Raw genomic sequence first — 65,917 nt, 5'->3', positions numbered from 1 at the left:
CATGTTGAAAAAAGTCATAATATAGCATGTTGAAAAAAGTCATAAAAAAGTCATAGTATAGTATTTTGAAAAAAGTCATAATATAGCATGTTGAAAAAAGTCATAGCATAGCATGTCGAAAAAAGTCATAGTATAACATGTCGAAAAAAGTCATGATATAGCATGTTGAAAAAAGTCATAAAAAAGTCATAGTATAGTATTTTGAAAAAAGTCATAATATAGCATGTTGAAAAAAGTCATAGTATAACATGTCGAAAAAAGTCATAATATAGCATGTTGAAAAAAGTCATAAAAAAGTCATAGTATAGTATTTTGAAAAAAGTCATAGTATAGTATGTCGAAAAAAGTCTTAAAAAAGTCATAGTATAGCATGATGAAAAAAGTCATAAAAAAGTCATAGTATAGTATGTCGAAAAAAGTCATAATATAGCATGTCGAAAAAAAGTCATAAAAAAGTCATAGTACAGTATGTTGAAAAAAGTCATAGTATAGCATGTTGAAAAAAGTCATAGTATAGCATGTTGAAAAAAGTCATAGTATAGCATGTTGAAAAAAGTCATAAAAAAGTCATAGTACAGTATGTTGAAAAAAGTCATAGTATAGCATGTCGAAAAAAGTCATAGTATAGCATGTTGAAAAAAGTCATAATATAGCATGTTGAAAAAAGTCATAATATAGCATGTTGAAAAAAGTCATAAAAAAGTCATAGTATAGTATTTTGAAAAAAGTCATAATATAGCATGTTGAAAAAAGTCATAGCATAGCATGTCGAAAAAAGTCATAGTATAACATGTCGAAAAAAGTCATGATATAGCATGTTGAAAAAAGTCATAAAAAAGTCATAGTATAGTATTTTGAAAAAAGTCATAATATAGCATGTTGAAAAAAGTCATAGTATAGCATGTCGAAAAAAGTCATAGTATAACATGTCGAAAAAAGTCATAAAAAAGTCATAATATAGCATGTTGAAAAAAGTCATAAAAAAGTCATAGTATAGTATTTTGAAAAAAGTCATAGTATAGTATGTCGAAAAAAGTCTTAAAAAAGTCATAGTATAGCATGATGAAAAAAGTCATAAAAAAGTCATAGTACAGTATGTTGAAAAAAGTCATAATATAGCATGTCGAAAAAAAGTCATAAAAAAGTCATAGTACAGTATGTTGAAAAAAGTCATAGTATAGCATGTTGAAAAAAGTCATAGTATAGCATGTTGAAAAAAGTCATAGTATAGCATGTTGAAAAAAGTCATAGTATAGCATGTTGAAAAAAGTCATAAAAAAGTCATAGTACAGTATGTTGAAAAAAGTCATAGTATAGCATGTCGAAAAAAGTCATAGTATAGCATGTTGAAAAAAGTCATAATATAGCATGTTGAAAAAAGTCATAAAAAAGTCATAGTACAGTATGTCAAAAAAAGTCATAATATAGCATGTTGAAAAAAGTCATAGTATAGTATGTTGAAAAAAGTCATAAAAAAGTCATAATATAGCATGTTGAAAAAAGTCATAGTATAGCATGTCGAAAAAAGTCATAAAAAAGTCATAATATAGCATGTTGAAAAAAGTCATAGTATAGCATGTCGAAAAAAGTCATAAAAAAGTCATAGTACAGTATGTTGAAAAAAGTCATAGTATAGCATGTCGAAAAAAGTCATAGTATAGCATGTTGAAAAAAGTCATAGTATAGCATGTCGAAAAAAGTCATAGTATAACATGTCGAAAAAAGTCATAATATAGCATGTTGAAAAAAGTCATAAAAAAGTCATAGTATAGTATTTTGAAAAAAGTCATAATATAGCATGTTGAAAAAAGTCATAGTATAACATGTCGAAAAAAGTCATAAAAAAGTCATAGTATAGTATTTTGAAAAAAGTCATAGTATAGTATGTCGAAAAAAGTCTTAAAAAAGTCATAGTACAGTATGTTGAAAAAAGTCATAAAAAAGTCATAGTACAGTATTTTGAAAAAAGTCATAGTATAGCATGTCGAAAAAAGTCATAGTATAGCATGTTGAAAAAAGTCATAGTATAGCATGTCGAAAAAAGTCATAAAAAAGTCATAGTACAGTATGTTGAAAAAAGTCATAGTATAGCATGTCGAAAAAAGTCATAGTATAGCATGTTGAAAAAAGTCATAATATAGCATGTTGAAAAAAGTCATAAAAAAGTCATAGTACAGTATGTCAAAAAAAGTCATAATATAGCATGTTGAAAAAAGTCATAGTATAGTATGTTGAAAAAAGTCATAATATAGCATGTTGAAAAAAGTCATAGTATAGCATGTCGAAAAAAGTCATAATATAGGATGTCGAAAAAAGTCATAAAAAAAGTCATAATATAGGATGTCGAAAAAAGTCATAGTACAGTATGTTGAAAAAAGTCATAAAAAGTCATAGTATAGTATTTTGAAAAAAGTCATAATATAGCATGTTGAAAAAAGTCATAATATAGCATGTTGAAAAAGTCATAAAAAAGTCATAGTATAGTATTTTGAAAAAAGTCATAAAAAAGTCATAGTATAGTATTTTGAAAAAAGTCATAATATAGCATGTTGAAAAAAGTCATAGTATAGCATGTCGAAAAAAGTCATAGTACAGTATGTTGAAAAAAGTCATAAAAAAGTCATAGTATAGTATTTTGAAAAAAGTCATAATATAGCATGTTGAAAAAAGTCATAGTATAGCATGTCGAAAAAAGTCATAGTATAACATGTCGAAAAAAGTCATAATATAGCATGTTGAAAAAAGTCATAAAAAAGTCATAGTATAGTATTTTGAAAAAAGTCATAATATAGCATGTTGAAAAAAGTCATAGTATAACATGTCGAAAAAAGTCATAAAAAAGTCATAGTACAGTATGTTGAAAAAAGTCATAGTATAGCATGTCGAAAAAAGTCATAGTATAGCATGTTGAAAAAAGTCATAATATAGCATGTTGAAAAAAGTCATAAAAAAGTCATAGTACAGTATGTCAAAAAAAGTCATAATATAGCATGTTGAAAAAAGTCATAGTATAGTATGTTGAAAAAAGTCATAATATAGCATGTTGAAAAAAGTCATAGTATAGCATGTCGAAAAAAGTCATAATATAGGATGTCGAAAAAAGTCATAAAAAAAGTCATAATATAGGATGTCGAAAAAAGTCATAGTACAGTATGTTGAAAAAAGTCATAAAAAAGTCATAGTATAGTATTTTGAAAAAAGTCATAATATAGCATGTTGAAAAAAGTCATAATATAGCATGTTGAAAAAAGTCATAAAAAAGTCATAGTATAGTATTTTGAAAAAAGTCATAATATAGCATGTTGAAAAAAGTCATAGTATAGCATGTCGAAAAAAGTCATAGTATAACATGTCGAAAAAAGTCATAAAAAAGTCATAATATAGCATGTTGAAAAAAGTCATAAAAAAGTCATAGTATAGTATTTTGAAAAAAGTCATAGTATAGTATGTCGAAAAAAGTCTTAAAAAAGTCATAGTATAGCATGATGAAAAAAGTCATAAAAAAGTCATAGTATAGTATGTCGAAAAAAGTCATAATATAGCATGTCGAAAAAAAGTCATAAAAAAGTCATAGTACAGTATGTTGAAAAAAGTCATAGTATAGCATGTTGAAAAAAGTCATAGTATAGCATGTTGAAAAAAGTCATAGTATAGCATGTTGAAAAAAGTCATAGTATAGCATGTTGAAAAAAGTCATAAAAAAGTCATAGTACAGTATGTTGAAAAAAGTCATAGTATAGCATGTCGAAAAAAGTCATAGTATAGCATGTTGAAAAAAGTCATAATATAGCATGTTGAAAAAAGTCATAAAAAAGTCATAGTACAGTATGTCAAAAAAAGTCATAATATAGCATGTTGAAAAAAGTCATAGTATAGTATGTTGAAAAAAGTCATAAAAAAGTCATAATATAGCATGTTGAAAAAAGTCATAGTATAGCATGTCGAAAAAAGTCATAAAAAAAGTCATAATATAGCATGTTGAAAAAAGTCATAGTACAGTATGTTGAAAAAAGTCATAAAAAAGTCATAGTATAGTATTTTGAAAAAAGTCATAACATAGAATGTCGAAAAAAGTCATAGTATAGTATGTCGGAAAAAGTCATAGTATAACATGTCGAAAAAAGTCATAAAAAAGTCATAGTACAGTATGTTGAAAAAAGTCATAGTATAGTATGTCGAAAAAGTCATAGTATAGTATGTCGAAAAAAGTCATAAAAAAGTCATAGTATAGCATGTTGAAAAGTCATAAAAAAGTCATAGTATAGAATGTCGAAAAAAGTCATAATATAGTATGTCGAAAAGTCATAAAAAAGTCTTAATATAGAATGTCGAAAAAAGTCATAATATAGTATGTCGAAAAAAGTCATAGTATAGCATGTCGAAAAAAGTCATAAGTACAGTATGTCGAAAAAAGTCATAAAGTCATAATATAGTATGTCGAAAAAAAGTCATAAAAACGTAATCGTATAGCATGACGAAAAAAGTCATAGTATAGTATGTTGAAAAAAGTCATAAAAAAGTCATAATATAGCATGTTGAAAAAAGTCATAGTATAGTATGTCGAAAAAAAGTCATAGTATAGCATGTCGAAAAGTCATAAAAAAGTAATATTATAGCATGTCGAAAAAAGTCATAAAAACGTTATTGTGTATTATGTTGAAAAAAGTCATAGATACTTTATTCATCCTGCAAGGGGAAATTTGTTCGCTACAGCAGCAAAATAAAAAATATATACTTAAGCAAATAAAGTAACAGAGAAAAAAATTAAAATATTAAGTATAAAAAAATGCACAATATATACAATAAAATGAGAAGTATCATGAAAAGTAATCAATGTATGTATACAAAGGTGTAAACAGTTAGTGAAATAGTAAGGACGTATTTCCTGTATAAACGGTAACATCCTGTTGGCCGTTTTGTGACACCACTGGGTGTAGAAGTCCTCCATGGATGGCAGCTCCGCCCTGGCGATGTGCTGAGCAGTGTTCACCAGCCTTTGTAGAGCCTTACGGTTTAGAGGGTTGCAACTGCCACAGCAGGCTGTGATGCAGCCGGTCAGGATCCTCTCGATGGAGCACCTGAGAAGTTGAAGAGTATCCTGTAGTCCATGATAAGCCTTCTCAGCCTGCAGCGGAAGAAGAGCCATTGCATTGCTATCTTCATTTCTTGGTTGGTTGTTGTTGATGTTGTCATAACACATGTCACAAAAGTAAAATGTAAATCAATTTCACCCAGATATTCAGTAAATATAAATCAATTTCACCCAAATATTCATTGAATATAAATCAAATTCACACATATTCATTGAATATAAATCAAATTCACCCAAATATTCAGTAAATATAAATCAATCTCACCCAAATATTCATTGAATATAAATCAAATTCACCCAAATATTCAGTAAATATAAATCTATTTCACCCAGATATTCAGTAAATATAAATCAATTTCAAAAAAGACAAAAAGTCATATTACACCCAGTTGAAAAAAGTTGCATGTCGTAAAGTCATAAAAGTCATAGTATAGCATGTTGAAAAAAGTCATAATATAGCATGTTGAAAAAAGTCATAAAAAAGTCATAGTACAGTATGTCAAAAAAAGTCATAATATAGCATGTTGAAAAAAGTCATAGTATAGTATGTTGAAAAAAGTCATAAAAAAGTCATAATATAGCATGTTGAAAAAAGTCATAGTATAGCATGTCGAAAAAAGTCATAAAAAAGTCATAATATAGCATGTTGAAAAAAGTCATAGTATAGCATGTCGAAAAAAGTCATAAAAAAGTCATAGTACAGTATGTTGAAAAAAGTCATAGTATAGCATGTCGAAAAAAGTCATAGTATAGCATGTTGAAAAAAGTCATAGTATAGCATGTCGAAAAAAGTCATAGTATAACATGTCGAAAAAAGTCATAATATAGCATGTTGAAAAAAGTCATAAAAAAGTCATAGTATAGTATTTTGAAAAAAGTCATAATATAGCATGTTGAAAAAAGTCATAGTATAACATGTCGAAAAAAGTCATAAAAAAGTCATAGTATAGTATTTTGAAAAAAGTCATAGTATAGTATGTCGAAAAAAGTCTTAAAAAAGTCATAGTACAGTATGTTGAAAAAAGTCATAAAAAAGTCATAGTACAGTATTTTGAAAAAAGTCATAGTATAGCATGTCGAAAAAAGTCATAGTATAGCATGTTGAAAAAAGTCATAGTATAGCATGTCGAAAAAAGTCATAAAAAAGTCATAGTACAGTATGTTGAAAAAAGTCATAGTATAGCATGTCGAAAAAAGTCATAGTATAGCATGTTGAAAAAAGTCATAATATAGCATGTTGAAAAAAGTCATAAAAAAGTCATAGTACAGTATGTCAAAAAAAGTCATAATATAGCATGTTGAAAAAAGTCATAGTATAGTATGTTGAAAAAAGTCATAATATAGCATGTTGAAAAAAGTCATAGTATAGCATGTCGAAAAAAGTCATAATATAGGATGTCGAAAAAAGTCATAAAAAAAGTCATAATATAGGATGTCGAAAAAAGTCATAGTACAGTATGTTGAAAAAAGTCATAAAAAGTCATAGTATAGTATTTTGAAAAAAGTCATAATATAGCATGTTGAAAAAAGTCATAATATAGCATGTTGAAAAAGTCATAAAAAAGTCATAGTATAGTATTTTGAAAAAAGTCATAAAAAAGTCATAGTATAGTATTTTGAAAAAAGTCATAATATAGCATGTTGAAAAAAGTCATAGTATAGCATGTCGAAAAAAGTCATAGTACAGTATGTTGAAAAAAGTCATAAAAAAGTCATAGTATAGTATTTTGAAAAAAGTCATAATATAGCATGTTGAAAAAAGTCATAGTATAGCATGTCGAAAAAAGTCATAGTATAACATGTCGAAAAAAGTCATAATATAGCATGTTGAAAAAAGTCATAAAAAAGTCATAGTATAGTATTTTGAAAAAAGTCATAATATAGCATGTTGAAAAAAGTCATAGTATAACATGTCGAAAAAAGTCATAAAAAAGTCATAGTACAGTATGTTGAAAAAAGTCATAGTATAGCATGTCGAAAAAAGTCATAGTATAGCATGTTGAAAAAAGTCATAATATAGCATGTTGAAAAAAGTCATAAAAAAGTCATAGTACAGTATGTCAAAAAAAGTCATAATATAGCATGTTGAAAAAAGTCATAGTATAGTATGTTGAAAAAAGTCATAATATAGCATGTTGAAAAAAGTCATAGTATAGCATGTCGAAAAAAGTCATAATATAGGATGTCGAAAAAAGTCATAAAAAAAGTCATAATATAGGATGTCGAAAAAAGTCATAGTACAGTATGTTGAAAAAAGTCATAAAAAAGTCATAGTATAGTATTTTGAAAAAAGTCATAATATAGCATGTTGAAAAAAGTCATAATATAGCATGTTGAAAAAAGTCATAAAAAAGTCATAGTATAGTATTTTGAAAAAAGTCATAATATAGCATGTTGAAAAAAGTCATAGTATAGCATGTCGAAAAAAGTCATAGTATAACATGTCGAAAAAAGTCATAAAAAAGTCATAATATAGCATGTTGAAAAAAGTCATAAAAAAGTCATAGTATAGTATTTTGAAAAAAGTCATAGTATAGTATGTCGAAAAAAGTCTTAAAAAAGTCATAGTATAGCATGATGAAAAAAGTCATAAAAAAGTCATAGTATAGTATGTCGAAAAAAGTCATAATATAGCATGTCGAAAAAAAGTCATAAAAAAGTCATAGTACAGTATGTTGAAAAAAGTCATAGTATAGCATGTTGAAAAAAGTCATAGTATAGCATGTTGAAAAAAGTCATAGTATAGCATGTTGAAAAAAGTCATAGTATAGCATGTTGAAAAAAGTCATAAAAAAGTCATAGTACAGTATGTTGAAAAAAGTCATAGTATAGCATGTCGAAAAAAGTCATAGTATAGCATGTTGAAAAAAGTCATAATATAGCATGTTGAAAAAAGTCATAAAAAAGTCATAGTACAGTATGTCAAAAAAAGTCATAATATAGCATGTTGAAAAAAGTCATAGTATAGTATGTTGAAAAAAGTCATAAAAAAGTCATAATATAGCATGTTGAAAAAAGTCATAGTATAGCATGTCGAAAAAAGTCATAAAAAAAGTCATAATATAGCATGTTGAAAAAAGTCATAGTACAGTATGTTGAAAAAAGTCATAAAAAAGTCATAGTATAGTATTTTGAAAAAAGTCATAACATAGAATGTCGAAAAAAGTCATAGTATAGTATGTCGGAAAAAGTCATAGTATAACATGTCGAAAAAAGTCATAAAAAAGTCATAGTACAGTATGTTGAAAAAAGTCATAGTATAGTATGTCGAAAAAGTCATAGTATAGTATGTCGAAAAAAGTCATAAAAAAGTCATAGTATAGCATGTTGAAAAGTCATAAAAAAGTCATAGTATAGAATGTCGAAAAAAGTCATAATATAGTATGTCGAAAAGTCATAAAAAAGTCTTAATATAGAATGTCGAAAAAAGTCATAATATAGTATGTCGAAAAAAGTCATAGTATAGCATGTCGAAAAAAGTCATAAGTACAGTATGTCGAAAAAAGTCATAAAGTCATAATATAGTATGTCGAAAAAAAGTCATAAAAACGTAATCGTATAGCATGACGAAAAAAGTCATAGTATAGTATGTTGAAAAAAGTCATAAAAAAGTCATAATATAGCATGTTGAAAAAAGTCATAGTATAGTATGTCGAAAAAAAGTCATAGTATAGCATGTCGAAAAGTCATAAAAAAGTAATATTATAGCATGTCGAAAAAAGTCATAAAAACGTTATTGTGTATTATGTTGAAAAAAGTCATAGATACTTTATTCATCCTGCAAGGGGAAATTTGTTCGCTACAGCAGCAAAATAAAAAATATATACTTAAGCAAATAAAGTAACAGAGAAAAAAATTAAAATATTAAGTATAAAAAAATGCACAATATATACAATAAAATGAGAAGTATCATGAAAAGTAATCAATGTATGTATACAAAGGTGTAAACAGTTAGTGAAATAGTAAGGACGTATTTCCTGTATAAACGGTAACATCCTGTTGGCCGTTTTGTGACACCACTGGGTGTAGAAGTCCTCCATGGATGGCAGCTCCGCCCTGGCGATGTGCTGAGCAGTGTTCACCAGCCTTTGTAGAGCCTTACGGTTTAGAGGGTTGCAACTGCCACAGCAGGCTGTGATGCAGCCGGTCAGGATCCTCTCGATGGAGCACCTGAGAAGTTGAAGAGTATCCTGTAGTCCATGATAAGCCTTCTCAGCCTGCAGCGGAAGAAGAGCCATTGCATTGCTATCTTCATTTCTTGGTTGGTTGTTGTTGATGTTGTCATAACACATGTCACAAAAGTAAAATGTAAATCAATTTCACCCAGATATTCAGTAAATATAAATCAATTTCACCCAAATATTCATTGAATATAAATCAAATTCACACATATTCATTGAATATAAATCAAATTCACCCAAATATTCAGTAAATATAAATCAATCTCACCCAAATATTCATTGAATATAAATCAAATTCACCCAAATATTCAGTAAATATAAATCTATTTCACCCAGATATTCAGTAAATATAAATCAATTTCAAAAAAGACAAAAAGTCATATTACACCCAGTTGAAAAAAGTTGCATGTCGTAAAGTCATAAAAGTCATAGTATAGCATGTTGACAAAAGTCACATTATAGCAAGTAAAAAAGGTCATATTAAGGCAGGTCCAAAACATGGTCATATAACATTTTCCCAAAAGGTCATGAAAATGGCAAAAAATCATAGTCATATTACAGTGTTGAAAACATTATAGTATATATATATATATATATATATATATATATATAGCATGTCCAAAAAAAAAAAAAAGTCCTTCAACCTCTTGAAAACATCTTACATGTAAAGATAAAAACAGACAAGACATAAAAGCTGAAGACATTTAATTGATCATTACAGCAGAGTGCATTAAAGATTTCACATAGCTGTCAGTGAGAGACTTGTTAAAGGTTTTCAACATTTATTTTAACAATGGAACTACATTAAGTCCAGATTAAAAAAACAAAAAAACCCCCCCAAAAAAACAGGCATTTGGAAGCTGCTGGTTTAGTAGGAACCCTTCATGGATGGATTCACCTCTGTTAGCAGGAAGCAATTGAAGTTAGCCCATTGAACTTTTATATAATTTTAGTAAATACGTGGACAAAAGTTTCTTAATGCAGAGGTTAATAAATTGGGTGACGTCTGTAATGCTACAAAAATATAAATTTCATCCACAACATTGAGGGTGACAGTAATTATGAAAGAAGACAAACACTGCTATAAAAAAACACAACTGATGCCCTAATATCCTTCTCATCAAGCATGATCAGAGAACATGGGTCTGAGCTCTAGATAGTTCCCGGATAGTCGAACACTGGTTTCAGCATCAGTGGTGTTTGAATATTGAATTTAATACCACAAAACCACCAGCACTGTGACGTACATAGAAACCTGCATTAAAGGTGGCCTTTGGAATACAGTGCGAGTGTGTGGAACAAACAGCAGGGCTGACACTTCAGACAGTCGGTCAATGATGGACAAAGGCATCAGGTCTCAGTCAATCAGACAGAGCACTCTGGAATATGGTGTTGTATCAGAACCTGAGGAATAACAGACTGAGTCAACTTTTTGAATGGTACCAACTAACCCTTAAGTTTTACCATTAAACACATACCAGGAAATGATAAAGTGCACCAAGGAGTCTCGAACACAATTCTGAGGCTTTGTTACTGCGGTGATCTTATCCCGTTACAGCATTTTCATTCGCATGTGGTGGGAGGAGAAGAAGAAGAAGGAGAAGAAGGAGAAGAAGAAGAAGAAGAAGAAGAAGAAGAAGAAGAAGATATTGCTGTTGTGTGTCAAGCAACAGAGGACACAATCACCTATGAAAAACATGAGGGGAAGACAGATGTTTTCAAACTTCCAAAAAGTTTTAACCAATCACCTGAAAGCAAAATGTTTTCGCATTAAAAACAGCATTCCTAGAAAATGTGACACAGTTTGTTGTTGTTTCTGTTATTGGGGAGGGATGAGATATGAGCCAAGCATCACCTCTCTAAATAATGCTAGAACAATTTAGAAGATTTGGACTGAATGTGCCACCCGATGTGACGGTACAAAGTGCAGCGACGCACCACCACGGACCCCTGACCGCTGGACAGTCAACAGGAATGGTTTGTAACACTGATTCTAAATAGTAGAAGAGTACTGTCTTTACAGACAAATGCAATATTTATACCACAGACTCGGAATCAGTAAATGCTAACCTTAACAAAAAAGAAGAAAAAAAACCTGAATCTAAACTTGAATTTGTTCGGTCGACAAAAAAAAGAAAAAAGAAAAAAGAGAATTCACAGCGTTGAACAGACACTGCATATCTTGTGGTGACATACTGTAGGTGGAAACTGGGACAGCAGTAGAAAATGGATTTAGATACTTCTAAGCACTTCCTGTCCGGAGCGGTGCTGGACGTCTCCAACGTGACAGAGGAGGTGCAGTGTGTGAGGGCGAGCGTGAAACAAGTGCTGTTAGGGATGAGCTGGTGTGTGTGTGTGTGTGTGTGTGTGTGTGTGTGTGTGTGTGTGTGTGTGTGTGTGTGCGCGCGCGCGCGCGCGCGCGCTTGGCTATAGTATTAGGCAACGTCTCTGAGTCTTCTTCTTGCTCTTCTTGTTGCTGCGGTTGGTCTCCTTATATCTTCTAATCTCCCGTACTAGTGAATAAAAAGCTTCCTCTACACCCTGCAAGACAGAGACAGAAGAATATTGTCACACAAAAGATGAACATTAACGTCTGTAATGCTCTGTGATTAAAAGTTTGATTTCAGACATTGATTTGCAGATGTCTTATTTACTCAAACAAGGCTCATGCTTGCATCTTTAGCAAAATGACTACAAGAGTTACTGTCTTTCCTAAGTACCTGTCTGGTTTTGGCAGAGGTCTCGACAAACGGTACTCCGTAGCTTCTAGCCAGCTCCTGGGCCTGCCGTGACTCCACCGTACGGGTACTCAGGTCGCTCTTATTCCCCACCAGGACCATGGGGACACTGTCACTGTCCTTCACCCTGTTGATCTGCTCTCTGAGGAGGAGACAAATGCAGAAGCAGATAAGACACTGAGGCCACCTTACTTGTATCTTTGCAACATCTAATATTTTCCTCAATATTGTTCCACGTGTTTGGATCAGTTCAAAAAATGTGAGCCAGATTCTAGTGTACAAATTGCACCACAGGACTTTTAAACACATGTAATCATCTGTAACACATATCAATACAAGTACAGTTCCTGCTGATCAGCAAGCAGTCTTTGTAGTGCTAGGCCACATCCCAATGTCCCCCCTTACGGACTCACAGACTTTGAGGCGCGCTCCCGTGAAGTCTGTGAGGGTTTAGTTCTGTCCCACTGTCAGATCATCGAGTGTTTGAGGCTCTCTGGCAGCCATTTTGAGCCCTTTATGAACCCTTTCCGTAAGTATGCTGACTTAGCCTAAGGGAATTACCCACAAGTCATAGCAACGTGACGTTAAACACGGGGTAACCAGTGGACATATGGAGACGTTAAAAAGAAAAGGTAAACAAAGAGGACGACTCACGTGTGTTCAGCCTGTCTTATTATATTTACTCAGAAACATTAAGGGTTAAAGATGGAACACAAAATAAACTTGAAATCAGATATTTATTTATCCATCAAATATTTGATTTTGTCATTGAAGATGTTTTGACAAAAATGAGTAAATAGATGATGTGAAGTGACCTCATCTTGTGAGGAAAGAGCCTGAAGACGTTCAAATCAGGGAGTACAAAGTATAAAATAAATACACACAATTATACATCTTATTTGTTGTCGTTTTCATGGTAACGTGATATGTTGCAGCAAAGTGCTGTCCCATTCATATTTACAACATTTGGAGCCCTTGCAGCCTTTCACACTCAACCACTTACCAGGTGACGTCAATTAAGTCCTTGAGGGTTCAGGGCTTAGGGTTTAGGGAGGACATGGGGATTTGGCCGTAGACTGTCTGAAGCAGCACAGGACACTGGCAGCTCACAATGAAATGTCTTAGTACAGTATAAAAGTAAAGTGTAATCTATCCGTCTAATAAAAGTCACAGTGTAGTAACCAGTAAAAATATCATAAACTGTCAAAGTATAGTATGTCAAAAGAAAGTCATATTTAAGTATTCCATAAATAAAGTCACAATAGAAAGTCATACTATGGTATGTCCAAAAAAAGGTCATAGTATCTCAATAAAGTCATTCCATAAATATCATGTCATACAAAGTCTTGGTATTGCATGACAAAAAATATTTAAAAAATTCATAGTTGCATATGTATAAAAATTATGTAACATCATCATAGAGCATGCCATTAAAAAGTCAAAGTATAGTGCTTCATAAAATGCCATAAAAGGTCACAGTATAGTAAGGCGGCACGAAAATGTTTTAAAAAGTCATTGCATGCCAAACAAATGCAAAAAAATGTGTTATGCCATCATTGTATAATAGTTCATAAAAAGCCATAGCAAAATATGTAATAAAAATGTTATTAAAAAAGTCACAGTATAGCATGTCGTAAAAAATGTCATGATATAGTGAAAAAAACAAAAAACAAATCAGTGTAATAAGTTGAAAAAAAGTCATAAAATAGTACGTCCAAAAAAGTCATAAAAGCCAAAGTCAGGTTTGGTGAAAAAAGTCATAGTATAGCATGCTATAATAAATATGTCAATAAAGTCCCAAAGAGTCACAGTGTAGGTAGTAATATGAGACATTGTGTTAGGAGACAACCGGTATCTGCTGAACATCTTGTAAGAAGGTCTTTATGAAGAGATGGTACAAGGCAGAACCAGCAGCACCACAAGAGGGATGGCTGATAATCCTCTTATGATTTTCCTTTATGTGTGTATGTCGAAAAAAGTCATAGTATGTCCACAAAGTCATAAAAGCCATGGTAAAGAATGTCATAGAGAGGTTATAAAAAGTTATAGTATAACATCTCATTTACAGGGTTATAAAAACTTCATAGCATGGTACGCCATTAAAATAAATCATCGTACAAATGTCATAAAGAAGGTCGTCATTGTGTCATAGTCACAGTGTTTCCCTTATAGTGTAGTAAGTCACAAAACAGGGTTGCATGGCATTTAAACGTCATACAAAAGGTCATAGTATATAGAATGTCACAGGAAATGTCATGATGGACAGGGCCGTAAAAAACATCTAAGTATAGTATCACAGTATATCATTAAACTATGTGTAAAACGTCATGGAGTAGTACATCATGAAAAGCTCATAGGATCATATGTCATGAAAATGTCATAACAAAAAGTCTGCCATTAAAATGTAAGTGTATGGTATATCATAAAAATGTGACAAACAAATCATAGAATACCAAGTAAACCATTATCATAACAAGTCATAGAAGAGTATGACATCAATATATAAAAAAAAAGTCATAGTACAGTACTTCATAAAAAGGTTATCAAAACGGTCAGTGTATCATAAGAAATGTCACGATATAGTGTGTCGTAAAAGTCATAGTATGAATCATTAATATTAGTACAGTACTTAGTATACACAGTATAGACGTATACATTGCCGTCATAACTGTGTAAAAGAAAATGTAACAGTTATACATTTACTGAAACATTATTTTTAAATAATAAATCAGTCACCAGCTATAGTCAAAAACTTAATGAGAAATTAAAATTCCAGTACATAATGTATAACGTATTTAAACACAGAACTTAACTGAATGGATTGAGCTCATTGTCACTGATATCAGATCAGCTATCTGAGCGAGTACTGGCCCGATATCCAATAGCGCTGCATTCTTGAATATATTAGGTCATAAAAAAGTCATAGTATATAATATAAAAAGTCGTAGTACAATATGCCATCAAAAATGTCCTAACATAGTATACCATAGAAAGTCATAAGAATAGTATGTTATAGTATAATATGTCATAAAAAAGGAATTGTATAGTACGTCTTCAATTTATGAAAGAAACTCATAAAAAGTCATAAAAAAGAAGGGTATAGTATGTATTAAAGGTATAAAAGAAACTCATAGTATATCATAAAAAAGCTTTAGTAAAGAATGTCAAACAAAATTTCATAAAAACACAGCTGACTTTAGTTGAACACACACTATTAAAATGTTTGTTTCAACTTCCAGCTGTGTCTCCAGAGACTGATCACTGATCAGTGGAGGTGTGTACCCCTCCTGTACCTGTAGAGGTGGACGTCCTCAAAGGACTTGGTGTTGTTGATGGCGAACACGCAGAGGAAGCCCTCTCCTGTCCTCATGTACTGGTCCCTCATGGCGCTGTACTCCTCCTGACCCGCAGTGTCCAGGATGTCCAGCAGACACGTCTCTCCATCGATCACCACCTGCTTTCTGTACGAGTCCTGGAGCGCGGCGTTGACATGATCACACAGGTGGAAAACAGAAAACGCGTCCGTCAAGAAATCTGACACGGGATTGCATCATGAACATTCCCATGTTTCACTGCTGCGTCATGTAGCAACGACACCTTGTTGAATGAACAGTTCTGCATAAACCTGCAGAAACGTATTTAAGTCGGCCGGAAAATAGAGATTTACGAACAATTTGTGGGGATTTTTAGGCGACAATGTGAGAAAGAGAAGAGATTACTCAGCAGAGTTACAAGTGTTGATTTATATGTGTTAGTGGAACTTATTTTAAACGAATGAGGGCCAACAGGCGAGCAGTTTGCTTTAATGGGCTTTATTTTAAAATCAACTTTTAGAAGATTGTGATCTGGATTCTGCTGCATATTGAATACTTTTCATATACAAGTAGATTTTGTTACTTATACATTATGTTTTAATGTACTTTTACTTGTAATGGAGTATTGTATTGCTACATTTATTCAAGCTATTCTCATATACTCAGAAGGATGTGAGCACTTCTTTCATAAGGGAGAATAACATCACATCCTGTGCATTGGGTTTGTCCCCGAACCAGGTAATACATACGACTTTAAAACGACATAGACACATGAGAGAGAGAGAGAGAGAGAGAGAGAGAGAGAGAGAGAGAGAGAGAGAGAGAGTGAGAGTAACTCACATTGATGGACACATAAAACTGACCATGTAGTTTTGGCGTGATTACATTCCCACTAAACTTTCCCCAGGACACTGTGTCTAACGTCTCGTGTCTCACCTCGATGGTCGGGTCGTATTCATCCACGAAGTGGTTCTGGATGAGCTGGATGGTGAGCGCGCTCTTCCCCACACCTCCTGCTCCGACCACCACAAGCTTGTACTCGGTCATGCCTGCAAAGGAGTAAACCAACAGGTAGCCGGGATTTCGTGTCAGCGGAGTATCAAGTGAGAGTGAACAAATCAAAGCCAGTGGGTATTGCACTCCCAACGCAGACATGGCGAAGAGACTGACCCAGATTTAAGGATAACGTTACAACCCGCTGACGTTAACGTTACTTGTTAAGTCTTCCTCATAGTTACTACATCGATGTGAATGAACGCTGGTGGTAGAACTCGTTGAACGTACTTACCTCGATGTAGGGTTTACAACCGTTTGTGAAATGATAGGTTTACGGAGAGATAAATGAGATTAGCTCGCTACATAACGTTAGCCTGAGACGATTTCCTTATTCAGAACACTTGTAGACAAACTTCAGGATCTGTCCGCAACTTGTTTTTCTAGCTGGTATTAGGTGTCAAAACCATTAACCGCAGATTTGAGAAGCTACTAGTACAAATCTTACTTAATTTAATGAATAAATTAAAAGCCCAAAACCGATCGAGTTCCTATTTAGTCTCCATTGTAGCTCATTGAAAGCAGCGTTTTCGGGTTAATCCCCCGTCGTCCAACAACCAATGAAACGACGGCATGCTGATAGACGTCGTAACAACCCAATCACAGTGAAGTTCCAGTTTTTAACCCCTCCCTCAGCTAGAAAATCTGTCCAATCATAAAGAGAAGTAGACATAATTGGGCGTGGCCTCTCAGGCAATTTTTTTTTCTCTCTCCCAGAAGACGTTCTTCTTAACCCTACAAATATCTACACTGATACATTTGTATTTATATATATATATATATATATATTTTACAATGTTGTAATGTGATACAGCTCTTCTCACCTATTTATATCTAATAGCTATTTACTTATTGTACGTAACATTTTTTGTGTTGTATTTCACAGTTGAGATTGAGAAATATAAACGTATGACGCCAATGTATTCATTTTTGTATTTGGTTGAAATTGAATATTGCATTCATACCCATGCAAATACTAATTGAATCTGTCTCATAAAAAACGTTTCAAACTTTATGAACAACTCTACAATCATTTCTATCATTGTGAATGTTTTACCCACTTTAATTTACCCATTGGGCTTTTATTGCGATATATGTTACCGGAAGTGCTAGTATTGCATCATGTCTAACTTGACACATACTTGTCGCTTGGTGGAGTTTACGTGAGTCCGTAGTTAGATTGAGTCTTTACTGCCCTCTAGTGGTCACAATGCGCACTACAAAACTACTTTTAATCCGGTCAACTAACTATTACAAATAACCACGGCAATATAATACCATTAATACATAATAATAATAATAATAATAATAATAATAATAATAGTATTTTTGTTGCTGTTCTAACAACTGTTTTCTGGTGTGGAGAGCAGATTAACATTCTAGACATGTCCACACCGGAAGTCATTATACGGTTGATTTATTTAAAATAATGAGTTTGTGTTTGCTGCCCTCTAGTGGTTAAAGTTAGGAACTATATGACTAACATTAATTTAATTTAAAGTGCCAAAAAATAATAAAGGGCAGGTTAAAGAGTAGTGTTTAACTCGGGAGAAAGTTTACGTGTAGCTTGACTATAAAGATACATGTGTCTATCGCCGTCTAGCGGTTACGGTGATGAACTGCAACACTATATTTAATTCGTCAAATTAACGTTAATACAGACATTATAGTGCTAATACTTCCGGTGAATCTTTTCAAAATAAAGATTAACTGAAGTTCTCAGAAACGAACGAACAGAAAGTATTCTAAAACTATAACAGTGAGATGATTATGGAACTCGGCAAGCTCTTAGCTCCCTGGGGAACTATACAAATCCCCATTTAGATCAGTTAGATATTTGTTTTAGAAAATCTTCTTATCTTCTTTTTTTACTTACTTTGAGTTTGAGAGAGAGAGAGAGAGAGAGAGAGAGAGAGAGAGAGAGAGAGAGAGAGAGAGAGTCATCATGCCCCACCCTCTGGTCCCTCTTCCTCACTACCCTTGTCTGTGACGTCCATGTTTCCCACTGAGTGCATCTGCTCTCCTATCTAATCTTTGCCTAAAATCACAGAGATAATCCTGCATCCATCTGTCCCGAGAGAGAGCAGAATACTGACATTGCACCCATGATGTAAAAAATATTAAAAAAACTGCACAAATTGAATGCATCATTATACAGTATAGGTGTTAAATCTTGATGACATGATTGTGTTGAAATAGTGACCTCATCTTAAATTGCTTACCTTTTATTATACACAAGGATATCTCACATATACATCTTTTATACATAGAATATTTTCCAAATCTTTGCATTTTTAAAAATGATCGTTTCCTTTGTTATTTTTACACTGATACTCACCACACATTTCATCAAGGAGGAGGACAAAATTGGAACAGCCATGAACTTAGACTAAGAGAAACTTGATTAAAAATACACCGATACAACACTTAAAAATGAAAATGTTCACAGGAATAATCATTCATAACTTTTAGATATTTCACTCAAAACAAAATTTGCCTTTATCCCTTTTTTAAATAATTTATTGACATACAAACACATTTTACCATTAAACCCTGATTTATTAGATAGTGAAATGTTAGTTTTAACTTTCCAGCAGTGTATTTCTCACAAGTGAGCTCAAATCACAAGCTCTCTATAAGTTGAATGGAACTAGATTCTTGATCTGAAAGGGAGCTGTCTGCAAATTTACTTTAAAAAAGACACGACCTCAGTCCACGCAGAGGGTGTGTTTGTGTGTACATGCACATGTTGTTTCATCTATGTTGGCTCTATGTGCAGGCGCAAAGAGTTGTACTGTGCAGCTTGTACAACACGACAGTTCCTTTTCCTGTATGAGCATGTTAGTGTCCTCTCAGGAGAAGCACCTCTGGACTGTCCACTACATTACCCAGCTGTCAGTGCGTCAAGATGGATAGGGTGCTGCTTTTAAAGGGCATGAGAGGAGCTGACGTGATTGGCCGTGATCGGTACCAAACCTTAACGCACCCTTTGATTAATGTGTGATAATACTTCCTAATCTCACTCTTGTCTCCATGGGGGCTTCACAGCCATGCAAATACCAAATAGTGTGCCACCACTCCCCTGCACACTGTGCCTGGTGCACTTGACTTCATGAAATGCATGATATTGGTTTACTGAGTGTGTGTTTGTGTGTAGAAGGAGGAGAGGGATGGCAGGGTAGCTACTGCACTGCTGTGCTCATTAAAACACGCTCACCGCACAATGTTTCAGCACCTGCACCCAACACAACAACACACTCACTGTCACACAGACACACAGACACACACACACACACAGACACACACACACAGACACACAGACACAGACACACACACACACACACACACACACACACACACACACACACACAGGCAAACTGAAAAGCGCTGTCCTACCAACTCAAACATGACTGAAATTTAGGTACTAAACAACAACAGAGAGGAGAAGACAGGATGCGTCCTGTTAAATACAGGGAGGAAGACGGAGGGAGGGGCCGCCACAGAGACACAGAAAAAGGCAGGAAAAGATGCAACATGTGCTGTGATGCCTGGGAATAATATAACTGTTGTTCCTCGCTGGTTAAGCAACTATCACACTCAACTTGTCATTCTGGGCCACCTCTCTAATGAGAGCGTACTCACAGATATCAGATGATTACTCATGTGACCCATAAGCCTGGCTGGACGTGACCTAGTTAGGTCAGACCCAGGTGAGATTCAGCTAGACACCACATGCAGCTCAAACACACACACACACACACACACACACACACACACACACACACACACACACACACCTCTGCACATACACATGAAGGGGAGGCTGTTGGAACAAAGGTTTTACAACTCTACCAATACAAACACGGAATGAGCACCATTTTCCTCTTTGATAATAGTTTGAAAGTAGTCGCCACATGAATTCATACTTAAATTGTGCATTGCTTAGGAAACATAATGTTGCAGAAGCAAAGGGAAATTAACTATATGCATCACCAGCGTCTTGACAAGATTGTCCACAAGGGGCCTCGCTCATAAAAACGCATTAGCTTTTAGTTTGTGTATTGATTTTTTTTTTGTTTTTAATACATGCTCAATGTGATATCTATTAAGGCTGAGAGCCTTGAGAGTAATATAGACCAGCAAGTGTGAGCTAACTACAGTAGTGGCATCACATTTTGTATTTAGTAAAACTGAACTGAGGCTCCAAAGGTGCTTTCCCAGCAAAAAAAGAAAATGTGTGGCTTACACATACAACTTTAAATATAACATAATGCCAGTGGCTTGAGAGAGTTGCTGTAAAGGCAACAAACCAACCAACCACACACACACACACACACACACACACACACACACACACACACACACACACACACACACACACACTGAATTTCCTCAGTGATGTCGTGGAAACGGAACTCCTGACCAATCAGAACGCGTTCAGGAGCAGGAAGGATAATCTGGGATCTATGAGTTCAGTTTTTTGCTAATGAATACTGTATGTGTTTGTGTGTTTGTGTACATTAATCACTCTAACCCCTGCATGCACGTGCCTAAACACACCCACCCACACACACACACACACACACACACACACAAAAGAACAAATCGGATCCAGACTTTTGATATGTGCAATTGTAAATATTGTACAAAAGCACACAGCAGGTCCATTCAGTAAAGCAGTGACTCTCTTACAATCCCTTTCCAAACATTCTTCCTTCTTTTTTTTCTCCATCTTGTTTTTTTCTTTTGACTTGTATCATGTCGATCTTCTATGTCAGCTCCTTCTCCTCTTCTCCTCCATACATGTAAGAGTTGTATCCAGGTGGCTGCACATACTCCTCAGACTTATCCCAGTCCGACACCCATCCAGGCCCGCCTCCTCCTCCCCCTCCTCCTCCTCCTCCGGTCCGTCCTCCATTGGAACCAACCACTGGTTGGCTCATGGCTCCGTACTGCCCGCCTCCACGGTACATTTCCTCTGTTTCATTGGCCAGTTCATCTTCATCGATAATACCGCACTTCTCTTCACTGGTGTCTTCTATGTCTGCCCATGGCTGCTTTTCTCCTGATGCAAAGAGTCCTAGTGAGAAAAAAAAGTATGATCAGCATTTAGACCGAGGTCTTCTGAAGATGCCTCACAAAACACTATAGTCAAAGTCAAGTCATACCATAGAAAATCACTCCTCCGTAATGCACGAGGGAAGCTATAAGGAAGACATACTGCCACTCATCACGTGTCTGAAATGATGTAAAAAGGTATGAAACAGGTGAGTTTGTAATTTTATACATGACATCGTAAAGTCGATACAAATGAATGGTGTTTACCTTGTGTTTGGTCATGGCTCCCACTATGAGAGGACACACCATTCCAGATAACGTTCCCACCCCGTTTGAGATGCCCATCAGTATGCTGGCATATCGAGGGGCAATATCCAAGTGATTGACGTTAAACCCTGAGTGAAATAACAAAAGCAGAACATAATCTCCCCCCTGTTTTTTTACTATGTTCATGACGCACATTTTCACAGTTAGTGTTAGAAGAGACGACACCATCTAGTGATACTTCTCCCAACAACAGAGGAAGGAGAGAGATTTACTGTTGCAGTTGACATAATTGTGAAGCCATGTCAGCACTAGAAATAGTATATATTAATGGAAACACTGGGGAACAGCTAGCCTGGCGAAGTGTGAAAAACAACACTGTTTGTTTTTAGGTTTTACGAGGATCATGTACCGGACTACTTCTTGGCCGGTAGACGAGCACACTTGTTTATAACATCTCTTACCTGAGATAGCAAATCCACTGAAGCCCACAGCGAGGACCAAAAAGGAAATGGCAACACCTTTTGAGTGAGAGAATCCCACCACCAGCAGGAGGGTGGCCTCCATCCCAAAACCTGAAACAAGTAAACGCATCAACATCTAATGCAAAAAGGGAGGGTTGAGGAAAACTATCCACGTTTTGATACTCTGCCTCCACAAGCAATGTTCATCTGTTAAATAGTAGTGCATTAGATTTATGTTAGAAATGTTACATGTGTTTCATGCAGAAGAAAAACTGATACAACACTGTGAAAGTCTGTCATTGGTTCTTTTTTGTATTTCAATTTAATTCAATGAGGCTTTATTGGAGTTTCAGAAGAAAGCATTATTGCCTAAGCATCAAAATAAGAAACTACACAATTCTTTATGTTGCTTTCACTACAACAAAGGCAAAATACCATTTTAATTTCTACCTTTTGAGTTGCTCTTATGCAAACCCAGTGTTTCAGTTTGTCCTTGAGTTTCTGCTCTTATCTTGAGCTTTCTTTTCCACCCTTGTTTTCATTCCTCTTCACCCTCCTCCAACGATCCCCCTTTCCTGTTTGACACTCACCTCCACAGTTCATGAGCTTCCTGACGTTGGTGGTGGACATCAGGTTGTGGGTTCTCAGGTAGTCTGCCAGCTGGCCTCCAATAGGCACGATGATTGTCATCACCAGATGGGGCAAAGCTGACACCATTCCCACCTGAAGGAGGAAAGTGGGGAGAAGAGAGTGTGTGAGAAAGAGACACGAATAGTGGGTTTTCATTCAATCGAGTATTAGAAACAATGGGAAGTTGACTGAAACATCTCTTATTTCACTTTTTTTAAATCCAAGCTAGATTTTTTTGTGAAGTGTGACATCAAATTGTAAAAAAGAGGAGAGTTGTGGTAGTCTGGAGGTTTAAGATGCTGACCATATGCAATCTGGCAGTCTCTCCTGTCACCTCCAGACCTTTATTACCAGTCGTGCGTAATAAAGTGTCGTAATAAAGTGTCATAATAAAGTGACACTAGTCGACTCTATAGATATTTGGAAACACAACAACTGTAATGCTCCTAAAGCTTTCCAAATAAAGTTACATTTTACAAAAAATCATTTAAAATGCTTGAGGTGACTAGTGCAAGGTTATTAGGACACAGCCAAAGTGATGAGGTTGAAACATGTCAGAATTTCTAATTACCTCCAGTTGAAGTGTTTTAGGTTAGTTTAGTTTTAATCTAACTCTAGCTTTTGTAAAGAAAGACTTTGTGGACGATATAGTCTCACCTTGCTGATCTCAAAGCCAAAGACTTCTTCAAAGTAGGCCGGCTGGCTGATGAGCAGCAGGTAGAACGTCCAGCTCCTGCAGAAGTTGGCCACAATGATGGCGTAGACTGGCATGGAGGTGAAGAAGTGTCTCCACGGGGTTTTAAATTTCTGCCATCCAAAGGAATAAGATATTACTGGGATCCAGTGAATTTACTGAGACGGATCAAGAACTAGAGTCAGCTGAGTGTGTATGAACACATGTGTGTATCCAGTGTGTTTGTGTGCAGGTCTAACAGATTGTCAGTGTTACATCGTATAAAGCCATACATGCAGAGGATTAAGAAACGAGGCAGACTCTCCGATTGCGTCTTCAATGTACTTCCTCTCCTCCGGTGTGATGGTGGGATGGGCTGCGGGACTCTCATACGACACCAGGATCCAGAACAAATACCAGAATATCCCAACGCTGCCTGGAAGAAGAAGGGAGAGAAAGCAGAAGACCCAGACATGGGCACGGTAGAAAAAGAGCAAGAGAGTTAAAGGGCAAAGAAGTGAGGGAGAAAAAGAGAAGTACAGCTGCTCAGACTTCCTTCCAGGTTGATGCTAATGTTGTGAAGTTAAGTTTTTCAAGATCAGTAGTGGGCTGGGGAGACATTTTGATTTTGAACACCTGATGCAGACACATATAAATCCTTGACATTTAACAAAAGCTCTGCCGTTCAGTCTTGGTTGTAAGCAACAGAAACACAGTAGTTAATGGATTTGGAAACATTTGCATTTGGACTGAAGAGTGCTAGTGTGTGTGTATTAATGTATTGCTTGGCTGATAGTACTGCCGTAAGCAAACACATATTTGAATACAAGGATACTAACCATAGACATAGAATACTGAAGGCCACCCAGTGTATTGCACCAGTATCCCAGCTAAAGGCATCGCCACCACCGCCCCTGCATAGGATCCTAAGAAAGCATCAAATATAAAAAAGCAACAAATTGTTACTTCTCGTCATAATCATATAATCATTTCAGTGCTCAAAATGCATAATATGTATTGTTATTCAGTGGTCATAGAAATTCATATGTCCAATATTTTTAAGGATCACGTGTCATACTTATTTCAAGGTTCATACTAGTATGTTGGGTTTCACTTTGGTTTTTCTCACACTGTCTATCTGAATATACCTGCAATTAACCAGTTGATGTCAGTCACTTTAAAACTATGAAATGATCTCTATATTGTGTAGCTGTGACATCACAACCATACAGAAACACTGTCAGCTCATTTAAACGCACAGTTTCTGAATATGTGTATTTCTTCATGGACTGAGCTTTCGGATTACTTTCATCAAAGTATTTATAGACCTGTGTTATGATAAAAAAAAAAGACATAACATGACATGACTCACAGAACTTAACTCTAGTGGAACTAGTGGATCTCAAAAAGAGATATTGAATTTTGGGGAAATGTGTCAGAAAGGTGTGAAACTTTACCACAAAAGGCTGTTGTGGCTAATCGACTTCTCTCAAGAGGAGGAGCCCACTTGGCCCAGATCCCGTGGCAGGCTGGGTATGATACACCCTGAAGGACACAATGCAGTTAGGAAAACACTCATGCATCTAGGAATGCTCTCACACAGCACATGTGCACACAGGCACATACTGTACCTCGACAAGGCCCTGGCATATCCTAACCAGTATGACGCAGCTGTAATGGCAGCGAGCAGCAGATGGAATCAGCATGTTGAGGGTGGATGTGGCCACTATGGCAAAGCCAAACACTCTTAAACACACAGAAGAACAAACAAGCTGCCTCAGATCTAATATTCAACAGCAACAGATGAAAACAAACTGAAAGGATGAAGCTTCGAGGCCGTGGTCCTACATATGACGGGGGTTATTTACTGGTGCCAGTTCTATCAATGCTGCTACACCTTCTTGGCATCTGTTTATAAGGACTGTGTTGAAATTACTTTATTTCTCATTCATTCTTTTTTTTTCATGCCTTGCACAAAAGTTACCCTACTTACTGTAGACGAGATTACTGTATGCCAGAAGACATTGCAATGTGAAGACATTCACCTGTTGGCTGCAAACTTTTGACATATAAAGCCACCCGGGATCTGTGTGACGATGTAGCCCCAGAAGAAGGAGCCGTGGATCATTCCCACCGTCTCAGGGTCCCAGGTGAACTGTGCAGCCTGGAGAGAAGAAAGTGTGTGACTTTAACTTCAGAAATTCAAAATGTAGTCAAAACAGAAGAGATAACTGTCATTGGATCACATGGTTGATATACTCTCAGCTTGTAATACACATTAGTAAATCTGTTGGTATAATAATTAGTTATAAATAAAACTTTTCAGTACAAAATGAAGGAGTACAGTGGTGATAAGGAGAAGGAACAAATATATAAGCTGACATTGTTTCTCTCATGTTCACTTTATAAGCACATTTAGCCTGAGAGAAGTGATTCTCTATCATTCATTTCTTTCTTTTATAAAAAAAAAATCTTTACTAGCATTAATCCGAAATGAAGGAGATCATATAGAATCAGAAACAAATCGTAAAAAGAAGGCAAACTGATAGAATGCATTTAAAATCTTTGATTTCTATTTTGCCACTTACCACGAGTACTTCCTTGTTCCCTTTGTAGACAGTGTGGTCATTCACCATGCTTACAATGGCCACACCCAGGTTGCACCGGATGCCAAACGAGATGCAGAATCCCAGGCCAGACAGGATTGCGATGATGTACCGCCTCGGTAGGCCAAAGCAGGTACAGTCCACCATTGGCAGCTCCTTCTCCTCCACCAGCTCAGGACGGCCCTCCGCTGATAATTCAATGGTTTCTCCATTTGGCTGCCGCTTCTCAATCAGCCTGAAGGGAGACAAAGACACAGTGCATTAAAGGAGAACTACAAGCCAGCCTCTGCACTTTAGAAAATAATTAGGAGGTGACACGCTGATGCGCATCTCCTTTGGGACAAAAAAAACTTGCCTAATGTGGAAACATTGGCTCAAAAGGGGAGTAAAGGTTAACATTTGTGGTTCAGGCAATGCTTTAAAAAGAAATCAGTTAATATGTAAAAGCTTGAAATACGAGAAACATGGTGGCCTGGTGTCATGTACATCCTCTAGACACCACATGGCTCTCTGAATATCTCAGAAAGGAGCAATTCATATATATTTTCACAAATGTGAAGAAGATATTATATTTTTTTGTGTTATTTTGAAGCTGTGTGTGGGTTCTTTCACTGCAGGGATTTTGCAGAATTTGCCTACTTTTCATAGTCTTTCTCTCTTACTCTCTCACGCACACCTCAACGCAGACAACATGCGCCATGTTGGGGTCGTGTCTGACTCAGCACGTCCCAGTGTGTGGAAGCAGCTGTCACCAGCCGAGGAGCAGAGCTAGCTATGACAGCACATTCCCCCAGTGTCCGCTCCTTCAGGACACCTGGGACCGGCTGCCACACTGGTGCTGTTCAAGATGTCCGGTCTCAAACAGGAGCTCTCTAGAGGCCTACGTCTGTGTGTTTATACTATGAGGTTATTCAGACGGTGAACAGAGATAATGAAAGGGGTGAAAGAGTCTGACGTCTTTCAGATTGCCAATTCACTGAACTGCAACATTTTGTAGAGAGTAATCAATAGTGTTATTTCCAAAAAGACATCCATTCTGTTATACACATTTACATTTTTTTAATCTAAAATGATTTAGTTTTTCATCCAAGGAACTTCCTTATTTGCCATTAAATAGTTTTTGTTAATTATCAGTTTGCCTTAGAAGAGACCAATATTTGTCATTATTTTAGGCTGACCATCTTTGTCAAATGGTGGGGGACACAGGAGTCAAACAGAGAAGTCAGGAGAGCAGCCATCTGTGTATCATAACCTCCATACTCTCAACGCCCTTATTAAACGCACGCGCACACACACTCGCACGCACACACACACACACACACACACACACACACGCGCACACACACACGCACGCAGAGTTGTGTTTTCAGGACTTTTGGGGACATTGTATTGACTTACATTCATTTTCTAGAGACCTACAATTACCCTAACTATAACCACTTCCAGCCTAATCCAAACCGTTACCCTAACCTTGAACAAAGTCTTTACTTTATAATGTAATGATTCACGTTAAGGGGATATGTGTTATGTCCCAGAAAGGAAGGCAAATCCCCACAATGTGACTTTGTAATCAGATTTATGCCCTCAAAAGACGGGTATAACACATACACACACACACACACACACACACACACACACACACACACACACACACACACACACACACACACACACACACACACAGGTGGACTTAAGTGAATTCTTTCTACAGATACATTTTTCTCAGATTAAATCCAACACAGTGCCACATTTTCACATGTATATGCTGTAGGTTTTAACCTAAGTGTGTGTGTGTGTGTGTGTGTGTGTGTGTGTGTGTGTGTTTTTTGAGTATATGTGATTTCACAGCAAAATGCACTCTTGTGTCAACCATCCACTTTCCAACGGGCTGATCCAGTTAGTCAGTGAGCTGGAGAATTTTGCACAGAAAATGACATAATAACTACAAGGATTTTCTCCATGTGTCGAGGATGGTTGCGTTGTTAAAAACCTGTTTCAAATTGAGCTTTAAGAAATTCCCCAAAACAAGTGTTTACTGCATTGAAGGCGGCTTTGTGTTTCAAGCAAATGATCAAGACAATTCATCTCTCTCAGCCTCTCAGCACGATGGAACTCCAAGATAACGTATTCACGCACACTCACACAAGACAAGTCAGACTCTAGCACTACTGCTAAATTATTGATGTGTTTTTGGGTGAGATAAATAATTCACTCTAGCTTTTACACCATGGTCTGTCACTATCTATCTATCTGTTAGCATGTCTGCACATACACCCCTGCGCATATTTCTCAGTTATGCTTGTGGATTTCTCTCCATCCCCCTCTGCATAATCTCTTTATACATCTATGCAATCTGCCAATAAACAGACAAAAGATAAAAGATATGCCGGTGTAATGATGTATGAATGAATACTGGATCATCATGAGATATTCTGGTTGTAAAGTAAAACACAAAGGAAAACAATAAATTAATAATTTGTAAAGGAACATTTTGGAATTTGTAAGAGATTAGAGAGGACGATGCATCCTCCCTCTTTGTCTCTCTCTCTCTCTCTCTCTCTCTCTCTCTCTCTCTCTCTCTCTCTCGGTTAATCCGTCACTACATTCAGATTAGGATTACGAAAATGATTTACTTCCGGAAATGAATATGGAAGGACAGAATATTGCTGGCCGTAGATCGGCATGCTTCTCCCTCCATTATAACACATGGCTGAGTTCATTCTGGCCTTTTGATTCAGTTTTTTTGTCATTTTGTAAATCAGATTGCTTTCACTTACATGCTGTTATTTTATGTTTGAAAAATGATTTCTCAAATGTCCATTATTTTGCCCTATCTGTTACAAACACGTAACATTTTCTGTGAAGGTTATTATTATTACTTATATAATTCTCAGAGAATTACCAAATTCACTTGGTGGTCTGAGCAACCTGACAGTTATGAGCTTCTGTTTATTATTGTTTTAGCTACAGCAAAGCAGACACATGCCATTTATTCGACAGAAGGTGCACCACAGTGAGATGAAACAAAGAGATGAAGTTGTTACAAATTCTATGAATCAAAGCAAAAAGTTGATCAAAAAGTTGATGTGACAAAAAGGAAGGTGTGCACTTTTTTTTCTGTTGAATCAGTTGGCTGCACACCCTGCTGTCCTCTCTGTACTGAACAAACGTGCTGACTCACACCCTGAGTGGAGCTCAGTATCCTAGAGTTAGTGAAGGCTGCAGGAGCATCCTCATTAAAGCTCACGACAGATTGTAGCCTGACACATACACATACGCTACCTGCTAACGAGGCTAGCCCACAGCAAAAATTACCGTTGATTACAGATGCTTCCCACTAAAGGGCAATCTCGCTCTAGTACGTGTGTGTGTGTGTGTGTGTGTGTGTGTGTGTGTGCGTGTGTAAGGGTCTCAAAATAGCTGACTAGCTGAAGGTGTCCCCTTTCCAATGTTGCAGTGTGTTTACTGGTACTTTACAAACAATGATAGTAATGTTAACACATGTCAGCATTTGCTAAGTCTCTGAGCAAGTAGAGGTGAAACACCTGGAGGAAAGACATTTGCCTTCGTGTGAGGCTCACCATACTGTGAGCTTGACATCAGCTGATGTAGCTTTTCTTGTTAGCATGGCGAGGACCTGATTGGTCTCAGCTGGCAACAATTAATGAGCAAGAGAGCATGAGCAGGCTGGAGTCCCGTGACCTCAGGCTCTCTGAAAAATCATAATTACAATAGTAACAGGCTCAGTGAAGACTCAGTAACACCTCAAACTGAGCTCATATGTGTGCTTTTCACCTGAGCACAAGAAGCAAAGTTCAACCTACAACCAGTCAATCAAAGCAATTTAATGTAAGAAGTACGTTGGGTTTGAACGTTTTGATTCAATTAACAATAAATACTAATAGGCTAATAGTTTTGTTTATCAGAACATTAGTGAAAAATGCATGTTATACATTCCCACAGACAAAGTTAATGTATTATGGGTTAGGGGTTATCTTATTTAATTAAATTCGCACAGTCCAAAACCCAAAGATATTTAGTTTACTTATTTATTTTAATAAAAATGTTCCCATCAACAGTGGAATATTTAATCATATATAATGTGAAATTCCTTAAATACTATTTCTATTTACAGTCAACGTGATAGACCATCATACTTCTTTTCATACGGAGTGACGATCTATCTGGAGGTCACTTCTATTGAATGTATCTTTTCGCATTTGCTGTTAAATTGTGAAAAAAATAACTGTAATTTTGCCTAATTTATGATTTTGCAATAATATATCAGCTTTGACAAAATAACACCGTGAGTCTCACGTGCTGGTTGGTGACCTGGGACTTTTGTTACCCTGTATATTAAATTCAGCAATTCACAGAGCGTTCTGTGTAATCCTCTGATAAGAGGATAGAGAGAGAGAGAGAGAGAGAGAGAGACTGCAAGGTCTTGACAGTAAAAATATTATATAACGCCTGGTCACTATTTTCCACATCCATGTGCTAAATTGATCTCAGTGTGCTGTATGTAAACCATGCTTTTCTTTCCTCATTTCAGCCCACCCACTCTAGTGCTTTTGTCTAAAAATGATGTCCCCCTTATTCACCCTTTAATTGTAGGTCAGGTGTTTAAAGTATGGGCGCTAGCTTGAGGAATTTATTAATTACAAAATTGCAGCAATTTTGTTATTTCAATAGTGGTGTCTCCCCCTTCCATACTTCCTCCGTGAACCTCTCACTCTCCCTGAAGTGAACAGATTGGGTCTCAGTGGGACTGTGTCACCCAGGGAGACACCCTCCTCCCCATCCTGTCACACCACTTTTTTTTCCACACTCTCCTGTGGACACACTCTCTCTCTCTCTCTCTCTCTCTCTCTCTCTCTCTCTCTCTCTCTCTCTCTCTCTCTCTCTCTCTCTCTCTCTCTCTCTCTCTCTCTCTCTCTCTCTCTCTCACACACACACACACACACACACACACACACACACACACACACACACACACACACACACACACATTCAAAAACCAACACGTGTGACCTTCATAGCCGTATTATCTAATTGGTCACATAGTATAACTCAATCACTGTGTGAGTAAAGATGCACACACACGCACACAGCTTCTCACTACCTTTACCTAACGATGATCTGAGCTAAGTCATAAGATTAATAAAAACCTCTTCTCTTATACGGCTTCTTTGCCTTGTAGTTCTGTTGTTTTTTTTAACCCAACCCAACAAGGCATGGAGGCAGCGTAAATAGAATGAATCATTACTGACATCATGTATACACACAGCATCGCTGCCAATGACAGGAGTGACACACTTGCAGACAGGCAGAAAGTCAAAAGATCAAGAAAGAGAACACAAGCAGAAGCATTGCAAAAGTATAGTTTTGGCGTCTTTTCAAATTCTTCAAGTCTCCAAAAGCCTCCCAGGATTCAGTGAGGGATGTCTTTCTGCCTCAACCACAACGACAACCAGTTCAACAGCTTTAACATTATCACTGCCAATGTCATAATCACAATGATTACACTGACTATACTATTACAATCCCTGAACTGATGACAGGTAGTCATTCAAATGGATTTGACTTTACATTAGACTTAGCTTTTTTTCTTTCATAATAAAAATATTTACCTCTGTCTATCGGAATAGCTAGTGTATTGTGCAAAAGTGACAATTTAACTGCAATATTACATTTCACAAGTTTCCAAAATTGTGATACAAACCATTAATTCATCAGTAAACTGCTCTAAAATATTCATGTTAACATAACATAGTGTAATATATAATACAAGAATTGACAATAACTCTTAAATTGATAAAAATGCCATAATTAAAATGATGCCCAAACTCTTGCAGTTTTTGCAGTTTGCCAAAGCCTGAATTGTTAAAGAAGTAGGCATAGGTTCATGTCATCATTTGTTGAATATTTCATTTATACCACTTTCTAGACCACAGTGTAAGAAAGGGAAAATGTAGCACTCCACTGCAAGTAAAATTGATTAAAAATGGATATTTCCTTGTGTGAACTGAAACACAAGCTATCCATGCGTGGCATGCAATCCTGCAGATGCAACAAACACCTGATTCATTTAAAAGTCTTTCAATGAACCTACGTTTGTCATTTTAATGAGACGTAAAATGGGATATTATTAGAAACTTTAACAAAAACGATGATGAGAAGATGGTTGTAGCGTGATTATATTTTATGTAGTGCTGTGGAATAGTTCCTTAGTATAAGGAGATGAATAAATGATATTATAGGCCATAATTTAACGTTGTTGAAAGAGGGAATTGTAAAAGTAGAAATGTAGAGTGCACTTGACCTTACAGTGATGAAGTTTATGCTTACCTAGTGGAGTTTAATATAGAAACAGGAGATGCATTCTGATGGAGAAAATGTTTAAATAATAGATGAACTCCTGGCTGCTTTCATCAGGAGGGATTTTGTCTGTGAGGTGGTGAGATTGCACACATACATACACACACACACACACACACACACACACACACACACACACACACACTATTCACACAGTGCAGAGATGTCCTGTAATCAGGATGCAATATATTCACACATGCATGCATTTATAAACATACGCACAGATGGATGCCTTAAATCATGCACCTTCCACGTACATTTGAACAGAATGTTCACTTTTTCTTTTGAAACCATTGCCTGTACCTAACACCGTGGACACATACAACCAGAGTTAACTGACTAAGCTAAGGAAACACCCACTAAAACCAATCTGGATCCAATCTTATACATCACATCTCTCATAGCATCAGCTGTGAGCCGTGCAAACGCATGGCTCACAACCAGTAAATCAGAAAAAGCCTGAGATTTGCATGTCCGTTAATCTGGGAGACCCCGATAGGCTGAAAGTTATCTGTGCTGGTGTCTCAACGGCTCAATGGATGGATGAATGGATGGATGGATGGATGGATGGATGGATGGATGGAGGATAAAGGAGGGAGCGGCTGGAGGAAGTGACATGGGCTTGGATGGAGTGGGTGGGAGGGGAGAGTTTAGGGATTTGCGTGGCTCGACAGCTGGACTGAAAAACAGGCTATTTCAGGACGGGATTTATACGTTTGGTTGCTACCTCAAATCCTGAGAGTGAAAGCTTAAAGCAATGGTTATTGCATGAGGTTCTATCAGTGTCTTTAATCTCTCTCTTTTTACTGAAATATTGTCAGAACACCAATCTGTGTTGCAACTTTTGTATTGATATGCAATTTATTAACATATGTCCATCACTCGTAACACGTTTCTAGACAAGAGTTTGTTATATATGTTGATCTTTTCTTTAAGGATTACACTGTCACAGACATGAACTAATCGAGATCAGTTTCTTCATTAACCATCTTAAAAAGCTACTGTGTGAAGGCCATGCATGGAGATGGCACAGCTGTACAGATTTAATTTTATTACTTTGGGGCTAAGTCTTCAAATCTTCAAATTGCTCACAACTCAAACAGTCCACAACCCAAAGATAATCACTTTTCTCCCATAAGCGGAAGGAAAACTGCTTGAAGTAGAAGTGAGAAGCTAGAAATATGTTTGGCATATTTGCTTAAAAAAAAAAATACTCAAAAGATTAACCGATTAACAAAATAGTTGCCAATTAAGTTTCTGTTGACCGACTAATCAATTAACCCGCTAATCGTTTCGGCTTTGCATTACTATAATGATTAATATGGTTTTCTCTTGTTTGATCAGCCAATTTTAAACAGCATTGGCTTTGTAATACAACATTATGTTTAGTAAAATTGGTTTGATGGACAGATAGATGGATAGATAGATAGATGACTTTGGTCCTATCTGATCAACCATCTCATTCAGAAAACGCACGGAAACATTATGTAACCTCAGTTACACACTCGTCTCAAATATACTTAATCCATTTCGAGTTGGGCCAAATCTGACTTTAGCAAACAAACAAACGAACAAACATGAGAGGATGCAGGAAAGCAATCAGTTCCAGAGACAACAGCAACATTCATGATTTCAGATGAAATGTGTGCAACAAAGCATCCAGCCACAACGAGAAAACATCTTGTCCCAAACACACACACACACACACACACACACACACACACACACACACACACACACACACACACACACACACACACACACACACACACAGACACCGAGTTCATCGCACTTTCAATACACACTTTTATCCCGATGACATCCCCACAATTGACTTCTTTTTTTTAATTTGGTGGATATTGCCCTAATTTCTTCCTGCAAATAAAAATGAACTATTTATGAAAAGACAGCTAAACATTTGTCTATCATTGACACAATATTTCATCCACTTGGTCAATCAAATTAATTTGCGCTGCTCACAGCTGGGCTTTTGCCACTGTACCGACATTATGTTTGCAGCTTAAACCCCAACAGTCGCTTCCATTGGAATCAATATCTAACAAACTTTTTCTCGAGTTACTGTTTGGAAGAGAGAGGATGGGAACCCGCAGCATGATGAACTGCTGTGTCCCGCAGAACAAAATCTCCAAACGCGTGAAAATGGGGAGAAGTCAGAGGTGGAGCCCGGAATATTTGAAATAGGTGTGTACCTGTTAATTTTCCCCAGAGTTTTTCCCGCGACCGCCTTAATCCTGTCTGGTCGGATATCCATCCTTGCAGCTTCTTGACCCGGCTGGTTTGATGATGTCCCGCGCGCCCTCCTATCCTGCCGGAAAGCGCAAAGTCCTCTCTCTCTCTCTCTCTCTCTCTCTCTCTCTCTCTCTCTCCTCTCTCTCTCTCTCTCTCTCTCTCTCTCTCTCTCTCTCTCTCTCTCTCTCTCTCTCTCTCTCTCTCTCTCTCTCTCTCCTCTCATCCCTCCGCTACAAGCACAAGCCTCCAATTCACTTTCAAACGGGCCACAGAAAGGTGTACTTTTTATCTCTCTGTAACTGAGATTTGATGATTACAAACCAACCCATACAATCTTACTGATATAATTATATGAAAGGGCCTATCACACCTACTATAATCTCGTTCATTTTAATAACACCATTTTTAAAGAATTGAATACACAAAAGCCTTAATTGATTTAAAGCTGAGATTTTAGTGTGTAGCAAATTACATGTATGAAGTCTATCTGCATGACCACATTGATGTTGAAAGAATTGGAACTGCACAGATATTGGCAGCCAAAATGTTGATTTATGATGTTCAATCCCACATACTGTAAAAGGCATGCATGCGATTTGGAGACAAATGTCCAAAAATTTCATAAATTGCGAAAAGTGAAATTGCCACAATAACTTTACTATTCTTCAGTTTGCTGAGCCCTCAAGCAATGCCACAGTCAAACATGTTAAACTTAACGTCCATTAGAGGAATCAGCTTCATGAAAAATGAAGAAAAAAACCCACAAAATGTTTCATTCACTCTTTCATAACCAAAAAAAACATAAAAAAACAACATATGTTCTTATACGCAATGTCCTAATCAATATTATATTTGACTTTTAGAAGATGTAAAAATAAAATAAAAACATTCACTGGTGATGTATAAATCATACAATTAAAAATAAATCCCCATCCAGTCAGGTTGCTGCCATCTAGAGGTTTATTTAAAGTCCTCATCTAGTACAGTACAATTCTGCTACACTGAGCACGTTGTGACATTTAAAAACATTGCTGTGGTCATGAGGTAAAATGATACAAATATAATGTAAAATAAAGTTATTTTACTAAAATTTCACACACTGATTTACAACAGAGATGAACGTAAATATTCAAACACACACATTCTCTCACACACTCAAGCACGCGCACGCACGCACGCACGCACGCACGCACGCACGCACGCACGCACACACACACACACGCACACACACACACACACACACACACACACACACACACACACACACACACACACACACGTTACAGCTGCTCAAGGTAGAATGTTTTCATGCTAAAAATACTCTTAAAGACTATTTTTGTCTGTTGCTGTCTTCCTCAATTCACTGGCCAACGAATCAAACAAGGCTGGCAGAAACAAAAGACAACAGCTCGTCACTTTCCTACTCTAAAACCTTCCATAAATTCTTTGTTTCATCAAATATAGCAGCTTATTCCTTTTTGATGTATCTGCGAGTGTTTTTACTGTCTGAACACTGTGAGTGGTTCAGACAATGAATGAAGGGAGGACTTGTATTTTCATAACTACAGAATCTAAAAAGCTTTTGATTTGACTGATAATGTATCTTCAATAATATGAATAGTTAAAATGACTTTGGCTTGTCAACAATGTAGAGCTTGCTGAATATGATAAATGGGTGCAAACCCACGACTCTTGCGCAGATTAAAAATAATAAACACTTTGCAATCTCTCTTGCAGGGTCTTACTCATGCACTCTGGAGTTCAACATGTAAACATTTCATCCTCCCACAGCCATGCTCAAATCCTTGTATCTTGTTCATCATCATCTTCCTCCTCCTCCTCCTGCTGCGACAGGAGCTGGTAGTGTTCGTTGCCCAGCGGCAGGAAGGCAGTCCTGGGATGAGCCTCCTCTTCCTCAGTGGGGACTCTGTGATGGGAATCCAGCTGCTCAGTGGAGCTGCACTTGGTGTACAACTCACGGTGCATCTCTTGGCCACCTATCTCCTCGGAGCGAGTGTTACAGGCCTTGTGATTTTTCAACGTGGAATAGACGTAGCCAATAGGCACAGGCAAGCTGGCAAAGATTATCAGCATGACAATCATACCAAGAGCCCAACCAGGGTACTCAAGAGTCATCTCAGAGGCCTGAAGAGAGGAAAAGACAAAGCATGTCAGAGAGAGAAACATGGGCAGGACAATACTGCTCAAGGGTTAACCGTCAAAAACACAGCATAAATCATTTTGTTATGACCAGAAAAAAATTGCATGGTAAGATTAAATTATTCCTCTAGGAAATAATGTCTTTTAGCAGTTATTAGAATATCAATATATATGAATATGAAAATGTTTATGAGACGATGTAAATCAAAATAACGAAATAATCACAACACATTGTAAATACAATGAATACACTTCAACAGCTTAAAAAAATAAATCAGCATTTGTTTTTGCAGTTATTGAGTGCAGTTGGAAGAACAAATATACAAATCTTAGTGAGTATGTCACATATATTGTAAACTATAACAGAGGATTTTGTGTATTAAATTGTTTTGTGTAGGACAAAAAGCTGTAGGCCAGTATCTTACTGTGGTTTGATTCCAGGCAGTGTATGTGGGCCTTTTGAAGACCATCCGCAACAAACTTGCAGCCAGTAGACCAATCATCGACAGCAAACAAACATATTTCCAAAGATATTTGTACACCACTGGAGGGCGCCATTTGAGCATGACTTCAATGTCATCCAGGAAGCTGCAGTGACAGAGAACATCTACAGGTGATTTTCAAAATAAGGAATAAAGGACAAGAAAACTGAACAGAAATAATTCAACAGTTTAAGTTTAGAATTAGTGGTTTCTTACCGATCTGTTCCATAAACCCACGCCACACTAATGGTTTCAAAGATTACAACAATGACTAACGGTAGAGTTGCAGAGTAGTCGTCAAACATAGTCACAAAATAGTTGCCTGAGCGCTGAGTGAACAACAGTCCTATTATGAACCCCAAAGCACAGCTGGCCACTAAAAAACAAAAAGGAAGGCAGACAGTGTTATTTGGACCTGATTACTGCATACAGACAATTGTAGTCTTTAGAGGCAATAGATGTCTGAATTCTTAAAAGAAAGGCCTATACATACTCAGACAGCAAAATATCCTGCAGCAGAATATTTACATCTTCAATTTAACCAAAAACGCCTGGACAAGAGTCCTTCCAAACGAAAATGATAACTGCCTAAAATACAGAGCATCATAAGAACTTGCTTTGATTCGTGTGCATTACCAGTGAGTAGGGTCCGGTGGCGGCCCAAGAGGCTAAAATTGTCCATGAGAGGTGTGAGGATTCCCTGCATGGTCCCAAACATGGTGCTGAGGCCCAGGTTGAGCAGCATCAGAAAAAACAGTGTGGACCAGAAGGGGCTGGCAGGGAAAAGGGCCATCACCTCAGTGAATGCTATGAATGCCAGGCCTGTCCCTTCAACACCCTGCACACACACACACAAAGGGAAGATAGAAAAGGTAGAGGGAATACGTCTGAACAGGAATTTTATGAATGTTGACTGAAGAGTACAAACACTTATTGTGATTCCGTGCACATCCAAGAGAAAGGTAAATATGTGAGTTGGGATTGGCATTTCCAGCAGCCTCTCTTAGCAAGTGCATTACCCAATCTTAAAAGTCAGTATCTGGACCCCTATTTGTAGTTATAATCCAATAGCACTGTACCAGAATCACTGTTGTAGTAGTCTGCAGTAGGGGGTGAGTGATCTTTTTAGTAAAATAAACACTATTAGATAAGATAGCTTTTAGTACCCCAGCTTCTGTTTCTTTAGTTTCTCCTTTCACTCCTCTATCACAGCTTGTTTCCATCTCGACCAACTAGATACTGCGTACCATATGTTTTCTTCCTCTTGCCAGCTGGATATTCTACAATAACTCACAGATTTCTCAGGGGTCCTGGGAACCTAAATACCACGCCTTCTTACGATTTCCATTTCAACGTTCACCTCAGTTTAAATCCCATATTTTTTTAAGTGAGCCAGGTTGCAGCTCATAAAGCAACCAGTGGTGATCACCCCCCCCCCCCAAAAAAAAATGTGTTATTGAAAAGGTAGTCGTATCAAAACTTTTCATGGTACTCCTTGGATAAACAGCTTCTTGAAATTCAGATTTTCACTGCGCCCCGTGTGTAAAGACCTCAAGGGTGACTCTAATCACCTCCACCAACTGGTCAGATCTGGTTCACATAAAAAGTCTTTACTTTTTTTTTTTACTAACCCTTCTTTGAAATGTTTATATGATTGTTCTCTTCGCTAACTATTTGAACTTAATGCTTTGATTCCAGCTTGTTTAATTGTTTTCTGAGATTTTATCCCTGTTAGAAATTCTCTTGAAGGTATTTTCTGGTTTTGTGAAGCATGACACGTGTTGACAGCCTACTTATAAAGACAGATGATTCAAATTTGATCTCAGGTATACCTTATTCATCTCCTCTTCCAGGCTGCAGTCAGTGATGTTAGGACCCATCGTTGAGCTGTAGTGACTGTACCACTCTCTGTACTCAGCTAAAGACATAGAGCTGGGATCTGTCATGTTGATCCAAGGCCAACCAAGGCCAACCAAGTGCTGATTAGATTCATAGGACGACATCAGGCTTAGAAGACCAAGATTTCTGGAAGAGGTTAGAGTAAAAGGACAAAATATAAGTTAGGCAAGTTAGGCAATATCAGCTGAGAAAAGTCAGTGGCTCCCATGTTACGGTTAATCTTGAATATTTATCATGAATATGCTAAATTACCAGGAAATAATGCAGGACATTCCACCTTTGGACCGATACTGTAGAAATTCATCAATCTTCAAAGGGCAATGCATGAAAGTGTTTGCCTTCAATAGTATTTTCAACCAGCTGATTTCCAACATTTAACAATCCACTGTAAATGTGCCTAAATTGGATACCTATTTTAATGCAAGAAGGCATTTTTTTCTGAGCCTCAAGCAAAAGAACTACACTATTATATGGTATGGTCTTTGAGCACACCCCCCCCCCATACACACACACACACACACACACACACACACACACACACACACACACACACGTACTCAGCCACGCAGCGTAGTGCAATGTTCTTGGCACGGAAACCCAGCACAACGAAAACCACCAGCGAGGCCAGCACAGACGTCATGAAGTTGATGCCGGAGACCATCAGCGCGTCTCTGTGGCAGTTGTTGTGGACTGGATTGTAGGAGGAATACGCGATAACAGAGCCATAGCCAAGTCCAAGTGCAAAAAACACTTGTGTAGCAGCCTGGCGCCATACCTGCACATTACCCCAGATTTCCAGCTAAAAATGATCACAAAAGAAAGTCTTATTAAGTTAATTAAAACATTAAATTAAAAACATCTTCTTAAAACACTTTTCATTGGCCATAAATTAGATACAAATTATAATCAACACATGATTATAACCGAACACGAGGTGAAATGTGTGCTTACTTTAGGATAAAACATAAATGTGATTCCTTCCATCGCACCGTCCAACATCAACCCTCTGATGAGGAAAATAAAGAGCACCACGTAGGGGAAGACTGAGGAAAAGTACATCACCTAAGATTTGGAAAAAGAAATGGAAGATGATTTCTGTGCCAGAACATTTTTAAGGAATGGTTTGACACTTGAGGAAATATTCTTAATGGCTTTTGACAGAGAGTTAGATGAAAAGACTGATACCACTAGTTAGCAAAGCTTAGCATTAAGGCTGGAAACAGGTACAGGGCTGGCCTGGCTCCGTCTGGAGGAAATAAAATCTGCCTACAAGCAATAAAGCTCACAAATTATTTCACTAATCTTGTCTTTGTGCCAAGATAAGTTAGCTTACCTTTGCAGAAGACTTGATGCCCTTGATCATAGCCAAGGAGACAATTGCCCAGGCCGCCAATAAGCAGCCTGTCATGATGGGGTTAAACTCTCCCGATTCTTTGATGGAGTTTGTGATGTTCAGAGCTTTCCGAAACCAGAAATATGACGTTGGGGAAGAACCTGCACATTCTTTCACTGTTGATTGAGAACAGACAAGATTCTAGACCTTACTGGCATCTACAGTACGTGACACCTCATTTTAATTAACACCTCAGTATTGTCAGTACCTGTGTCATTGGTGGTTACATCAATTGGACAGTGCTCCCATGGCAGAGGATACTGAAAAGAATTACCCAAGTAGAACAGGCTCCATGCAATAATAACATTGTAGTAAAGAGCCACGTAGAAACAGACCTAGAGGAGAAGAAAGGGTTCATGAAGGATTTACTTAATGAAATGTTAATATTTACATAACAAGGCCTTTGTGATATTGGATACAGTATGTGCTGACCTGTATAATGTGCAGTCTGAAAAGTTCTTTCAAAGTCAAGAGGAGAACAGCAAACATAAAACCACCTAAGATAGGATTTCTTTCAAATTGAATTCACGCGTCACCCAAAAGTGCTAATTAAACTGTTGACACTTACGTTTAAAGCCTAGCAGTAATTAATTGTGACACTGACAAGGACTAAAAGAGAAATATGGCTTTTTGGAAAAGAAACAAGTTTAAAGAAAAACAACCAAAAACATAGGCGTCCAAGCATACAAGTATACTTCTATGTGCTGTGTGCGCACAGAAAGTTCTTGCCGACTCTGTGTTTGCCATGCTCCGTCTGTAGGGAAAAGTGTTATGCAACAATCTGCCAGCAATACAGCGCACTGCTTCTCTCACATTACAGCATGGCATGATGTCATCGGCGTCCTTTCTTAAGTATACATACATAGCACTGCTGTGGGGTTTTTCACGAATGAGACCAGTGGAGGAAGACATTCATGCTTATGAATCTTTTCCTTCTGGGGCTCATATCTAAAATATTCATGATGGCCCGATCTTTGAAACCCTAACATGAAGAAGTCAGGCAGCTACTGAACCACGGCAGCTGAGATACTATGAGCTTTGAGTAATGACGTTGCAAATGTTTTTGTAAAAATACATACAATATATCACAGGGTACTGAATATATAATATATATAATAGAGATATTATTACCTCCCCATTTTGGCTTTTATTTGCCCCCACTAACAAATAAACCAAAACATAACTTTTCATACATGAACAGTACAATCTTAGAACGAAACAATGTTAAGAGAAAAAAAAAATCAACTCTCACAATGCAGCTGGAGTAACCGATCCCTGCCAGCTTTGGGGAGATGTGCTTCCATACACCAATGCTGCCTTGGCGAATGCTTTGGCCAGCTGCCAACTCCATGAAAAACAGTGGAACTCCCACAAATAGTAAAAGAAAAACATACAGCAGCATGAAGGCCCCTAGAAAAAGGCAAAGAAGATTTTAAAACATGAAGGCATTTTTTTTTTTTTTTTTAAACAATGTGTCATTCGGTTTGTCTAATGCGTCAAAATACCCATGTGTAAAAAAGACTGTTTCAAGACAGCTACTGTGATGAGTCAGTCAAAAGTACAGAGCTGAAATGTACACATTGTTTTCTTTAAAGACACTCACCTCCTCCATTTTGGTGGCAAAGGTACGGGAACCTCCACACATTCCCTAGGCCCACACTGAACCCCACCTGTGCCAACACATACTGGAGCTTAGAGTCCCATGCTGGTCGGTCAGTATCGCACGTCTCAACTTCATCTGGACCTTGCCCAGCTGTAAGCTGAGTTTCAGACTGAGCCTCACTCAACCAGGCTCCATTCTCGTTGTTGTCCAGAGGGGGTTTCTCCGTCTTGACATGAACAAAGAAGAATGATAAACTTCACTGATAATTCGTCGATAGAAAGTTATTAGTTTATTGACATGAGACGGTCCAAATAAAAGTAAAAATTATATTTTATGCCAAGAAAAGAGGAAGAAAGGATATGAATGAGACCCGTGCAAACAAAAATAATGTAACGTTCAGCACCCCATGTAACACTGAATGTGTTTGAGTGCCTTTACTATGTCAGCAGATACCCACTAGTCCCACTTATCATTCATATAACAACAAATATTATAAGAATATGCAAGGTGTACAGTGTTTGGGGGTAATGACTAAAGAACACTGAGAGTCCAGAGGAACCTTGACCTGCCATTTGAAAAGATACATGTGCTGCAACTCATGCAGAACTCCAATTTCATAAATAAACAAGGATGATATGCTCCATGTTGGGAAAAATACAGAGCGACTATGAGGTCCTGTCTGTACACTGTGCAGTTTAGAAAACAAAACCTAAACCACAACATTGTCAAGGAAACAACACAGTTTTTGATACTTTTTGTGGCCGCAATTGTTTTCTGCTATTTCTTTTCCATTGTATTTAAATTCTGTAATCATGAAATTACAGGAAATTATGCAACTAATACAGCATTACTGTTTTTAAATACATTTGTAGCCTCACTGATTACTGCTAGCTTTGCCACGGCCGTATCAGAGCTGTGCTATGTTACTGCTAAGGCAAACGGAACATTTCTTACTGCTCCACATTAAAACCAGTCAGCCGGCAAGACTCGCTTTTATTGTGAAATAGTAGAAATACAATATATTTGTCACTGAAGTTACCGCTAACCAAGACCTATTGTCAAAAATGATCATCAGGCTGCACTTGAACTACACACTCTCACCAACTGATTTGGCTCATATGAGTGAGCAGGATCCAAAATGGCCTAACGTGCCAAACTGACTTTAGAACATGACCTAGCTGTACCACTGCAAGTATCAGCTGGTGAGAATGGAAAATTACAGGAGGTGTATGACCCAGAAAAGTATGTGGCTGGTCAGGACATATGAACAGGCAGATACGTCAGGTGATTTCAGAACCATGCATACACACATACAGAGAAACGTGTGGGAGAGTGACAAAAATATGTGTGCGCACATAAATAGATAGGAAGGGAAGTGGGAAGAGCAGACGCCACTAGGCATATGTCTGGGTGAAGGAGGGATAGTCTTCGCTGTCGTAAACTTGGGAGTGAGTGGGAAAATTGAGGGGGAGGTGTTAGGTTTACATTGGTTCACACTGTGGGTGGTGCTGAAGTGCATGGGTGCACCATGTGGTGGATATAGTTGGTAACAAGGCAGGAGGCTTGTTATAAGAAGGCTATGAGAATCTTTGGTCAACATTTTGAGAATTACATTTATCAAAGACCAAAACAGGCTTTTGTTGTCATAGTGGTGACACGTCTGTCAAACAGCATCCAGCGGATGAAATGTATCTGTTATAATTTTGATAGTGAAGTAATCCTACATTTATTAAGCACATAAACCAACATTGCACTGGTTCCCACTGCTTTGGGTTTTAGACTTTTAATCAGGCATAGCAAGAAGTGAACTTGATGATGCCATTTTTAAATATTGAAAGGCTTTGTAGACTAACCTATTATACAGTAATCAAAGAAAACAATTGCTAGTTGCTGCCCTTGCTGTCTCCAGATTTAGCTAACCTTGAATAGTGGATGACTCCGGTCACCTGAATCTGATTCAGTGTTACAGTATGTTATGAACTGATAAAGTCTGGCTATCAGATGTGCGAGTAACCTTAGTGGTGTAGCTCTTTCCTTTCAAGGAAAAACAAAATGTCCTTCAAAAGAGCCTGAAAAAAACAAAAACCGACCTAATCACAAAATTGAAAAAGTTGTCATTGAAACAGACAAACTTTTGCATAAATGCAGATTCAGTTCAACTCTTACTCAGATTTACAAGTTTGGATATTTCAGTGCACATTCAAACTTCTCCTAAAGCTCCTGACCAACACAGCAAGCCTGTATCAGGTTGTCATGTACACAGTTGTAATTTGTTTAAAAGTGAGAGGCTGAGGTATTTTTTGTTTATTTGCACTTTTTCGAAAACTGTAAAGGAATACTCTCTCTAGTTTTTAAAAAAACCTTCATAAACCGTGGAGAAGAAAACACCATGCTGCTTCTTCAGTTCTGTGACTTGCATAAGTCTTTGGGGAAAGAACTACTACATTTCTCTGTTTTGCTATACTTGGCTAACCATAAATTATCTTATTGCCCCATAGAACCCCTCCCCCCCAGCACACACACAGAGCCGTTGTTCATTTTTGCCTAGCGGGGGTCTATCTCTGGGTACAGTTGGAAACCACACTTTTGTCCTCACTGAACAGCGATAGTAAGACACACCTACTTTATCTCCAAAACAACCTTGTGTTTTTTTTTTCATATTTATGGAAATGGTTTGGGATTATTTTAAAAACACTTTGTCTAAATATAGTTAGACTGGGTAATAGTGCAGTATATTCTGATTGTTTGCTGACTTGTTTTTATTAATAAAGTCTAGGTATTTTACACCACAACTGGTATCCAATAAAACAGAATAAGCATGTTAATATATATCCCAATATGTCTTCACAATGCTAATAATCATTGGTGTGTATTATTTACACAAAAAATATTACATTCATTTCTTCAACTTTCTTCGGTAAAGCTTAGTTAAAAACACTTTTAGTATCTGTACGTGCTTTTTAAATTCCTCCCGAACGCAAACTTTATTGTTCAGTAATTGCCAGAATGTATTCCATGATATTAGAATGGGTAACTGTTACTGTTATTTTTTAAACTGTAGTATAATCATTTTTAAATTCTTAGAACGTTAACCCCCCATGTCACACAAAATCCCTGTATTTACACAGTAACTACAGTTACCAAATGCAACTGGAATGCTGCTGTTTTTTGAGTATACATTAATTTCATCAAATAAACTTGAAATAATACAGTCAAGTCTTTTCTAAAAACTGTTCAATTTACACAAAGTGACCCAACAAACTAATAGAAACATCTGTAAGACGTAATGCAATGTAATAGCCAGCAATGAAATGTCTGATTTTGATGAAACCCTGCTACTTTGTAAATTGTGTATAGGACTGCATTATACCCAATTATCCAAAAGTAGAGGACCAATTTAATGCAGTTCTTTATAAAAAAAAAAACACACCAACTACAACCTCAAAAACGACAATTGAGTTCATTTAAAACACCTCTGCCCAGTGTTTCACAAAGTATTTAAACATGATTGTATTGAATTGCATTACAGCATACAGAGATTTCTACTTCAATGTTAACTCACTGGAGTCAAATGTGGCCTTAATCTAGTATGACAGTCAGTCTGAATTGCATAAGAAGAGTCATACCGGACATGTTTCATGATTCAGAAAATGGAAGAGGATAGTTACACTTGCATATAAAACCATAACGTGACAATAAATCATTGTCACACATGTTCAGAAGTGAAACACTTTGTTTTATGTGTTCCCACATTATATGGATGAACGCTTTAAACAGCATGACACAGGTGTGCGTTTCTGTCTGCAGACACCCCGACCTTTCGTAAACAGCAAGAATAAAGACCCTTTCACAACTTGGATTTTACATGTCAGCATCATGTTTGAAGAGGAGCCAGAGTCCTTTTTTTCCTGTAAAAGTATCTTTGGTAATCTACTCAGGACCTTAAAGAGAGACTACTGAGGAACTAGTAAGGCCCAAGATTAAATTAAACAATCACATTCATCACGCCTTCAGGTTACTAATCATACATCTCCAATTTTCTTTCAGATATCAGTTAGCAAAACAGGAATGAAACGAGAGATGTCTTGTCAACATTTAGAATGTTGTCTCAGGACAGGAATAAGAAAATAAACGTTTACACATGCATACAAAGGGTTTGAAGAAGCAGAATACTAACAAGGCATCCGACTATCAAATAAATCACAGCTGGGCACAACTGCACCAAGGAGCTGCAGAATGGGAGTTATATCGTCAGCTATAATCCACAAGTACTGAGATGTTCGTCACAACAAAGTTTATTTAGTCACTTTCTCTACCTGCCCCAACATGGTGTAAGTCTTGACTCTATCCCAGTATGCATTGATCTAAAGGGAAAGTGCCAACACCCTGCACAGGTATACATTAGCAAATACATATACAATACGCTAGCCCCAACACACACACACACACACACACACACACACACACACACACACACACACACACACACACACACACACACACACACACAACCATGGTATTGCGCAATCTGAGTAGCTGTCAACCATGAAACCAATTTCCCTCTCTTCAGGAGCTTATTGCCAATGGATCCCATGATAATCTGTACATGCGAGTCATTAAATTATATTTTGGGTTCCATACTGACTACAGTGCAGTGTGTCGGTTTGTGGACAGTTGCTCAACACTGTTGCCCCATTTGAGTCAAAATGAAACAATGAGGACAAAGTGCTTCCTTTCAGCTCTAATTTGAGGGTTACATCCACATCAGATCAATGTGTAGGATTGTTATCAATGTTGTAGTTGGAGCCACAGAGTGAAGGGACTAAAATAACATCGACATAGACTTAAAAAAATAAAAATAATTCAAAAAAATGTATAGCTTTGACAGTTGTTTAAGATTTTGAAACATATTTGTGGCAGAATAAAGCAGCATGAATATTTTTGTGAACAAATGTACAGAAGATCAGCTGCATAGCAGAGATTATCTAAAGTGAGCCAACCCGCAGTCTTAAAGCCTATTCATGACTGGATAAGTCACAAAGGAGTTAGTAACAGTAAATCATACAACCTATAAGACCAAAAAAAAAAAAGAGAGAAAGTCAGTAAATCAAAAGACAGAAGCAAACAATAAGAGCACACGGACTTTAAATATTAGAGCTCATTCAGTCACGTTAATTAAGTGAAATAACATGTATGTGTTGTGGACATACCATGCTGACTGCACGGTCCAAGAGACGAGTGACGATAGAGTTTCCAGAAGTCCTGGAGTTGGTTTCTCTGCTCGTCACTTTGTCCCTTTTTCACAACGCTACTTTTAAACTCTTCCTTTCTTCGATTTTGCTAATAGTCGGGCTGACAAATGTAGTTCGCTGAGGGAAGGACCGTCTCGAGCGGATAGTTTGTTTTGCGGCCACGTTTCTCGTGCTGTAACAAACTTTGTCGTCGCCAACCGGAGAAGACATGAAGCAGAAGTTACTGCAGATGGAGCCAATGGGAGGACTGAGGGGGCTGAACTGCCCGTCCCCAAAACGTTTAACGGAGCAGGACAACACACTGCTGGATGTTCCTGTGAGTAGCCAGTAGGTTTGACAAATACACCGCTGAACAGAGTTGTGTGCACTGGCATTTGGTCATACTCGCTGCACTGCTTTGGAATGTATTTAAATATGAAAATGTAAAAAACGCCGATTATGACTGCGTGTGTATTCGTGCAATTAGGGTACATGCGCCGCCTGCAATCTTTAGTAAAAGTCAATACAAGGCTCTGCAAGAGAGCGCAGAACAAAAGTGCGCCTAATTAGCGCTGAATTAACTCCAAATTAGGTTCCCAACTCCCGTCAGCTCATGCAATCAGCGCTTTGACTGGACTGATTGTTGTAACAAGAGCAAAGGGAGGAAATACATTTTGAGAGTGAAAAAACATAAACTCAATTTCTCAAGTAGTCTAAAAGACAATAACTGTCCAGAGTGGTCCCATACAGCAGTTTAACGTTGTAGTTAGAGGGAGGGAGGTGTTGGCCACCTGTTGGCTCTCTGGCATAACAATGTCTACACTCCCTGGTGGGCAAAATGTGCCAAGGCAACCTTAGGCTACTTGCTCGCACAAATTAAAAAGAATTCAGGAATCCACAATTGGCATGAATTCAAGTTTATGGTCCCTGTAATATGGGTAGAAGACCAGATTTTTCACAGTCACCATTCAAGTGTATATAAAGTGACTGAGGAAATCCTAGGGTTAACATGAATCTGTAACATGACTCCTCTGTTGTATATTTTTTTCTTCTATTTTTGTAACATAAGGTCTTTCCTTACAGCCAGATGATACAGGCGAGTTATGATGAGGAAAATGTTTTAACTGCCAATTATAAAGTGCACACTTCCACCAAATGAAAAAAACAGCAGGCGTGGGGATATTTGCTCCTGTTTAAACTAATTGTGGGGATTAACTTAAAGGCTCTTCAACTGGGATGAGACATGTTGTTGCTAAAAGTTGTGTGTATTATATTTACAGTAATACATTCAAATTACTCTTTATTCAATTAAGTTAAACACATTTTTAAAAAGTCATTTCAGCAGACTACTTGACGTAATTTGTTTGTCTTTAATTCAGGCCAGGTGAAGGCATCTGCTAAGAAAACCTTCTGTTCATATAAAGTTTTATTAATCAACACTGGATCCTTTCAGAGCACCTGACCTGAATATTATTGACCCAAATATGCCTACACCTCACCAGTTTATCATTGTACTGCCCAAAATATCACAATGCCAAGACAAGATCTGAAACATCGGGAGAAAGAGATAGAAATGCCTGTTGCTCTTTTTTTTCTCCAATATATTATAACAATATATCCTGCAATGTGTAATAACAAAACAGTCTATAAATCAACTATTGTATACTAGCTGTTAATAGTTCACTGTCAACAGTGGTACCTACACTATATTCTTTAGTGAATGGCACTGAAGTGAATGTCTTCAGTATGCATTGCAAAACTTGGCTTTTTGGAACAACATTAAGAAAAAAACATGAAGCATGGAGCTGAATCCATTATGCCTGCAGTTGTGTGGCAGCCCCATTATCCTTGCTAATTTTGTCAACTCTTTGATTTACAGTTTGACCACCTGTTTATAGCCTCCTGGACCTGAGCAACAGTCAAACACGAGGAGAGCTGCAGGGACGGATGATGTCTGAACTCTAACAACCAGCTGGGGTCACTGTTCACCAACTACTTCCTCTTCTTGTACCCGGAGTATCTTATCTTTTCTTATCTTATCTTAGTGACTTTAGTCTGCAGTTGATCAAAGTATGATGGAAAACTCCATCTTATTTGAAATGTTTAGTAGAAAGCAACTTCTTCTTGGAAAAGTACTAATTATTCTAGCGGTGCATTACTCAACAGAAAGAAAACTGAAGTTTGACCGGGGTCCTATTGACATTGTTTTTCTGAAAGGACACAGACATCCACTATGATGTACTGTAGCAGCAGCTTCATAGGGCTCTGAGAAATATCACAAACCAGATATTTAATGTTTAGCAAACTTCCTTTACCACACCTTCTCAGATATCATTTAATGCTATTTTCTTCCTGTCTGTTGTTGCAAACATACTTATTGTTAAAATTATTTTCTGAGAGAATTATCTCTTTTATATTCTTTAATCTTGAGGTATCCCAGTGATTACATTCTATGCAGTTTAACTACCACATTGTTCCTTAAATCAGTAATTTACTTTTCAATCAATACATCTCTTTCATTCACTACATTCAATTTAAGAGATTCCAACAATTTCCTTTGATTTCACTCAGCCAACGAGAACACTTAAAGAACAGAAAATTGCAAGATAACTATAAAAAAATATTTTTAAATTATATTATATTTTTAATTTGATTGATAGGTTTTGTTGTGTGGCTATAAAGGGACAACATGTTGAAGTCAAATTAGTTAAGCTGATTTAACCAATACCATGTCTCCTTTGAGAAAAAAATCCAAAGGATAAATGCATTCAAATCTTTCATTTCTTTTTATTGACACACTTATCTACCCATTCATAAATCTGAGCCTTATTTTGACCAAGTCTCAAATGAAACTTGATGTCACAGAGTTTTGGGAGGTGGGGAGACTGCATTACATTTCTAGAATGTCATGTGTTGCAGGTCACATTAGCCCCTTGGCACAAGCCACAGGCGGTTATTGCTAGACATGCTTATCGTTAGAAAAGAGAAGCTCACAAAGTTGCAAAGAGAAGAATGGGAGGGAGGGAGCGTGTGTGTGTGTGTGTGTGTGTGTGTGTGTGTGTGTGTGTGTGTGTGTGTGTGTGTGTGTGTGTGTGTGTGTGTGTGTGTGTATCAGAAAATCAGAGGAGGGTGAAAGCAACACAGATTATCTGCAAAAGGAAAGCCAGACTCGTTTTTCCTGTTTCCTTCATATCTCAAGAAGGTGGGACGTCCTCGTGTGTCTTCACTCAGTGCTCATATAACTCAGCACGAGGACTGGTCTCTGTGCCCTGGATTTAAAGACTCAAACCGCACTAAAAGGTACAGTGATGTATCTAGATTCTATGTGTTAATGTTATGCAAACAGAGTGTGCGTTTGTGTGACTGTTTATGTGTGTTTGAGAGACCAGTACACCTGTGCAGTTTGTGTCAGTAATATGGTGCTCAGAGGAGACTTTTGAAGCAGCTTCACTTTATCTTGATACATTAGAATATTTCATAATTTGTTATTGCGTGAAGGGATTTTTCTGTGTAATGTGAATTTTATGAGAAATTGTTGATGATTGAAATAGTTTATACCATATTTACTGCTTTAACAGTATGTTGGAAGACGAGGGATGACAGAGGAAAGGCAGGAAGATGAACAAAAGAGATATCAAAGCTACAATGTGTTTGCAAAGCAAACACTTGTGATGAACTTTTGTATTCAGCTGGCACAGTTTCTTGAGCAAGTTTTGGTGGTTGTGTCATCTGCATACCATGCATCTGATGTCAGTGGTTTTTCCTGTCGTGCGCATCAGTCACTCACATGCACACCAAAGTACGAGTGTAAATACTCAGCATTCTTACAATCAGCTTGTGGAATGTGGCAATAATGAACTCTCATTCATCATTTTTGACTATATTCAAACATATATAGACAAGTCAAAATAGAAAAGTAAAAAACGTTTAAGAACATTAAGTAATAAATAATGTGATAACATATAGTGGGATAATGCATTTCCCAGAAAACAGGAAATGAAGCGTTAGGACCATCAGAGAAAAGGTGAAATACCGGTAAACATTTACGTAAAGTTTATTATAGTATGAGCATTATCCCCTATTGTGTGTATACGCATGATTTGACTCTGTCTGCATCCACACACAACAGATGTCTGCACTACCGCCTCCGGTGGCCCCCAGAAGGTATTCAGGGGTCCGAGTCATGTTAATTCCAGGGGAGCAGCTTCCTCCTGGTGGCCTGCCCATCTACACACATTTTGACAAAGGTACAGTATATTAATCTGCCTAATGTGTGTGTGTATATGTGTGAGCATGGGCTGTATGTGATGCATTTTCATTCTCTTCGCACGCTATCCTGCTTCTTGCTATTGACATAATACAGCAGGCTTTGTGTTTTTGTACAGGTGTCAATTTTTGCTTTAATGGCTTTGTTCTTCCTCCGCTCAGAGAATGGTGCCATTGGGGAGTCAAATTATACATCGATACTGAATGCAGAGAGAGAATTGGTACGTACTTGCATAGATAATTTTGTATGTGTCTATGCGTGTATACTGACTAAAGGGTTTGCGTACAAAGCTTACAAATAATGAATAATAGCTTAAAGTCAAAAGAGAGCAGGAAGCAACCCGTGCAAAACATCTTAAAAAAAAGTGTGTTGTCCCATATCATTTATAAACCACATTCTGTATTTATGCAAAATCAAGACAGCAACCTTTGTCTATACACTAGAAGAAACATCACAGCAGTGATAATAAGGTGATATAGATGATCAAAATGAAATATTTGCATTTTTAAGTTTGTCGAAAATGTATATCTTTAGCATACTGGTAACAAAGTCTTGAAGTTTGTCTTTAAAGTGTTGTTTTTATTTTGAATAGAGGACAGCAACATATGTTAATATAAAATATTTAACGCATTGTCACAATACTAATGTAAACAAAATGACATAATTTTCAACTTTTAGTTAACTTTTCTGTGTTTACAGATATTACAATTAACCACTAACTTCTAGCAGCCCTACAATGGCTAGTCCAACTAATTGGAAAGAGTTAGAAAAATAATTGCTATAAAAAGAGGTAACGGGGATTATTTCTTTGTTTTTTAAACTTTAACAAGAGCCTGTAACAGATTAATTTAATTCATTGTATGCTTGACCCAGTAATAACTTGTTAAATTACCAGTAATATGAACTGTGAACTATGAACTTATCAAAACGCCTTTCTGTAAGTCGCTCTGGTAAATGGCTAATACATACAGTATTTTTGCAGGAGTTTATGAACCACTGCTTTGATGACGTGGAACGTTTCATGGCACGCTTGCAGCAGACAGCTGAGGCCCAGAGTGTTCTCAACCAAAGGAGCAAAAAGAGAAGCAGAAAGAGCAAGAAGGACCAAGATGGTGAGAGTTGTTCTTCCATTCTAACTAACTACTGTAGTCATAGTTTAATTAGTGTGGTCTAAATAAAAGAAATACTTTTAATGTTATATTGAAGGTAGGTTTGAAGAAGTGCAGATCAATTTGTGGCAGAGTTGAAAAGTCGGTGGTGCTTGGCAGGAGATTGATGAATGGGTGGCTTCTGGTGGAGGTAGGAAGCTGGAGACAAAGGGTAAATATTGACACACTATTTTAAGCGCTGGAAGATGGTCAACAGGCAGGGTGCCAAAAAAATCTTCAGATAATTGCCAAATCCTTGCCTGCAGAAAAGCACGTACAAGAAACATGACAAAGAAGTTGTTGGAGCTGGGGCCAAGTCAATCCGGAAAGATTAAGAAGCTCCACTAAAACAATATATGTATTCTACATTTCAACATATTTAAACTTGCTTCATTTACCCGTTTGAAATAGAAATAGAAGATTGTTATTAGTCACCACCACTGGCTTTGTTTTATGGGAGTACTGCGAGAACAAGCACTCCTCACCTTTACTGTTTTTGTTATTCTTTTCCATTATTCATTTATTTTCCGAAAAGTGTTGACAAATGCTATTCAACTTGCACTTGGCAGCTTGCAAAATGTTCTTAATAATGAAATAACTCAACAAATAATACTGACACCAGCTCATATCAAGTTCAAATCAATGCATGCACAATAACAACAGTGATCGTGGTGGAGTTATGCGCTTCCTGTTAATCATTAAGTAGGTATGTGTATCCTGTTAAGTTGTAGCTGTGATTATGCTTCTCTGTGTGCAGATGATTTGTTGACCCTGAAAGCTTGCCCTCCATCAGAGGAAGAATTTGTGGACCTCTTTCAGAAAATCAAGTACTCCCTCAGTCTGCTGGTGAGTAGTCGTAATAGAGCGTTGATTAACTCTGGAAATGTACAATTTTGATAAAACGGCTGAATACGAAAAGGTAAATGACCCAATTTGCTGGTTTATTTAGGACCGTCTCCAGTCGTCCATTGCACAGCCTGATGCACCAGAGCTGCTGCATCACATCTTTGCACCTCTGAGACTGGTGAGGCTTCTCATGTTTCTTTTAGTAGATGATCTCATTCTCTCTGCGATACTGACTGTAGCAACCCTCTCTGTTTTACAGATGGTGAAAACCACGGGGGGGCCAGCGTTAGGAGCATCGGTGGTCAGTCCTGCTATGACCAGTGGTGCTGTTTCACTGCTCCAGGACCATCTGATTGAAGAGGAAAAGGAGCTGTGGACTTCATTAGGGCCCAACTGGACTTCACCCTGGTATGTGTGTTTATGTGTATTCGTGTGTGTAAATCTTGGTTTGAGAGTGTTGCTCTAACATTATCCTCTTGCCCTCTTTTCAGTTTGAACCTCAATGTGTCTGTACCTCCATACTCACCTGTCTTCCTGGATGGGTGGAAGCCTCAGGCCTATAACTCAACAGGCCAGCTTTTCGAAGATCCCATCGAGTCACAGCACAAACAAGACGCTTTCAGGGAAAGTAGGGAGGCACGACTTCCACAGAACCAAGTTCGACAGACAGCGGAGCATCCTGGTGAAGGCGATGCTGAAATGTAAGTCCGTAGGCCTCGGAAAAAGCATTACAGAACAAGGTATAATTATAGCAGAAGTGACAATGCCAACCAATTCCCAAATGTCTGCTATTAACGGTATATTGCCTCATAAAATCCATCTGGAGGTTATAAAGTCTGAGAACAACGCATGTCAATTTCTCAAATTAGAGATTGAGATTACTGACATGTGACTCCTTTTTGTTAATGGTGTTCTTTTTTTCTTTACATGTTGCTTATCTTTTAAACGACACTTCTATTTCAGAGAAGGAAATGGGCTCCCACCAGAGGGTGACAGACTTTACTGCTGCAGTTATGACTTTGTGGCTAGAAACAGCAGTGAACTCTCTGTGCTACAAGGAGAAACCCTAGAGGTACACATCCATAATTAGAATTAGAGACCCACCTGTAAAAGTAGATGTATTCTTCCACTGTATCACAACACTTGACGGATCTTTCTTTAGGTCATTGATTCATCAAAGAGATGGTGGAAGTGTCAAAATCGCTTTGACCAGATAGGATTTGTCCCCTCTAATATCCTGGAGCCTCTGTCTGCTCTGAACAACACTGGGAGAAGCAGCCCAGTGGTCCGCAGAGAGTCAAAGGTACAAGAACAGACACAACACACACATACAGAGCGCTGTTGTTTGTCAGTGCTTCAAATATTGCACGTACTGTGGCTTTTTGCCTCATGCAATCTCACTGTTTTGTATTCATTCCTACTTTTCCACAACAGAAGATGCCCATGTCCCCTCCGACAAAGTACTTCTCATACGCTCCATCAAGCTCAGTCAGCACCAGTCCGATAGCCACAAGCCCAATGCGACCACAGAGCATGGTTTTACCATCAATACAGGGAGAAGACAATGACCGAGGTAACATGCACATACATGTTGAAATCATACATGTTGTGTCAGCAAACAAACACAAGAGGGACTTGTTAGAATATCAAAATTCACACACATATTGAATCCCAGGAGCTTCTTAAGTGCCATGCTTCCACTGCTGGTTCCCTATAACACATGTCAGATGGACACTGAAGTCTTTGACACAATAGCATAATGGTTAGTAAATTGTGTCAGCTCTTAACTGATAACTGGCCCTGAACAGACCTCTTTCTATGTGGTGTGTCTAAAGATCATCAGATATGTTGTTAACACCTTCCATGCACATTTATCATATTAAACATAACTCAACCCTGGAGATTGAGCACTGATCTTGAATTGGAGAAATGTAACACTTCGATAGCAAATTAAGTTTTGTCTGTATTATATTTGCAGTCCTGATAGTGAATGATGAGCTTCTTCAGCGGTTAGCTGGGAAAAGCAACTCAGTCCGTCCGCCTGTGGTCCCCCGCACAGCTGACACTACTCCCCTGAACTACCACTCACCGTCTGCCGAAGTGGAGGCCTGGCTAACCACCAAGGGCTTCAGTCAACAGTGAGTGCACTCTGTTAGAGGAAACTCCAGCTCAGACAAAAACCTGATTCAGAACGATACTAGTTTGTAGAACTTATTAGTTCATTTATAGCCTTGTTCTCAAGATCCACCAGGAAAATCAAGTGATTATCACATTCAAAATGTCTAAGACCAGTTGTGTGCCTAAAATAATCAATATATGCATTTTCTTTCACTAATGATATTAGCTTAGCTTTACTAAATTGAATGAGGGGTGCTTATTGGACACGTGGGTGCTGTGGACTTGAAGAACAATGAGGGAAATTAAATCAAAGAAATCTAAACAGTCTGTTACATTATACATGCAACACAAGCAGCAGCTGATTTTATTTAGTGCACAATAGCGCCGCCAACTGTCCCTGCCATGTTTATGTATTGCAATTTAAAGTTACTATGAGGAACTTATAACTGGTTATGGTCTCATTTTAATAATGATGCCTATAATAAATAAAGTACACCGTGAGTACTGCACAGGCTCAAGAAGACCCAGGTCGTATAGCTGCGCCCGCTAAAGGGAAGGGAGCCACGGGAGAACCAAGACTGCACAGGGCAGACTGTCAGACCCTGCTGCAGTACAATGAGAGGTTCTCTAAAGAGACGGTTAGAAACACTGCTGATTTTGTCCACAGAGACCGCCAAAATCAACACATAATGAGAGTTCCTCATTGTAGCAGTAGCTGTGAACAGGGGTACATTGAAGTTGAACTTAAACAGTCAGCTAGGAGGACATTGAGGACACTGAGGGACACTTTTACAACAAGAAAACAAAGAAGTGACTCTTAAGGGAAGATACGTTTATATGTTCATTAGATTATTCTAATTTACACAACTGGATTCTTATCTGACAAAGGTACTCATATCCAGGTTATAGGTGAATGTTTGACAATGAAAGCTCTTTTAAGCTGAACAGACACACTGATTGTGTCGCTTCTTCCTCCTCTTTCAGGACAGTTCAGAGACTGGGCATTTTAAATGGAGCACAGCTTTTTTCCCTGAAAAAGGAGGAGCTCCGCACGGCGTCACCAGAGGAAGGTGCAAGAGTCTACAGCCAAATTATGGTGCAGAAGGCCCTTCTCGAGGTTTGTCCAGTGTTTTTGTGTGTGTGTTTGTTTATGCGTTTACTGTTGATGTGTGTGTTTGTGAGGTTATGCACGGGTTGTTTGCTTCGCCTTGAATTATGCACAGATTACATTGACTAAAGATTATTAACCTTTCAACTTACAAAACCACAAAATGCCCATTACTTCCTAAAGAGCTCATAGCTAGTTGCATTTTACAGTTGTTAATTACTAGAAAGCCTTCTTGTTCTTGGTCTGGTACTAAAGGAATTTCATAAATTAATATTAATATCAATATTTCTTTGTTAAACACATTTTATCTTGTATCCTACTCAGGATGTGCGCAAAGCTACCGAACTAGAGACGGCGATGGAGAAGCAAAAGCTGAAGATTGGCCTGAAATCTGAGAATGATTAGTGTGACGGAGCTCTCAAACATTCACTCATACAAATCAATGGAGATAACTGTAATGTTGCATATACAGCTGGATGCACAGAGGGATCTTGCAGATGGATTTTAATAATTAATGCTGTTATATCTATGTGCTACAGATTCTTCAACATAAGCAAGCTGTGTTAAAAGTAAAGCTCCCTCACTAATACTACTATTAGGGATTTCTACATCTCACCAGAGTTTTACTATTTTTACCATTAGGTAACATTATACTTATTACAATTGCATTGTTTCTATCATCCTTTGTTTAGGCAATATCTGAAAAATGCAATTCAATAAACCTTATAACATTCTGAAGATTAGATTTACATGTTAACAACAATGGACTGAAACTACTTTTTTGAGCTACAAGAAGTGAATTTGGTTACAGCTGTTTATGACTCAGTATAGTCAGATGTTCGATTGTTTCTGTGTTTTTATTGCTTGCATATCTATCAGTTAAGATAAATCCCTTGTTGCAGACAGATGTGGTTTTAGACCAAATACACATTCAACTGATACATGAAGAATACACAAATTCAGTTTGACTCTTTGTGTAAAGTCTTAAATGTTTCTGATTCTGTGTTTTTCATTGTGACTTCAGCTGTGGAGAATATCATGACATAATGTACAATGCTGACAATTTATTGGCTTGAATAAAACTTAAATTGTGTGTATTTTTGTACCATATCTATGAGTTTACTGCTACCCTTCTTTCCATATTCTGTTATATGATCAAAACATACAATTTCAAATATATACATATGTTTGAAGAATCCTAGATAAGTAATTGTATAAGTGGTATTGGGTGCAGCAGACTGAAGTCATTTTTTCAGCTGTATGAAGAATTAATAAAGTGACACACTGACGACGTCAACATACATGAAATCTAAATCATTCAGTGTTCATTAATAGCAGGCGTATATCATCATGATAATACTTGAGTACATTTTTTAACTGACAGCAACAGCACATTTTACAAATAACACTGACCAGAGGTTCAATGTTCTAGTGTAAACATTGATTATTTGATTTTGGGTAGACTACGAACTATTTCCATTTCAGACGTACAAAGTTTTGTACTTGCAACCACTCTCTTTTTTAATTTATTTCTTCTTTTAAAACAGAGGTAGGAAGATTACTTTACAATTCTAATTACATACATGTACTTGATTTACATACAATTGACACAATTTCAGTCAAGTAGAAAAATTACACACATAGTTCAACACTTAGCTAAAAATGTTTTTAGTGTGCTTATTATTTCCAAAACAACTCTACTACATACTATGTTTTGTAAAACAACATAAAAGTATAGATTTCACTTATTATTTATCATTAATTCACAGCAAGGCTTTGTTAAAATATGTCATATAATTCTGATTTTCTTTGTGATGACATTTTTTTTGCAATATCTTGTGAATCTATTAGCCTTCGGGAGCTGTGCAAGAATCACATATAGAGCAGCTAGTGGGTGAAAGTAATGAATCTGTGACAACTTGTCAAATCAAATTAAATCTTACTTTTGTTGTTTGCTTTGTTGCTCAATAGTACTTAAATCTGATATGTTAAAAAATAAATCATATTGATCGTTAATGTTAGACCTGCTTTTAGTCAGGTGCACATATGTTAGCTGCAAATTAGGTCACAATTCATGCATCTGTCATTCAGGTTTAATTAAGTTAATCCACTATGGCTCCACACTGCACCTCAATGTTTTGCATATATTAATAAAATACATCTATTCGATTACTACACACATCTCATCCTGACACAAAAGGCCAAACCCCTCCTGCTGTCGGTGTTCAATGAAGGAGGTCACAGCTATGCATTTATGTGTGTAGTTGCTAATATATTTTGATTTATAGAAATAGAAAAAAAATACTCGGTCACATTTGTTTAAACATAAATCTTTGTGACTCTAAGTGCACTTATTGAGGTAAATCATTTGATAGGAACACTGAAAATGACTTATCTTTTTTTCAATTACTGTCACAAGAGACAGACCTTTGAGCAGCAGGAGAAGAGGTAGTATTACTGATTCTCGCTGCGTCCGGGTCTTAGTCATAGGCTGTATGTCTTAGCGTCTTCACACCTCACAGGTGATGGTCTGGTCACAGCAGTCCCAGTTCAGGAGCTCCTTTCTCTGAAACCACAGCTGGATCTCCCTCTGTGCCCCCTCCAGTGAATCACTGGCATGAACCACATTCCTTTAAATGACCAACACACATCCTTATTTTACCTCCAACACAGAAACATCACATGCAATATCAAGAAGGTGGCGGTGTCATGAGGTTGTTGTTTAACCCTGAAACTTACTTTACACAAAATTAGATCAAATGACATCCTGTTACCTGCTGACATGAAAGCTGAAATCTCCTCTGACTGTGCCTGCCTGGGCCTCCGCTGGGTTAGTATGTCCCACCATTGTCCGTGTCGTCTGGACTACCTTGTGCCCTTCCCACACCTAAATGAAAATAAAAGAAGTCACATAAAGCACACACAAAAACAGGATATTCAAGACTTGCAGAAATTTGTAGCAGATTTACAACACAGAGATTCTGTGTATTTTGATTTATAGGATATTCTAGCATTCGTTTTTGAAAACACACCTTTTATGTCTGTCAACCTTTTGAAAACGTAGATTGTTTTTTTTAAATACAGGAGTATCCCAGAAGCATAGAGACGCCCTCACCATAACAACAACAGGCCCTGAGGTCATGTATTCCAGCAGCCTGGGGTAGAAGGGTTTAGTCCTCATTTCAGAGTAGTGCTGAGACAGGAGATCATCAGACACCTTCCCAACAGAGACAGCTATAGAAATTAAACAGAGAACACACCACAATAACAACACCAAACACATTTATTTCAGACTTCTTTACCTTCAACATTTTCAGTCCAACCAGCTTGAAGCCCCGCTGCTCAAACCGCTGTATTATTTGTCCTACAAGACGACGTTGAACTCCATCTGGCTTTACAGCAATAAGAGTCCGTTCCCTTATGTCTGGAATAGCTGGTGGGGCAGACACCAAACAGAGTAGAAACAGACAAAGTAAAAACACTACATATACATATTGGCATTAAAATATACTTAAAGCACTCAAAATGGCCAAATTTTGAAATAGATATATTCTAAGTATTGATGCATTAATGTGTAAGCAAAGCTGCTAATTTCAGATACTTTATATGCTGTTCGGTAGCTTAATCTTGACCAATATCCGTTTTTAGTTGATTATTATTTTGTATTAACAATCTGAATTTTCGAAGTAACCAACCAAAACAGACAAAAAAATATATAGTGGCGTAAAAAGTACAAGCCTACAAGGAAGAGGACAAATATTTACTCAAAGTCTCCAACGTGCAGGGGGACGTCCAATACACACACACACACACACACGCACGCACACACGCACGCACGCGCACACACGCACATCGGTTTGCAAACACAGATGAACTACCCTCTAAGAGCAGAATGAAATAGGCACATCAGATATTGTATGTACTATGTATTTAGATACATTGTTGCGCACAGAACAGCAGCTGCAATAGGAGCTAATGAATGACTGCATGCAATCAATTACATACACGCGTGACCCGCCACGAGAGGAACTCACGCATCTAACATGAAAACTGTCTGTGCCAGTAAAGTAGGACGAATCATTGAGTAGCTGGATTGAAGTTTCCTTCCGAGCAGAAAGGTTCTGGTGACGTTGCCTACTGTGCTTTGAGTATTACGCAGAATACGCGCAGGTTCCAGATTACGCACACCGCAGGTCACTGTTTCACCAGCATATCTTTGTCCCTCTAACCTAGCTCCAGGTCATGACCCCGTGAGCTTGGCAAGCAAATTTGTTTTCGTAAATTCGTTTCGTTTGGCGCAAATAAACTCGAGGTGTAGTTTTTTTTCCTGACTCAATGTTAATAATGTTCAACCAACTATTTAAATCTGAAGAAACACGTGTGTATGTCATCATTACATGTTCAAAGCCGTCAGAGTTCTTAGGTTAATCGGTACATTTTTGAGGTAAACATTAAGTCAAATGTCAAAGTGTCATTTAGTCCTTTGAGAAAAATAAAAAAGTCGCAGTGTGAGTGTGTTAGGAGAATAGAAATGTACAACAGTAAAATCGACGTCCTTACCGAGCAGTTGATATAAATTCACTTACTTGATTTGCTCCTGTGTCCAGCAGCTCCGTCTCCACCTAGCAGCGCATTGGGAAACGCAGCTGACAGCAGACTTTTGGTGTTTCCTTGATTCCCTGAATAAAACTGTTGGAGAATTCTCTTAAAAACGCACCGCTGCAACAGGACCATGGCTTCACGTGTGTTTAGTCCGCCTGTCGAGATAGAAGTCAACCCTTCTCAATCAAAACTCACGAGTCATCCCCCTGTCTGCCAACCTCCCCCTGATTGTTTGACTCCAGTGAGGACAGATGTTTGCCTGCTACTTTTAGTTTAAAATAAGTACATAAATAAAAATATAATCCAGCACTGACCAAGAATTCAGACATTTGTCACGTGTACGAATGTATTTATCATTGGATTTAAGAAAGGTACACTGATGCAGTTTTTTCAACTAGAGCTTTAAGAATATTATTAAAGTTCTACTTTCAAGCTTAATATCAAAACCACATTTTCATAAAGTTGGTAGACTTGCAAGAAACAAAAAACAAAAAAGGTATAAATTTGATGCACCAGAGGCATATAGGACCTGTTATTTTCAACTCCAAAACTAATGGATCCTACAATTCCCACAATGCAACTCAAGAGTGTGTTCTTCAAACACTCCAAGCTCCACACTGTTTGTAAAGCAGGTTAGGGTTATAGTCTCAGACTTGACAGCTCCAGAAGACGTACAATAAAAAAGGCGTTAAAGTCCTAATGAATAGGCTGCAGTCATCTTGAGGTGTAAAATTGGTAAAATAAAACTAAACCACATGAAAGTTGTAGGAATTTCAAGACTTCTTTCTCCTTTGCCAATGATAACATTTACATTTTTACATTAAAAGACATAATTAGCATCAACATGAGAGTTTGAGCCACAAATAAGCTCTAATCACACTGGGCGAATCCAGCTATCAAATCCATTAGTTCTGTTCACCTGTAGGTTGTGCCGTCACATTATCCTGCAGCCTGTTTCTTTAATATCGTAGCATTACTATGCTGGTTCAGTTATCATAACTGAACCAGCATTTGCCTTCAGCATCGGGAGCCAAGAACAGCTGTGGAGATGCAAAAACATCTAAACCCGTGGATAGACAGCAACACACACCAACATTACAGCTCCAATCCTCACTGAGGTCAACCTACAGAAAAGCTGAAGCAACTTTTAATATTGAGTTGGTGGAGTTGTTTCACCAACTGTGAAGATGTTTAATTGTTCTTTCTGTGCTGATGCTTCCTATACGTCCTCAGCATTTGTCACATGTGACACATTAAACCTGCTGTTGATGCTTCATATCTGTCAAAGGCTTTCGCAATTCTCAAAATTAAAATCTGCTCTGCATTATCCATCAGTTCTGTGAAGACTCAAACCAACAATTTGATTATCGGTGCACGTGTTCTAAAATAAAATAAAAAAAAAAAGATGTAATTAAGTTAAAAGGGATTTTAAAAAGTCATTGACAAGTGTAAAGCGAAACAGTGTAAACATACAGAAAAGTCTTAAATCTCTTTATACAACCATTATTCTTCAAGCAATACTGTGACAACACTGCAAAAGTTGGGCACATAGATCAATATAAACATGAAGTAATCAATACCTGAATTTTACTAAAAAAGCACTTTATTAATCAAGCAAGTTGTCTCTTTATCAGAATGGAATGATATGAAAGATCTTAAGTTGAGAATCCGTCTCCTTTGGAGATGAAAAAAATTGAAGGCAAAATGAATAAAAGCAGACATTTTAAAAACTCAAAATGAGTTGAAAGTGCTCAGTCCCAGCCCAGCTTTGTCGCCGACGCGTGGGAAAGAAGGCCTGGCTCAGACTGCTCCAGGTCTGGGCAAAAGCCGACTGCAGACCAGGTTTCATTTCTTGCCAAAAATATCATTGGCAACACATTAGGAGGGTGCTGTTAAAAATAAAAAAAAAATGATGCGCCAACCTTCTACAGTAGAGATCAAAGAAATACATCAGCAGCATCCTCAACCTCCCCATTTCTCGACAATACGATGCGTGTTGTTCCTTCCTATTACTTTGAATAGGCGGAGCAACGCCGGATTGGAGAAGGAGTGTTGGGCAAAGTGGTCAGCACAGGCAGTCCTTGAAGATCATAGTTGATGTACGGAGTGGTTCGAGCAGTCATTGTGCTATAGCTTAATGGTGCCAGTCGGCAGGCTACTGTTACACAGTCTGTAGTAGCGAAGGTCATTCACCAGTCGCTGCACGCTTTGAGTGAACGAAGGCAAGTCCTTGAGAAAGAAGAGAGAAGTTGAACATGAATATCAATTTACACAAGTCGATGATGTTTGGAGTGCAAAGAAGAGGAAATCAACATTCAACACAACAGGCAAATGGGAATGTACTGGTGCTAAGGGTGAGACGTCACCCACTGGTTTGTGCACTACAGTTTTGAAGCCTTGAGTTCGGCATTTTGGCCGTCGCCATCTTGTTTTGTGGCACGAGAGGGTGGATCCAAGTACAGCCGAATGCTGAATAACAAATTTTTAGGAGACCACAACGATCACAATTTACTTTAGTGAACTGACATCACACTGTGAAAGTGTTAAAGTTACAAGACGAAAACACGGACAACTCCGTGAATAAATAACAATAGGCATTAAATTAAATGGAAAAAACAAAAAACAAACAAAGGCCAAAACAACCAAAACTGATCTCACTATTTGGTGATGAAACAAAATCAGGGAGTGTCAATCACAAGGTAGCTCCGCCCTAAAACAGAACCTGCTTTATTGTCTATTTTACACTCTAAATGGACCATGATTTACTAAATGAACATCATGATGTATCGCAGAAGACTTGAAACTAGCGATTGAGCAAAAAGTCTGCACAATACCATACCATGGTAACCTATTAGGTAAATGATAACAAACCCCACAGGTCACTGCATACATCAGCATTGAAGCTGTGATTTCAGAATAATTAAGTTAAGTGGAAAGAAAAACAATGTTAATGAAAAAAATAAATAGTATGAATAATAATTCGTACCCGTTCAAGCTTGAAGTTGCGTGCTAGAACAGCTCGTTGGCTGGAGTCCACACCCTGGCAGCCGTTGAGGAACTCTGGCATGAAGGCCGAGTAGAAGGCGTCAAAGTCGACAGAGGCCATGTTGTAAATAGCGAGGGTGATTTCCTCCTGAAGAAGGTCGTGACTTTTGTGAAGAAGGACCTGCAGCAGCACGTTGATGAAGTGGAAGAGCATCGAGGTCCGGAAAAGCTTCTAAAGTAAAATGAAGTAATGACAACGGTTATAAGCACTCACTGTTGGTTTTAATAAATAACAGTGTGTAGATACAGGTCTTAATCGAAACAGTTGAATCCTTTCATCACGGATATATTGTGCGAGAGTTCGGTTTAATTCTTTCCCTGGGTTCTGAGATGTTGTGCAGGGCCATCTGTTGCTCATAATGGACAGATTTGTATTCTTTTTTATGTTTGTTTCTCTTACATTTTTGTGTATTATATCTGAAACATCAAAATACTTCCTATAGTAATCACAGGAAAGAAGAACAAAAGGCCACACTGATCTGAGCTCTGCCACTATGTGTTCTCGGTCCTCCTGATTAATGACTAGATTTAATTTGTCAAAGAGAGGCAAACTAAAAAAAAAAAATATACATATATTGATAACTTCTATAATGTAACAAGCTTTTTATTGTAACATAAACAAAAAAAATGGCCGCAGCTATGACTCCTTTTGCCTGCAAGAGGTGACATCGACATTTTACATCTGCATGTCCCTTCTTGTAAATGCTGTAGGTGGAGGTAGAGTATCAGAGTCGATCTGATAATGATTGAAAAGTTTCCCCTTGAGAACAATCTGCAGACTGGTAAAAGAGAATGAGTGAAATTTAGAATTTGAAAAGCTCAACTTACTCTGTGATACAACTTGTGTTTGCTGTTCAGTGACTCCAAATAACAGAGATTCTGCTTGAAGATGTGGATATCAGGCTGCAGGAAAGACTGTCCAAAAGCCTGTTTAAGACATTTCAGCAAAAGTCAGGAAATATAGTGGATAGATTCAACCATAACTCAAAAAGGTATGATGGTGATTAAAACACATGTATATACACACACACACACCTGCATGGCAGCTGTGAACTGGGCCTCATTTTCCATGGTATCTTCAGCAGCTCCTCTTTGGACACTTGTTAAGACTGACGTTTTAAAGAAGTACCTCCAGTTTTGGTGAAGTATTTGGTATAGCAGCTCAAACATCTCTACCTTGACGTCTGGGGAAGACCGCTATCAACAACAAGAGAATAAATGACTGTTATCCAGGACATTGGTATAAGTGACACCACAAGTGCTGGCAGGCTAATCAAGCCAACAAAATCAAACTCCAGAATGAATCTTTATGCA

The 65,917-nt window shown here is 37.4% G+C and overlaps 6 protein-coding genes across 6 annotated transcripts in view; 1 reads left to right on the top strand and 5 right to left on the bottom strand.

The window, feature by feature from the left end:
* Positions 1 to 9,961: 9,961 nt before the first annotated feature.
* zgc:55558 (GTPase KRas) lies at positions 9,962 to 16,897 on the bottom strand. Its single transcript, XM_068727936.1, has 5 exons — positions 16,614 to 16,897; positions 16,262 to 16,374; positions 15,305 to 15,483; positions 11,994 to 12,153; positions 9,962 to 11,814 (listed from the first exon to the last, which is right to left on the bottom strand). The coding sequence occupies exons 2-5, from the start codon at positions 16,370 to 16,372 to the stop codon at positions 11,701 to 11,703; spliced, it is 564 nt and encodes a 187-aa protein (XP_068584037.1). The 5' UTR covers positions 16,373 to 16,374; positions 16,614 to 16,897; the 3' UTR covers positions 9,962 to 11,700.
* A 3,777-nt stretch (positions 16,898 to 20,674) lies between these two features.
* slc17a7a (solute carrier family 17 member 7a) lies at positions 20,675 to 34,772 on the bottom strand. Its single transcript, XM_068728010.1, has 13 exons — positions 34,662 to 34,772; positions 26,056 to 26,308; positions 25,513 to 25,631; positions 25,099 to 25,213; positions 24,925 to 25,012; positions 24,307 to 24,393; positions 23,761 to 23,903; positions 23,452 to 23,601; positions 22,755 to 22,887; positions 22,165 to 22,275; positions 21,704 to 21,831; positions 21,547 to 21,616; positions 20,675 to 21,458 (listed from the first exon to the last, which is right to left on the bottom strand). The coding sequence occupies exons 1-13, from the start codon at positions 34,721 to 34,723 to the stop codon at positions 21,148 to 21,150; spliced, it is 1,770 nt and encodes a 589-aa protein (XP_068584111.1). The 5' UTR covers positions 34,724 to 34,772; the 3' UTR covers positions 20,675 to 21,147.
* Positions 34,773 to 35,654: 882 nt separating this feature from the next.
* Positions 35,655 to 47,799, bottom strand: slc6a16a (solute carrier family 6 member 16a). The gene is made up of 12 exons (XM_068728026.1): positions 47,449 to 47,799; positions 42,239 to 42,464; positions 41,888 to 42,045; positions 40,844 to 40,970; positions 40,576 to 40,751; positions 40,194 to 40,304; positions 39,800 to 40,041; positions 39,176 to 39,368; positions 37,980 to 38,181; positions 37,560 to 37,719; positions 37,287 to 37,449; positions 35,655 to 36,846 (listed from the first exon to the last, which is right to left on the bottom strand). The coding sequence occupies exons 1-12, from the start codon at positions 47,449 to 47,451 to the stop codon at positions 36,499 to 36,501; spliced, it is 2,109 nt and encodes a 702-aa protein (XP_068584127.1). The 5' UTR covers positions 47,452 to 47,799; the 3' UTR covers positions 35,655 to 36,498.
* Positions 47,800 to 50,683: 2,884 nt separating this feature from the next.
* eps8l1a (EPS8 signaling adaptor L1a) lies at positions 50,684 to 57,708 on the top strand. Its single transcript, XM_068727838.1, has 14 exons — positions 50,684 to 50,769; positions 51,599 to 51,716; positions 51,898 to 51,956; positions 52,719 to 52,848; positions 53,642 to 53,730; positions 53,834 to 53,908; positions 53,990 to 54,138; positions 54,222 to 54,431; positions 54,694 to 54,802; positions 54,893 to 55,033; positions 55,165 to 55,303; positions 55,709 to 55,868; positions 56,833 to 56,965; positions 57,281 to 57,708. Exons 2-14 carry the CDS (start codon positions 51,599 to 51,601, stop codon positions 57,359 to 57,361), a joined length of 1,593 nt encoding a protein of 530 aa, XP_068583939.1. The 5' UTR covers positions 50,684 to 50,769; the 3' UTR covers positions 57,362 to 57,708.
* A 743-nt stretch (positions 57,709 to 58,451) lies between these two features.
* Positions 58,452 to 61,767, bottom strand: nme4 (NME/NM23 nucleoside diphosphate kinase 4). Its single transcript, XM_068727839.1, has 5 exons — positions 61,543 to 61,767; positions 60,259 to 60,389; positions 60,072 to 60,173; positions 59,731 to 59,843; positions 58,452 to 59,586 (listed from the first exon to the last, which is right to left on the bottom strand). The coding sequence occupies exons 1-5, from the start codon at positions 61,688 to 61,690 to the stop codon at positions 59,466 to 59,468; spliced, it is 615 nt and encodes a 204-aa protein (XP_068583940.1). The 5' UTR covers positions 61,691 to 61,767; the 3' UTR covers positions 58,452 to 59,465.
* Positions 61,768 to 62,969: 1,202 nt separating this feature from the next.
* Positions 62,970 to 65,917, bottom strand: part of xpo6 (exportin 6) — a 14,736-nt gene continuing 11,788 nt past the window's right edge. The window contains exons 21-24 of the mRNA XM_068727837.1: positions 65,639 to 65,800; positions 65,432 to 65,530; positions 64,545 to 64,775; positions 62,970 to 63,787 (exon numbers count right to left, since the gene is read on the bottom strand). Of these exons, the coding sequence (XP_068583938.1) occupies positions 63,686 to 63,787; positions 64,545 to 64,775; positions 65,432 to 65,530; positions 65,639 to 65,800 (594 nt within the window). The 3' untranslated portion in view covers positions 62,970 to 63,685. The remainder of the gene's footprint in view (positions 63,788 to 64,544; positions 64,776 to 65,431; positions 65,531 to 65,638; positions 65,801 to 65,917) is intronic.

This window comes from Cebidichthys violaceus, unplaced genomic scaffold, assembly GCF_023349555.1.
Source record: "Cebidichthys violaceus isolate CVI_PGR_0920_01 unplaced genomic scaffold, fCebVio1.0.p SCAF_40, whole genome shotgun sequence".
Classification (NCBI taxonomy): domain Eukaryota; kingdom Metazoa; phylum Chordata; class Actinopteri; order Perciformes; family Stichaeidae; genus Cebidichthys; species Cebidichthys violaceus.
This window is presented reverse-complemented; position numbering and strand designations above follow the sequence as displayed.

Coding starts and splice junctions, on each gene's coding strand:
- zgc:55558 (XM_068727936.1), bottom strand. CDS start 16,372: ATGACCGAGTACAAGCTTGTGGTGGTCGGAGCAGGAGGTGTGGGGAAG. Junction 12,154..15,304: donor GAGGACGTCCACCTCTACAG/GTACAGGAGGGG, acceptor TCTCCTCCTCAG/AGAGCAGATCAACAGGGTGA. Junction 11,815..11,993: donor CCTCTGCCAAAACCAGACAG/GTACTTAGGAAA, acceptor TCTGTCTTGCAG/GGTGTAGAGGAAGCTTTTTA.
- slc17a7a (XM_068728010.1), bottom strand. CDS start 34,723: ATGGATATCCGACCAGACAGGATTAAGGCGGTCGCGGGAAAAACTCTG. Junction 23,602..23,760: donor CGTTTCTTAATCCTCTGCAT/GTATGGCTTTAT, acceptor TTTGGATGGCAG/AAATTTAAAACCCCGTGGAG. Junction 21,617..21,703: donor GAGCCATGACCAAACACAAG/GTAAACACCATT, acceptor ACATCATTTCAG/ACACGTGATGAGTGGCAGTA.
- slc6a16a (XM_068728026.1), bottom strand. Junction 42,046..42,238: donor TTGCCACCAAAATGGAGGAG/GTGAGTGTCTTT, acceptor GCCTTTTTCTAG/GGGCCTTCATGCTGCTGTAT. Junction 40,305..40,575: donor GCATCAAGTCTTCTGCAAAG/GTAAGCTAACTT, acceptor TCCAAATCTTAG/GTGATGTACTTTTCCTCAGT.
- eps8l1a (XM_068727838.1), top strand. CDS start 51,599: ATGTCTGCACTACCGCCTCCGGTGGCCCCCAGAAGGTATTCAGGGGTC. Junction 54,139..54,221: donor CCCAACTGGACTTCACCCTG/GTATGTGTGTTT, acceptor CCCTCTTTTCAG/TTTGAACCTCAATGTGTCTG. Junction 55,304..55,708: donor GGGAGAAGACAATGACCGAG/GTAACATGCACA, acceptor TTATATTTGCAG/TCCTGATAGTGAATGATGAG.
- nme4 (XM_068727839.1), bottom strand. CDS start 61,690: ATGGTCCTGTTGCAGCGGTGCGTTTTTAAGAGAATTCTCCAACAGTTT. Junction 60,174..60,258: donor TTGGACTGAAAATGTTGAAG/GTAAAGAAGTCT, acceptor TCTGTTGGGAAG/GTGTCTGATGATCTCCTGTC. Junction 59,844..60,071: donor CAGGGCCTGTTGTTGTTATG/GTGAGGGCGTCT, acceptor ATTTTCATTTAG/GTGTGGGAAGGGCACAAGGT.